General features: G+C 45.2%; 1 protein-coding gene across 1 annotated transcript; it reads right to left on the bottom strand.

Moving 5' to 3' along the window:
• Nucleotides 1–33,916: 33,916 nt before the first annotated feature.
• Nucleotides 33,917–71,852, bottom strand: TMEM38B (transmembrane protein 38B). The gene is made up of 6 exons (XM_048504257.1): nt 71,720–71,852; nt 63,153–63,309; nt 49,858–50,042; nt 47,023–47,110; nt 37,855–37,972; nt 33,917–36,545 (listed from the first exon to the last, which is right to left on the bottom strand). The coding sequence occupies exons 1-6, from the start codon at nt 71,847–71,849 to the stop codon at nt 36,333–36,335; spliced, it is 891 nt and encodes a 296-aa protein (XP_048360214.1). The 5' UTR covers nt 71,850–71,852; the 3' UTR covers nt 33,917–36,332.
• Between the last annotated feature and the right edge of the window lie 237 nt (nt 71,853–72,089).

Here is a 72,089-nt window from a genome sequence, read left to right as displayed (position 1 = left end):
CACACACACACACACACACAAGTCCTAAACAGAATTAACGCAACATCCCAGCTGAGAGTTGGATTTAACAGCTCAAATTTTTTTAAAAAAATAATTAAAAGTAAGTTCCATATGGGTTTTAAACTTAAATGGCAAAAAAAAAAAGAAACCAAAACCTCAAGATGTCAGATGATAACACAGTATGTTCCTGCTCAACTCCTTTGACAAATTTAAATACTGTTTAGTGCTCGATCGGAGGGGGAGGGGAGAATCAGGGGCAACGTAAAGAGGAGAGATGAAGATTTAGGTTTTTATTGTACAACAATGAGCCATAACCTAAATGTTTCCATTTAGCCTAGCCACACCTTGCAGCCTACATTTTCCTGCTATTTCAGCATCACGAGGGGAACCCAGCAAATCGGCTGCTGGAATATGTTGCAGTGAGGGCTTCTAAGCAGTGATGGGATTCAGCCACCACTGGTGGTTCCCCAGTTTGGCCGAACCGAACCGGTTGCTAAAAGAAGCCGGCTGCTCTGTGAAAAGCCCTGTCCTTCCCTCTCAAAGGGGAGGGGGAGCGAGAGGGCTTTCAGAGACCCGGAGCAGCCAGCTGCTTTGACTCAGGGAAGTCTGGGTGGATGGCAGCCACCGGAGGTCCCCACGAGGTCAGCCCAATCTGCAGTTGGCCAGCCCCCCACGGGGACCTCTGGCAGCTGCCACACACCCTGGCCTCCAGGCCGATGCTGGAGAAAGGCCCCCCACCCTCTGCCCAATATAGGTGGTGGATGGCAGCCAGCCAGTCTCCCCACCTCTATTGGAGGTCACACCTGTGAGCAGGCACGGGCTCCTATAGAGGTGCAGGAGGTCAGCCCGACAGCAGCCTGCGGCAGGCTGCTGCACCCCCATACCTCTATTGGAGGTGGGGTGGCCCGGCAACAGCCTGCTGCGGGCCCGCTGGGCGCTCCTTACCAGGGCCGGCCAGTTAAAGAAGCTTGGCCCATTCGGTGGCTGGGCAGCGGGCCCAGCAGCAGGCGGGTCAAGTCACAGCCGCCACCTTCCCTCGCCTCCCCCCCCCCCGCCCAACATCGAAAGGTGGAGAGGATTCCTAAGACTACCATGAGATTCTGTATGTGGCAGCACCAGGTGGGTGGGGGGTGGGGGTGAACAGGAGAAACATGGCAGGGGGGGCCAGGGGTGAACTGGTAGTTAAATAATTAGAATCCCACCACTGCTTCTAGGCCTAAGTTGTTTAGTGTGTAAATAAATGCATTGAGTTTCTTCATTGAGATCTGTCATGCCCCCACAGGGGATTTTGTTATTTCCCCATTAAGCTTTAGTTTCCCCATAGTTAGCCTGGTTTTAGTTCTTTGTTAAGTCTTCTAAGAGAGGGTATTTTAGTTAGCCCCTGCCCCTTTAAGACATTTCTCAATAGGCAGTTTCCTTTCTTTACCCAGCAATCCCCTGTTTTAGTTTTAGTCAGTCAGTCTGACAGAGGTGTTAAGGGTAGTTGGAAACCGGAATATTCATGACGTCCATATTATTTTACTAGCGGGGCCCGGCCACGCATTGCTGTGGCAATTGTCCTTCTCATCACAGTCAGCAACCCACACAGATGTCTATGCAGGTCCAATGATCCGCAGCATAGCCTTTTGGGGTCGTCAAATGGAATCCCTCTTTCCCTTTTCAATTCACATTGTTATATGGTGGTGTCTTGTTTTTTTAGTAGAAGGTAACCCTTTCCATTCCACAACGGAACTGTCCAGAGTGTGAATCCCGCTGTCCATGAGGCAGGTTGACATGCGTCAGTCCTGGCTTGCAAGGCAGGCAGAACTGGGGCAAGCAGGCTATCCCAGTCAGGCAGCAGAGGCATGGTGGTGAGGTGCTCAGATCAAGGCCAGCTCTCTGGGTTCTTAAAGGGCCATGTGCAAAAGAAGCAGAGCCAGTAGTGTTAGTTCGCCCCCACCCCGCGGATTTTCTTAGAAGAAAAAGGCAAACTCCAGCTTGCTTTTAGTAAAAGAGAGCTGTGGCGAATATGGGTGAGGAAGTGGGTAAGTGGTGGTTGTTTGTGAGGGAGGGCAGAGTGAGGTGTGTGAGGATGAGCTGTATGTGTATGAGAGTATGTGTGTTGTGCGGTAGCAATGGGTGAGGCACAGAGAGTGAAAGTTACCTGCGTGTGAGGGGGGGAACCCCACCTGATGTCTCACATGGCAAAGTGTGTATGTGTTTCACTTTCACTTGTATTACCTAATAGTGTTACCTATTTACTGTTTTCACTGTTCATCTCTGCCCATCTGAATGAACATTCTAAGGGCATACCAAGCCCTCAGGCCACAGACATTCTAAGGGTGACAGACATTCTAAGGGTGACAGACATTCTAAGGGTGACAGCTTCATGGCCTGGTGCGCCAGGAAAAAGACATTTTACCTGGGTCAGGTAGGGACTTTCGGCGATTTGAAGGTCCAATTACCTGCCCGCAACAGGGAGGAACGTCATGTGAAAATTGGGGGGCGATCCGTCCAGCCGTTTCGGCATTAGGGCATGACTAACAAAGTCACTGTTAGCTTTATAGATAGATAGATAGATAGATAGATAGATAGATAGATAGATAGATAGATAGATAGATAGATAGATAGATAGATAGATAGATAGATAGATAGATAGATAGATAGATAGATAGATAGATAGATAGATAGATAGATAGATAGATAGATAGATAGATAGATAGATAGATAGATAGATAGATAGATAGATAGATAGATAGATAGATAGATAGATAGATAGATAGATAGATAGATAGATAGATAGATAGATAGATAGATAGATAGATAGATAGATAGATAGATAGATAGATAGATAGATAGATAGATAGATAGATAGATAGATAGATAGATAGATAGATAGATAGATAGATAGATAGATAGATAGATAGATAGATAGATAGATAGATAGATAGATAGATGGTGGTCCATAGAACACAAGTCAAGTTTATCAGCAGTTAGAACTGGACAAAGACTAAAAGAACTGAAAGGAAGCAAGACACAGTGGACTATCTTGAAAGTAGCCAAGAGAAGACACAGTCTGCAGATTCAAACCTCCTCAAGACAAGCAAGTACTCTCATTAGATAGACCCAAGGGAGGAGTTAGGATTTTGTTTCTCTCCAGTAATAAACCTATTGTAAGAACTGTTGAACCTGGCTTGTGTCTCCCTCAATCTGCCCTAGCCAAGTACAGGGCACCTCCAACAGAGTCACTGGGGGGGGGGGGAGCAGAACAAGATCAGTTCTTTAAAGAATCAGGAGAAACTTTCTAAATTCCAATACAGCAAGCAAATGTTATTTTCTTTTCAATTTCACTTTGCAAAACCATCTTGCACTTCCATTGTTTATATAGCTGATGAACTAAACTTGGACCTGCAAAAAGTTCATACTACAACAAACTTGTTAGCCTCATGGCACATTAAAGACTCTTTACTCTTATTTTTAGCTACTACACACATGATATACTACAGATCACAGTAAAACTTCAGATCATTTACAATTCACAGCTTTCACACATGAACCTGTATTTGACTGTCAAATCCTCAGCTCCCCAATTTCATTTGATCACAAAACCAACAACAAAAGTAGACTAAAATTTAGCACTAACCCTCCACAAGCACATCTTCAATGAAGTAACTGCTCATATCAGATATCTAAACCATTTCTGCTGGCTTCTCTTTAAAGTTATTAATCACCCCCCCCGCCCCCCTCAAATTCAGATGTATGACATGAGAGATGTTGGATTTTATATTCAGTGAACAAAAATAAATAAATATTGGCTTGCATTTGAAAAATGTCTATAATTACATGTTTACGCACTGCCCCCGAGAGAATGTAGAACAGCAAAGGAGAGTTCTTTGCCTTGGGATTGCCATCAGAAATTATTTGCATGTTTTACTTTTAACAGTGATTTAGCGACGTATTGAGCCACTGGAGATCTTACACTTTCCCATTGGATGGGGGCGAAAACACAGAGACCACTGGGATGTTCTAAGCAGTCTAGCAGGTGACGGAAGAAAGATTTGTTTCCCCAATAACTGTGCATTACAAAACTTGCCAGCACAGTTGAGACTGTCGATACCCCACATCAAAATGTGCCTACTTGATATTATACTGACAGTACCTAAAAATATGTTTGAATTTCAAACTTGCTGAGAAGTCTAGGATGCAGGGATTTCTTTCCCGGAGGGCAGATAAACAAGATGGATGGGCTAAACTCCGAATTGCTTAATGATCAAAAATGCAGCAAGAACTGTCATAGGAAGGAGTGCTTGGCTCATCAAAGCTGGCTTTATGATTCCTGCCAAGTTATTCTTGCCTTTACCGAGGGCACAGACAAAGTGAGTAATTAAGTTAATGAATCCAAACTGTTGACCTCACAGTTGCCTACCCCTTTAAATACACATCAAGAGGCCACACTGCTATTACGGAACGTTTTGGAAAATAAGAGCGTCAAAAGTCAAGGACTAGATGCAGAAACATCAGATATATCCAGACCGTGCTGTAGGGTAAAGATTAATTCTGTCAATTAAGCGGAGAATTCACTGAGAATCGAGCTTCTCTTGTACGACTTCGTTTTCTAATCAATGGCAGTGCAATCTTAAGCACCCTTCTACGTCTGTTGAAGCCAATGGGGTTAGAAGGGTGCAGTTCTGTTTAGGGTTGTACTGCCACTCCGGTCATCAAATGAAGTCAATAAACATAAGCAATTCTGATCATAAACGCTGCAATTGAGGTCCAGTGCCGATCGAGCACTTTTGAAATGGAGCCTCTGCTGTAATGTCTTCTATTGATTATCAGCCAGTTCTGTGTAAGTTGGGCAAAGCTGGCTTCAAGCTTCCTAATACCCAGTTCTTCTAGAAGTAATACAGAAGGTTTAGCAACTTTGCATTCAGGAGATGCAGTTTAAATTCCTCAGTAGTCAAGGGATTTTGATGGGTGATTAATGTTTCCTGTAACATTTTTTTTCTGGCTAGCATTATTTGTTGCTCTGTTATAAAGCTCACCCCCTTATAAAGCCCTCTCTACTGTTCACCAATTTTACATCTAGAGTTATAAAGACACCAGCAATTTTATTTCTCAGAGCTACCAGGGAGGTTCTCTCAAGAGAAGGTGCACATAAGGGGTAAAAGTTATTATATTTAGCCTTTATTATGTTGGTTATTATGTTTAGCCTTTATTTTTATTGCTGCTTTTAATGGTTTTAGCTGTTTTATCTTTACTTGTGATTACCTGCTGTACACCGCCCAGAACCCTTCGGGGATGGGGCGGTATAAAAGTTGAAAGAAAGAAAGAAAGAATGAATGAATGAATGAATGAATGAATGAATGAATGAATGAATGAATGAATGAATGAATGAATGAATAATACATCATGAATCGTCATTACCTAAAACTAAATTTAGAGACTGCGTTCTCTGCCCCAAAGTTTTTGAATAACTGCCCCTCCCCTTCCCTTACATGCCACCTCCCTCTCTCTCTGCTAGGGTGGATAGGCCAGGTTCAGATGCCGGGTCCCCTCCCCTCCCCTCCCTTGCTTGCCACCTCCCCCTTCCTCTCCCTCTGCTAGGTGGGTGGGCAATGTCCAGACGCTGGGGCCCCTCCCCTTCCCTCCCTTCCCTTGCATGCCACCCCTCACTCCCTACCCTTCCCTTGCATGGCACACCTCCCCCTTCCTCCTCTCCCCCTCCCTCCGCTAAGGTGGGTGGGCCATGTCCAGATGCCGGGCCCCCTCCCTCCCTTGCATGCCACACTCAGCACACTCCTCCCTCTCCTCTCAAGACCCCTCTCCCCCAATTTCAAGAACATGCAACAATGGGGCTCAATTTGGCAGACCGCAAGTAGGAGGCCAATCTAAGGGCCTGGTGCAGATAAAGCCACAAATTCACTCTGGACACAGATCTCCCTCTTCTCAAGACCTGCTGAATTCCAAGCATGTGCAACCAATGGGCTCTATTTTATCCGATCATGAAACAGGCGAGTTTCTACAAATGCACACCTCTCTCTAAAAGCAAGGAAGGGAAGACGGTCAGGATCCTAGTATTTATACCATGTTTGACCAGTCTAGAAAATTTATACTAGTCTGTGACTGGTAGGCCACTATTCCCTCCTATGTCTGAAGAGGGCCAGAAAGCAAACCGTTCTAGTTTGTTTGGCAAGCAAAATCCTAGGCAAAACATCATGTGGTTCCCATCTCAGATGCAGAATCCCTAACCTATTTTGACAGAGTCTGTTCTCACTTATGTTACTTTATCAACTGAAAATATTCTTAAATATACTGGTCTTCCACCGCCAGAGGCCTTCTGGGTCAGTTTTCTATTCTTAGATACTTAAACAGATGTTAAGCAAGCAAGCTGTGAGCCCCCACCTACAGTCTGAAGTGGTACAGTCCATTATACCCTCCTCATTACTCCATAGCTACAAACCACAGCTAAGTATACAAACAGCTGTTAAGATATGGCACATTCAGTAAAATGTCTGAAGAACAGACAAGTGCCTACTTACATTATTTTTTCATTAATTCAGATTAATATATCATAATGTATAATATTACAATCCTCATTTGGCGTATGTTAGACAAGTAGGAAATCACAGCGTAGTCCCAGACATTTGGTTCTAAAAAAAATAATTATGCCCATTAAAATACTACTATTAATTTATGACATCAGAGAAAGCAATTATATGCATAATAGTCCTTCATTAACCAAGATATAAATGGGGACCAACAAATTTTGCCTTCTGTAAGTCCAAATATTACTGATCTTTTTTTTTTCAGGTGCGTTTAAAAGAAGCTACTGGAGTAGAGTGAACAGGGCATTAGATTTTGATCTGGGAGATCTGGTTCAAATCCCCACACAAAGATGCTCCAGTCTACATTTTATGTGGCAAACACAGTTGCTGTGCATATTCTGATGAAAGTTTATGGAAACAGGTGCATAAAGTTTATGGAAACAGGTGCCCTAGTCTTATTGAGCCTGTGGCCACTTTTGGAATGTTGAGGATGTATAGTGAGGTCACATCAAAATGGCTGCCATGCCAGACAACCACAAAATGGTTGGCATGGGGGTGCTTTGGCCAATTACAAAATGTTGGAAGGTTGCAAGTCAGATTTCCTTCAAAGATAGAGGCAGCTGTTTCCAAATTGGTGTTTCCTGCATACTCAAAGTTGATGACACCTGGGTTTTCCTAAGGTGCCGCCCTCACCAGTGAAGCAGACGATAGTCCAGAGGTGGGATCCAGCAGGTTCTCACAGGTTCCCGAGAGTAGGATACTAATTACCAAAGTGCCGGAGAGGGGGTTACTAATTGGTGATTTTGCCACGTGATTTTTGCCTTCGTTACGCCCCTCCTCTCAGCAGTAGCGCGCAGAACTTGAAGCAGTCTAGCAGGAGGTGCACCGGCATGCCTGGCAGTCAGGCGCAGGCGCGTGCATTCGCTTTCCACCCAAGGATCGGCACAGCTGCTGCTGCCCCGCCATGCCCCGCCCAGGAATGCCCTCGGCCTCTCGAATGCCCAGCCATCAGCCTTGAATGCCCCACCCTGTTCTACTACTACACCACAGTTTGAATCCCACCATCATGGGAACCTGTTACTAAAATTTTTGGATCCCACCACTGGTCAATACCTGTTCTTTCTTTTGGGAAGGAGATGTGAACCACAACAATATGACTGGAAGTATAAAGCAGCAATCATCCATCAAACTCACGACAGCCATGAAATTTGCTCAGCTCATCCTCCCCTGTCTTGGGGTAGAAGAGAAGGGGATCATCCCATGTGCACGGCCTATGACTTTTCTGAGGGTAGGACATGTGAAATAAATACAGATTCCACCACTATTTCTGCTTGGTTTTTTTTTCATACTTCAGTTTTCTGAACTGCCTCAGAACAAAAATTTTCAGAGTGTCAATATGTTGCAAGGAAATATTTCACATTAGAATCTTTACATGTTTTCAATTTTTGTTGATTGTAAAAGCCTATGGCTGTACACAATAAACTTCTTATCTATCATATTATAACTTAGAATTCTCTGCATTCTGAAGAGCTTTCTTCCTTCATGTGTTAAAAATTAGACCCGCTCCTTGAAAGAGCAAAAAGAGGCAGTTCTGTCATTTTACGACCATCTTGGCAACGACTGACCTCAGTCAAAAAATTCACTGGCAAACCCCTTCAGTTTGTTTAATTCCAAAATGTCATTTCTGCAAAGAACGTGAATATGTCCACGTTTCAAGAAACAAGACAAAATCCCACAGTAATTTCGGGTCACGTGCCAAGAGGCCTTTGATTTAAATGCAAAAGCTCTGAGCTTAATAAACCAGTTACTTATTAATATAGAAAAGAACAGGCAAGATCAAATACTAAACAAGACGTGTCACTTAAGTCCCTGGTTGTCAACCATTTTTGTTCACAGGATCCATATTTCAAACTGAACTAGGGTTCAAGAGCTAGCAAAATTGCTTCTATAGCATGCCTCATCCCCAGTGCAGGCCAAGTTATGGGCAAATGGCTTTTAAAACCCTTTATCCAAAGTAAACAGCAACAGAGGATTTTGCATCTCAGCTGCTCAGTGTGGTGTAGTGGTTAAGATAAGGTGACCAGATGGTCACCTTTGTGAACCAGGACGGCCGGGTAGGCATGCACACGCAGCCGCAGGAGCGCACTGCCTTCTGGGGCGCTGCCGTTTCCCGCGAAACGGCAGCACCCCAGAAGGCAGTGTGGCAGCCTTCCAAAAATCGGGACAATTGAAATAACCCGCAGGACGCGGGACAAATTGTTTGAAGGCGGGACTGTCCCGCCAAAAGCGGGACGTCTGGTCAGCCTAGGTTAAGAGCAGGTGCACTCTAATCTGAAGAACCAGGTTTGATTCCCTGCTCTGCCACTTGAGCTGTGGAAGCTTATCTGGTGAACTAGATTAGCTTGTGCACTCCAACACATGCCAGCTCGGTGACCTTGGGCTAGTCACAGTTCTTCTCTCAGCTCCACCCACCTCACAGGGTGTTTGCTGTGGGGGAGGGAGAGAAAGGAGTTTGTAAGCCCCTTTGAGTCTCCTTGCAGGAGAGAAAGGGGGAATATAAATCCAACTCTTCTTCATTCCTATTTTCCTGTGTCCCAGACCTAACTCATGGAAAGGAAAGGCAAATTCTCCACTCATGCAGCAAGGATGGGACTTTAAATCTCTTTGCCTGTATCCTTGCTCAGGATACAAGCAGCTAAAGTGTATGATAAGGGAAAGGGTCCTCAGAATCAAGATCTATGTTGGGGACTAAACAAGAAATAAGAAACCTCCAGACGGCCAGTTTGGACACATAGCTGCAAGCTGCATTTTCCCTGTTTAAGAGTTTCTGCTGCCCATCTTCTGAAACAGAGTTAAAGACTACTAAATGGGGGGGGGGGGGGGCATCTACCAAGGTTTCCACCAAGCCAGTTTTACTGCCTTTATGACAACCATATAAAGGAACTTCCACAACACCCAGAAGATAAGCTCTTTAAAAGAAAATACAAAAGCATTAGCTAGGCAATTCATCCGAACCTCATCATGCATCGTAGACACATTTTTTTTAAGTTTAACAAAGAAAAGCACATCATTAAAGAATATGGCTGTATCGCCATTCTTATGCAAATCCCTTCCAGAGTGTTGGGTGGAAAAATTCCATCTCGACACACAGTGAGAAATAAAATGTTGCCGGGTAGAAATGTTTGCCGCACCAAGTGCATCTATCACTTGTATAATCCAAAACTCCTGTATGTGTGCCCGGACTACAGAATTAGTATCGATCCATTCACCATGTAAACATCAAGTACTTTCTATTATTACCTGAAATAGCATGCTATCACAATTTCTATTTCCCTCCCCCCTATCTTAAATAGAAGTTGTGAACATTAGCTCTTCCTTTCGCGTACTTTTTTGCACAGCTATCTAACTACAGTGTTCAAGGTTTCTTCCCCCCATCCCAGGTTTCCTGCAGACATCTGCAGTATTACCGTCAAAGCATTTTACTTTCAAGTCAGCTCTGATGGAAAACAATGCTACTGTCATTTACCCAGAAACCCACTTCCTGTGACTTGATGGGACAGAGGCACTTCATTTCACAGCCATCTTTGTCATGACAGCCATTCCAAGGAACATCGAATTGGGGAGAGGGTCCAAACATTACAGACCTTAGCAGGACCTCTTAGAAAAGTAAAGCAACTAGTATGGAAAATGGTCAAACTGTTTGAAAGACTGTAGGCAGAAAAAGTAGGATGTGGAGTGGTATAGTATAGCCCAGTCTCGTCCAACCTTGGAAACTAAGCAAGGGTCGAGATCACCAGGAAAGACTGTAGAGGAAGGAGCCGGCAAACCATCTCTGCTTAAACACTTGCCTTGAAAACCCTACGAGGTTGCCAGAAGTTGGCCAGGGGAGTATCTTGGAGGGTGGAGGGGGGGTCTCTTATGACCCAGGTGTCACTCACCTTGATCATGTGGGGGACTCATTCAGCCACCCTTTTCTCTCCTGCACCTCCCACGTCGCCTGGCCCCATGTCGCCCAGCTTGCCACTTGCCGCCTTGCCCAGCTTGCTGCCCACCACCTCACCCAGCCCACTGCTTTGCCGGGTCCATTGCCTCACCCCGGGGTGCAGTTTGGGGGGCAATTTGGGGGGGAGGGAGCAGTGGTGGGATTCAGCAGGTTTGCACCACTTCGGCAGAACCTGTTGTTAAAATGGTTCTTATAAACAACCAGTCGTAAATTTATTTGAATCCCACCACCAGAACCGGTTGTTAAATTATTTGAATCCCACCACTGGGAGGGAGCAATTTCAGGGGTTGCGCTGGGCATCATTTTTTCACTATATGCCGCTGAAGTTTGCTGCAACGTGATGGTTCTTTTACACCCACACAGGCAGAAAAAGCACTAGATTTTTACTGCTGGCTCTCTCTCGAATGAAAAACTCTGAGAAATTGTTGGAAAAGGTACTTCAATGCATAACAGGCTGCATTTTCTGATTAACCAGTTTTGGAACACAAGCTTAAGAAGCTCACGTGTTCCCATAACTTATCAATAGCAGCCATTTGGGGGGGGGGGGACCCCTAAATGGCTACCTTGAAGACAGTGATGGGATCCAAACATTTTAGTAACAGGTTCCCATGGTGGTGGGATTCAAACTGTGGCGTAGCGCCAATGGGGCTGGGCGGGGCACAATGGGGGTGTGACTGGGCATTCCAGGGGCAGGGCATTCCTGGGCGGGGCTGTGGCAAGGACGCAGCCGCTGCGCCGGTCCTTGGGTGGGAAACAAATGCACACATGCGCAGGCTGCCACGCACGCCGGTGCACCTCCTGCTAGACTGCTTCAAGTTCTGCACGCTACTGCTGAGAGGAGGGGCGTAACGAAGGCAAAAATCACATGGCAAAATCACCAATTAGTAACCCCCTCTCGGCACACACAAATAATTAGTAACCTTCTCTCGGGAACCTGTGAGAACCTGCTGGATCCCACCTCTGCTTGAAGACAACCACAGAATATTATGAATTTCTAAGTCAAGCATTCTCTGAAGGAGGCAGATGTTTCTGTGTGGTGCAGGCAGAAAGTTAATCCCCCGGGCTCTTCTGAAACACCTGCCACATAGCCAGAGCTGGCTATTTCCTTTGAGGAAGATATGCTTTGTTGACAAAAGAAGTGGGCACCAGAAAAATGGCTGCTATTGAGGGGTGCCACATTGTCCACACAGGTACCACATATCTCCCGGGTTAAATAGTTTACTGAACTTCATTAAGAAATTAAACTCAGCCGTTCAACATCATTAAATCTTCTTTCAAAATCTAATGATGCTCTTTCGTTCTGGACTGACCGGGTCATTCAGATGTTAGCTTGCAACTGTTTATGTAAAGATTTGTTATTAAATTCGAGCTACATTTTTTATTGTACCACGTAAAGGAGAAAAGATTTTCTATCAGAAAAAAATTAATGAACCTCCACAGTTGGGAAAAGTATCACGCAATAGATCATTAACGCTGCAACACGAGTATGCTGGTTTCTTTGGCTCGCACACTCCCAACCTTACTCACTTACAATGAAATAATCAAGGGTTGCGCATAATCAACAAGCAAGTATCTGAAATCAATTAATGCACAACAGCTTACTTTGTTGTTTGCAATTAGCAACTTGATTCCAGTTTACATTCCCCCCCCCCTCCCCTCCGTTCAGGGGACTCTTGTAAGCTGTACTGTTAAACAAACACGGTGGTTTCCTGAAACAGAACTTTAAGAACACATCCAAACTACACAAGCATAGGATGTTTACAGCAGTTTAAACATTATAATTTCCCTGCAAAGTCATTTGGTGAGGGACAGATGCTAAGCATGGCTATTAATTTAGAAAATATTTTTGAGAGTTAAATAGTGACCACAATCACAGCCTGCTGGTCCAATCTTCTCTCTTTAGGATGGCCAGAGGTGGGATCTAGCAGGTTCTCACCAGTTCCCGAGAGTGGGTTACTAATTATTTGTGTGTGCCGAGAGGGGGTTACTAATTGGGTCCGCTTTTCCGTCTCCACGCCCTCGCCTCCCCAAGAGGCATACTACCTTTGGACGTGAAGGTTCCATATAGCAATTTCATGCACTAATAATGTGAACTCCCTGGAACTGGGTTAATCCCCTTTTCAGCTTTACCGCAATTCACTTACTGATTCCCTCAGCCTTTCGTGACCTTTTATCTCGCCAGTCTGTTACTCAAAGAACCTGTGTGGCTTTCACCATTGCTGTTGTTCACCCCATTTGTGAGTTGGGGCATTTCTTTTATCATGTGATGGATGATTTAGAAATGACCTGGTGCAAAAAAAATTTGGGGTTACAGGGTGGGGTGGCTGCCCATGGGGCATCCAAATTCCAGTGTTTTGCCCAGGGCTCAGGGTTTGGTCTTCAAATGTACGCTCTGTGCCCCTTGCTGATGGGGCTGGCGAGGGAACCTGTTACTAAAAAATTTGGATCCCACCACTGAGGACGGCCATCTTTTTTATTGGCCCCCTACCTACACCATTGGCATTAGCAGCCACTCTATATGCAGACACCTCTTTCCATGCTACAAAAACTTGCTGATTCTACACACCAGGTTGCACAGGAACCAAATAGATACCTGTCAGGTCTCTCAACCTTAAGCCAATAAATGGACTCTGATGTATTGATCAGTAACGTGTATTGAATAGTCATCAAAGAACCATGCTTGGCAAAGCCAGTTCTGACAAAGCTACCTTTCACAGTCCACTTTATCCTGCAGAGAGAACCCTCCTCCCGTTTTCCCAAGAGTTTGTGAAAAACAGTCTTTGAAGCTAAGGCGCCCTAAGGTCGGCAGCAGATAGCAAGAGAAAGCCACCTGGCTTTCTGCCCTACAAGATGACAGATGTAATACAGTTCTCATGGGACAGAGGTACCAGGGGAAGCCTAGTTGTCTACAAAGCATGTGAAGCCATAAAGTAAAAATCAAGGAAAGAATGCACAGATAGCAGTGGATACATATAGCACACTGGTTACATACATCTTTCTAGCAGCGATGTGTTATTTTAAGCAGTTGCAAAGTTCCGGGAATGTATCAATCACCCAGATAGCATCCCCTTGACAATACCTTATGAAAAATGTCTTGTCCTTTTGATAGAATGGCATTTACCTCCATGCCATGTATGACGACTGAGGCTGAGATTAAGCTTGGGAGAGCCACTCTTATCTCACCTCGGTCCTGGGTCCTTTTCCCTCCTAATAACTCCAGACAGCTGATTTCTCAAAGATTTATTGTAAAAGTTCAAAACAAAGAAATAAACATAAATGCTTTTAGAGAAATTGACCAGCTGTATGCTTCTTGTGGATCTCTTGGGACCTCTAGCCAAGAGGTGCTTCTCTTAGCTTAGCCCATGATAGAGTCACCTAGGCTTTGTTCCCTCACTCTCCAAGAAAACTTTTCCCGCTCGCCATGAGGTTTCCAAAACCTTTGAAGTTTCATGCTAGCACCTCTGCATAGTTTCCTGTCCCCCCCTCCAGGAGATCAAAAGGCAAAGATGCTTTTCACAGTCATATGTGACTTCCCTTTACTGTAGCGATAGCATCTTCCATGACACGCCCCCTTTTGGGATGAAGTCTGTAAACTCCATGTTCACATACTTCAGCTTCCTATTAATACTGGTTGTATAATATCACATGTTTCTAGCTAACAACGATTTTTATTGAAAAACAGAAATAAAAGAAATAAAACTTAGATGCAGTTAAGGGATTGCTTAGGTGGTCATATCCCTTTTGGTTCTTTGTCCCCATTCCGGGAACCCATGGCCCAGAGATCCTTCTCTGACCATGTCTCAAGATGGAATTCCTAAAACCTTTGTTTCCCCCTTCTCAGGAAAACTCTGTTCAGGCCACGAGGTAACTTAGGCCTTTGAAGTTTCATGCTAGCACCTCTGCATAGTTTCCTGTCCCCCCTCCAGGAGATCAAAAGGCAAAGATGCTTTTCACAGTCATATGTGACTTCCCTTTACTGTAGCGATAGCATCTTCCATGACACGCCCCCTTTTGGGATGAAGTCTGTAAACTCCATGTTCACATACTTCAGCTTCCTATTAATACTGGTTGCATAATATCACATGTTTCTAGCTAATACATAGTTCAGCTAACTATTTTCCATCACACCATGAAAAGCTTTAACTGCCCATATCCACACGTTAAGACTCTGCTAAAGGGATGAGAGAGTTTTCTTCAGGCCTGCTGGCAACCTTAGAGAGCCAACCCAGTTTTTCGGCAGTTCTGACTGCCCTTAACATTTAGACAAGTGATGGTCTTGTATTATCTCATAGTTCTAGTTTTTGGAACTGTGTGGAAACATGAAAAGACCTTCAATTACAGGGCAATCCCAAGGATACTTTCCTTGGTGTTAGCTGCGCTGAATATACCCAATACATTCCAAGTAGCTCTGATTTACAATTGCTTTCTTGGAAACCTAAGTTCTCAGGCCCCACCGCTGCCAAGGTTTGGAAAAGTTTCAACAGCTCTTCCTTGAAACCCCCTCTTATTGTTTGAGAATTACGACACTTATCTACTATCCATAAATCAAGCCACTACTACATACTTATATCCCATATCAGTTTCAGCAGATTAAATTACTATTATTGGCACGAAGGATATCATTCCCTCTTTATAACGTTTATAAATATCAATTCTTTATTTATAATAAGGTCATTGCCAACGTCTGAGAGTAAGGCAGGCTTCATTGCTTTGTTCTGTGCATACATTTATTCGTTCAATTCATTTGCACCCCATCTTTCACCCCAGAAGGAACCCAGAATTCTCCTCTCTTCCATTTATCTTCATCGATATTCTGTGAGGTAGGTTAAGCTGAAAGAACGTGACTAGCTCAAGGGCAGCCAGCGAGCGGCCATGACACAAGGGGGAATTCGAACTCTGATCTTCCAGATACCAGTCCAACTCTCTTAACCACTACGCTACACTGGCGTACATTACATTCGTCTTTCTTCCAGGGTTCTGCAGCTTTGAAATACAACTCTCGCACTGTTTAACAAGCGTTGCACTGTTTTTGGTGCATCGTTTTCTAATTTTGAAAAAAAAACCAGTTCTACTCACCATTGATGTATGTTTGTACTTGTTCTTGCTCGTTCCACTTGTGTAACCTGCCTTGAGTCTCACAGCGAAAGGCAGTCTATAAATGAAGAAAGCAAGTAAATAAAATACTAAAACAGGTAAGTTTTTTCCCCTTCTCACGGGAAACCATACATGAAGCAGAGCTCAGACACAATATGGAGCAGGGTGGGCTGCTATGCTAAGAACTCATTCTTGGGAGTAAGCCCTACTGAAGGAAAATGGAGCTTACTCCTGAGTAGACCTTCTTACCGTGTCTCCCCGAAAATAAGACAGTGTCTTATATTAATTTTTGCTCCCAAAGATGTGCTATGTCTTACTTTCAGGGGATGTCTTCTTTTTCTGTGTTCTGTTCGTCAGGCATGCTTCCAAACAAAAACTTTGCTTCGTCTTACTTTTGGGGCATGCCTTATATTTCACACTTCAGCAAAACCTCTACTACGTCTTATTTTCCGGGGATGTCTTATATTCGGGAAAACAGGATAGGCTCCCTTTTCAGATTATGGCAGAGGAAACCAGGTTTCAAACCCGTGCTTGCCATGAAACTTGCTGGCTGACCTTGCTGTGCGGTCTGGTGTGGGCAAGGAGACAACACAAACCCGTCTTCTTTGCAGCATTCCTCTGTCCGTCCTACAGCTTCTGTTGCGCTGTTCTCGTCCACTTTCCTTTCCCCTTCCTGCTGTGCCCTTGTTTCTGTCAGGATTGAGTGGTCTAGTCAGCCCAGGAACAAACTCTGGTCTCCTTTATGGGACAAAGCTTCTAAATGTGGACAAGCTAGTTATTAAAACACAAAACTTGGTCAATACTTCACTTGGATTTTGGGAGGAGGGGAAAAAACCCTATGCTGCCTACACCTCGATAAAAGAGTGGGATTGAAAGGGGACAAATTGAATCACTGGAAGAACCTTAAAAGCATTCAGTATTATGACATGAAATTTACAGCAGGTGGTTGGAAGGAGTCTTGGCTTTTCAACATCATGCAACACAGGCGTGAGCATCTATTACCTTTGGAAAACAAAAGTCATGTAATACCTTTCCAGCGTTCTGTGTTATTTTATTTACTTGCTTCATTTCTACCACACTTTCCTGGCCAACAGGGGTCGATTCCCCACCCACCATTAGATGCGCGCTCCTCACGGCAAATACCCCGGCAGTCCTGCAGCACTCCCCACTACACCAGCAGTGACAGCGCAGCGACAACGCAGTCACCCCGATTCTACCGCTCCTCCCAACCCTCAGCGCGCATAATTTCGGATCCTGGTCGGAAGTACACCTTTTTGAAACCGCGCGCCGAACACTTTCACTTTTGAAGTGAGGAAAGGGCCAGGAATCCAAAGCAACTGGCAACGTTCTACCCTTCTCTATTCAGATCCTCTGAAGATGCCAGCCACAGATGCCGGCGAAACGTCAGGAGAGAATGCTGCTAGAACACGGCCAGACAGCCCGGAAACCACACAGCACCCCAGTGATTCCGGCCGTGAAAGCCTTCAACAATACTTCTCTATTTTGATGGTTGAAATGAAAGGGGGGGGGGGGTTTTGCCCCCAACCCTCCAGATTTTCAGAGGCAAGAGACAAACACAGGTGATGGGCCATTGCCTGTCCTGGACTTCTGAGGTGATCTCCTGGGCAAATATTAGCCAGAGCTCAGGCCTGCTGAGCTTCCTGATTTGTGACCAGCCCAGGCTGCCCAAATCAAGGCTGAAAGGTACACCTGGCTTTTGTTTTGAGGCGTCTGCTTGGGAGCAGCGAGGCGCCCTGCGACATCTGCGCCTTGCAGACAGCCCACGCAGCGTCTTCACACTATTCCCTGGTCACCCAATTCCTCCAGGCTCCGTCGCCAACTTATAAAAGCGTCGGCAGGTGGCACAGCGGGTCTTTCCCAGACTCTGGAAAGCTCCTGGCCCTGAGGCTAAAGCCCACCCATGTCCTGCAGAGGGCGCTCTGGCGCCTCCCACTTCGCGCGAATTGGGCGGCCGAAGAACAAAGGGGTCGCGGGCTGCGGCTTTGGGGGGCGAGGGGCTCCGGGGGCCAGCATCGCGGGCGACCTTTGGCGAGGAAAGGGTCGCCCGGAGTCTGCCGACGCCGCTCCGCTCGGGGAAGAAGCGTGCGATTTGCTTGCAGCTGCACCGCATTGCATTGCATTTGGCCACTTGGCAAGGCGCTCGAAGCTCCCGTGAGAGCTCCGCGCTGCGCAGCTGGCAGTAACGGAGCGCAAGAGCCACCTGCTGGCAAGTGGGAGCAGGGAGGGCGGGACCAGGCAAGACCCCCCCCCTCCTCGCTCCCTCCCTCCCTCCTCAGGGCCTGGAGGGGGAGATCGTGGACCCACGTGGCTCCGGCAGAGGAGGTGCCAGGAGCGCCCGCCCGCCCGGGGGCTGGGAATCGGAGCAGCTGCTCTTGGGATGATGCATGCCAGGCAGGCAGAGATCGGCTTCTGTGCTGCCGCTCCGGGCCGGCGATCCCGGCTGGGCTGCAAAAGGAAACCAAATGCATGCACGCAGTGGTGGCATTCAAATAATTTGAGAACATAAGAACTAGCCTGCTGGATCAGACCAGAGTCCATCAGCCCAGGGGTTCAGAACCTCAGGTTTTCCAGATGCCTGGTCTGAGCATTCCCCATCGAAGTTTCTACCAGCATGGCCAATTGGCCATGCCGGACAGAGGCCGGGATGGGAATTGTAGTTCCTGAACATCTGAGTGAGCCGCAGGTTCCCTACCCCTGATCTAGTCCAGCTCTGCTACTCGCAGTGGCCTCCACCAGGTGCCTTTTGGGAGCTCACAGGCAGGGATGTGAAAAGCAATGGCTCTCAGCTGCTGCTGCTGCCCCCGCATCACCTGGTCTTCATGTTAAGGCATTTGCAATCTCAGATCAAAGAGGATCAAGATTGGTAGCCATAGATCGACTTCTCCTCCATAAATCTGTCCAAGCACTTTTTAAAGCTATCCAGGTTAGTGGCCATCACCACCTCCTATGGCAGCTTATTCCAAACACCAATCACACGTTGTGTGAAGAAGTGTTTCCTTTTATTAGTCCCACTTTCCCCAGCATTTTCAATGAATGCCTCCCTTGTTCTAGGTATTGTGGGAGAGAGAAAATTTCTCTCTGTCAACATTTTCTACCCTCATGCATAATTTATAGACTTAAGAACATAAGAACAAGCCAGCTGGATCAGACCAGAGTCCATTTAGTCCAGTTTCCCCTGTGCTACTCTCGCAGTGGCCCACCAGGTGCCTTTTGGGAGCTCAGCATGCAGTGGGGACAGGAAAGCAATGGCCTTGCTGTTGCTCCCGAAAGCACCTGGACTGTTAAGGCATTTGCAATCTCAGAACAAAGAGGATCAAGATGTAGCCATAAATCGACTCCTCCATAAATCTATCCAAGCCCCTTTGTGCCATCCAGGTTAGTGGCCATCACCACCTCCTGTGGCAGCATATTCCAAACACCAATCACACGCTAGGAAGAAGTGTTTCCTTTATTAGTCCTAATTCTTCCCCCAGCATTTTCTAATGAATGCCTCCTGGTTCTAGTGACAGAGAAAGAGAGAAAAATTTTCTCTGTCACATTTCTACCCCATGCATAATTTTATAGGACTTCAAATCATATCCTCAGATGTCTCTCCTCTCCAAACTAAAGAGTTCCAAACGCTGCAGCCTCTCCCTCATAAGGAAGATGCTCCAATCCTTCAATCATCCTCAAGGTTCTTCTGCACTTATTTCTATCTCTTCATATCCTTTGGATGTGGCAACCAGAACTGAACACAGTACTCCAAGTGCAGTCGGCATTCATCGTTTCTTTATATATAAGGGCATGACAATCCACCACTTAACTCCATGGTCTATCTGCCACTCATCAGGTTACAGGTCTGTGCAACCAGTAGATGGGATTTGTTCTGAATTAATTATGCAAGAATAACACAGTTGATAATTTATTATCAATATTTTAGTAACTTTTTACTAGATACTTATTGCTGTTTGGAACTGAAGGTTAGAAGATAACAAATTTTAAAACTATGTAATGTTCTCTCTGAATGGTATCAGAGTTGTAATATTAAGATCCAATGTTAGAGAAAATAGGTAGTTCAGAGTTCTTCCAGATGTTATGGACTATAGTTCTATCATCCCTGCCAGCATGATGCTACAGGGATTTTGGATGGGAATTTAGTCCAAAGATTCGGAGGGCCACCAGCTCTGACACCATAAGAGTTTACTATATGTATGTATATGGGTATAATATATTTCATTATGGTGCTGTATTTTTATTTAAAAAAAGATGGAATTGTTCAGCATCTGTCTGATAGCAATTCAACAGCCTAAAAATAGTTTGCCTATGTATCCACCAGAATGCTGGTGATAGCCTATGATGGCCAAAACAGCTTTAATGCCGCACTCAGTTAACATTACTTGAGCATATCTCCAATTCCTCAGAGAATAGGCAGTGATACCAAAGTCAGAGTCTTTTCTGTTGTGGCACCCTAACTGTGTGATGCTATGCCCAATCATATTCACCCGTTAATCCATGCCTCTTTGTGATCTCAGGTGAAATGATGCAGCTGACCAAAAAGCTTCTTTGGTAATGACACAACTTCTTGGCACTGTTTGTGGTATTTATCTGTAGTACTTGATTACCACTCAGGATGATTTTGAATATATCTTAATTTGTTGGTTATTATTACATTGTTTTCAGCAGTTGAATGTAAGCTGCCTTTTGGAGACTTCTTGGGGAACAGTTGCTTCAACTTCAGAAGAGCAGAAGCAGCATCATTTTCCCCTTATTATCGTGGCCATTTATGCACCAGTAGTCTGCTCTGCAGTGATAATAACATTCCCTTGGGTCAGATTCTCAGATACACACAGATCTGTTGCTCTTTCAGAAGTCATTGCATTCTCACTTTTGACTCTGTGCGTTTCCAAACCTGTGAAAACGTGACTTTGCCTCTTCGCCTTCGAAGGAAAGTGCTTAAGGAGACCCAGTGCGATTTGGGTTTTCTTTACTCCTCCCACCTTCCCTTCCTCCTCCCACACAGGAGCAGTTCCACCCACTCTTTGGCCAGGGGATTTCAGGAGGATCAGTGGGGCTCTTAAAACCACTAGGGTCTGACTGAGGAGCAATAAAACATTGAAACAGCCCTCAAAAAAAGGTGGAAGCAACCTCTCCAAATGGAGTACTGCAGGAAAACTTTGGGAAATGGTACCTTGGCAGGAATCACAGGCATTTCCTCGCAGGAGCATGAAGAAATGTGGGGAAACCCCACGGGAGCATAGCCTCGGGGCACTGCAGGCATAAATTACTTGTGTGTCATTTTAAAACATGGAAGTTCTGTCTTTGGACTCTTCTGTTCATCCACACGTTTTGCAGATTTTCTCCAGTTGATAAAGCCTGTACACATGCATCGCTCTCACATTTTAGTGCTGTTCCTGCCTCGTGGATTTTAATATCAGTCCATGTCACAACAGAGTGTCTTCCCTTCTCTGTGATTTTCACGAGGTTAAAAAGGCCAGTAAATGAAGAGGCCACATGCTCCAAAACCACAGATGCCATTTTCACCATGACCCTGCTCTCATTGTCGATCCAACAGCATCCCATACAATTTAAATTGAGCATATCAGTTTTTTCATGAAAAATTGGGGTGGGGAGGAGAAGAACATAAGAACATAAGAACAAGCCACAGCTGGATCAGACCAGAGTCTATCTAGTCTCAGCTCTCTGCCATCAAGAGGCCACCAGGTACCTTGGGAGCTCACCCGCAGGATGTGAAAGCAATGGCCTTCAAGGCTGTTGCTCCCCGGAAAGCACCTGACTGGTTAAGGCACGGTAACTTCAGATCAAAGAGGATCGCGATTGGTAGCCATAAATCGACTTCTCCTCCACATAAATCTGTCCAACCCCTCTTTAAAGCTATCCAGGTTAGTGGGCCATCACCACCTCCTGTGGCAAAGTGATAATATTCTTAAACACCAATCACATCGCTATGAAGAAGTGTTTCTTTATTGGGGTCCTAATTCTTCCCCCAGCATTTTCAATGCACGAATGCCTCCTGGTTCTTAGTATTGTGAGAGAGAGGTCTCTAGTCAACCTACTACTACTACTACTACTACTACTACTACTACTACTACTACTACTTCTTCTTCTTCTTCTTCTTCTTCTTCTTCTTCTTCTTCTTCTTCTTCTTCTTCTTCTTCTTTATATGTACAAGTACGGGGGTTTAAGTATTGTCAAGAATCTCGCTCTTTGAGATTCTGTTGTGGTCTCTCTGGCCTGTGGATGTGTGGGAGTGGTGTGTTTCTTGTCATTCTTCTCTCCTTTGTTTTATTTTTAAGTCAGGAGGGGAGATCAGGCTGTGCAGTTGATTGTTTGTTGTGACATTTGTTCACATTCCTTGCTGGAAACAATAAAAAAAAGTATTAAATCGCCCAATTCCTCCCCCCTCTCCTCAGTCTCTACCTCATTGTGCTTTGTGTAAAAGACTGGGGTCCAGATTTGTGCAGCTCTGCAAAAAATAGATGAGTGGTCACCTTCTTTTATCTGGCAGTGCCCTTCTGGGTGGCGTGGCTTATCCCTTCAAAATGGTTCCAGCTGGGCTGCTACAGTTTTATTTTTGCTATCTGAGGCAAAGCTCCTACCCCCCGCCCCCCAATTTAAAATTGGACACATATTTCACTGTTGCACTGAATAAGATTCATGGGCCTTGTCTTGATCATTTCCCAGAACAATGGGTAGACATTCTCCTTGCATCTGTGGGGAGGGCTATGGTTGAGTGTCAGGTCATCTGTTTTAGATACAGAAGCCTACAGATCAATCTTGGACTCGCTTGTAAAAAGCAGAAGGTAAAATTCGCTGTCAAGTTGCAAGTGACTCACGGTAACCCAGGATATCTGGAGCTGCTATGCAGAGGTAGGCAATAGCCAACCACTTCTGTTCATCTGTTGCCTGAAAATCTTATGAGAGTCCACCTATGAGTTTTCATGCAAGATATGCACAGAGGTGGTTGGCAGTCACCTTCCTCTGCATAGCAGCCCGTCTTCCTTGGTGGTCTCCCATTCAAGTGCCGACCCTGCTTAGCTTCCAAGATCTTATGCAAGTCTAGGCTATTACGGCTCATATTCTGGTAAAAGTAGGCGAAGCGAAGAGACCTTGACCACAGAGCCTGGAGAGCTGCTGTCACTCAGAGGAGACAATGCTGACCTTGTAAAACCAATCTTCCGACGCACTGTAAGGGAGCGCATTTAATATTGCCCCCTGGTATCCTGCCACCTTTGCCTGCACAGATATGGTTCTATGCTTGCTGGGCAATAGTAGTGTTTATGGGATTCTTCTGCACAGACAGAATAAAGATATTACTTTGTCCGCTTTTCTTTCCTTCGCCAGCATGATGGCACTGGTAGATACGGGTGGGGAATTAAAACGGAAATCCATCATGGTCGCACTGGCCTGGGATGTGTGAGAGCTGTGTCATTCTTCTTCCCTTGTTTTATTTTTCAATAGGAATAGCAATTTTTCAGTAGAAATGCGGGAGAGGAAAACAGGCTGCGCCGTTGATGGTTTTGTTGTGACCCATTCCAACAGGCCTCGTATGGTTGATGAACCCAACATGGCACATCACAGCTTCTCCCGTGGCACGCTTCTAGGCCTCAGCGTGCAATTTTGATGTCGCTGTGTTACCTAGATGCTGCACACATTAGGAGGATGAAGGACAGCCATTTTTCGCGATGCGTGCGAGACAACCTATTTGGTCTCAAGTCGAATGAATGAGTTTGGCAGAAGACACATAATGGAGTACAAGGGGGATGGTGAAAAGTGGTGAAAGTGTGGTGGTGAAGGGAGGTGGTGAAAATGGATAGAGGAAGCTTTTTCTTCCTCACCCATAACATTAGAACTTGGTGGCATTCAATTAAGTTGTTGGGAAATTGGTTCTGGACAGCTTTAAGAAAATTCTTCCTTACTCAAGGAATCATTAAACTGTGGGATTCACTGCTAGTGGAAGTGTCAGAACCTCCTTAAACCAGACAATTGAAACAATTGCTGATGAACAATGATTTCTTTATTGCAGGTAAGGTTAGTCCAGTCCAGTACCGTCTCTGGCTGCCCCAGCCAGGATGTATCTATTTTAAAGTAACCAGCATGCCCATCCCCTCCCACAGCTGCACTACAGACCAAAGTATGTGGCCTTCACTAGCTGAGCGGAGGGGAGATAAGCAGTCAGGAAACAGCAGAAGAATAGTTTCACACAACAGATTCACACAGACCAGAATTCCCATCCCCCAGTACTCCTGCCACCCTGACAGGAAGTTGCAATGGCCTTTAGCAAAGATATCTTTAAAAAGGAGTTGGCAGATTCATGGAGGAGAAATCCATCAGTGGCTATTAGCCATGGGGACTGAATGGAGGCCCCCTCTACTGAGGTAGCAAACCTCTGAATACCAGTGGTAGGAGGTGGCAGCAGGAAAAGGCCTTTCTGCTGATCCTCCAGGGCAGCATCTTGGCCATTGTGTGGAATAGGATTCTAGACTAGATGGGCCATTGGTTTAAGCCAGTAGGGCATCTCTCTCTCTCTCTCTCTCTGGCCCCTTCTGCACACGCAGAATAATGTGTTCTCAAACCACTTTCACAACTGTCTGCAGGTGGATTTTGCTATTCCACACACCTCAAAGAGCATTGAAAGCAGTTTGAAAGTGCATTATTCTGCATGTGTGGAAGGAGTCTCTCTCTCTCTCTCTCTCTCTTACACTTTGGTCTTCAGTGGGTTCTTGGGAATGGTTGGTGATTCAAAGTTTTAATAGTGCTGTGATTGTAGAATGGCCCATGTCCTTGCTTTGGGGTTCCTTCTGTGCTGGTATATTTGCAAATCAGCAGTTTGCTATGATTACCCTTCCCTACCTGTTGCAGCAGTGGCGTAGGAGGTTAAGAGCTCGTGTATCTAATCTGGAGGAACCGGGTTTGATTCCCAGCTCTGCCGCCTGAGCTGGTGAGGCTTATCTGGGGAATTCAGATTAGCCTGTGCACTCCCACACACGCCAGCTGGGTGACCTTGGGCTAGTCACAGCTTCTCGGAGCTCTCTCAGCCCCACCTACCTCACAGGGTGTTTGTTGTGAGGGGGGAAGGGCAAGGAGATTGTGAGCCCCTTTGAGTCTCCTACAGGAGAGAAAGGGGGGATATAAATCCAAACTCTTCTTCTTCTTCTTCTTCTTCTTCTGGGCTCTCTTTCACACAGGAAACTGGTGGGTATTCAGCCAACGAAACGTTGATGAAGGTAGTGCTGTTCCATTGGCTGAGGGATCATTGCATACATGTCAGCACTGCACATGTTGCAACCCTTGTGCAGTTGGGAGCACGAACCATAGACCACTCTCAAGTAGCATGGTCTGAATGCATTATTAAATAACAGATGTGCAGGTGTACACACTCAAACTTAGACCACAACCGTCGCTCTTATGCAAGTGAGTGTACCTGCTTGGATACAATCAAGTTCTTAGTGCAATAAAGTGTATTGCAAATTTAGAGGGGAAAAAATCCACTAATGCAGGGGCCATGAACAATAGGATACGTACCATTGTTCTCCCAACGGCAACCCTTGCACAATTCTTTCAACTGCTCAAAGGAGGACTCTAAAATGTATAACCTGGGAGTAGAACGTCCACTTTATTTTGTTTATTAAACCAAGGAGGAGTGGAGATTCTTCACAAAGCAACATTTCCATTCAAAAAATATTTTGCTGCAGGGAATCCTGCCTCCTCTTCCGCCTGCTCTACACACACACACACACCCTCCCCGGTATAGTAAATGTTGCATTGTTTATAGAAGTGTGAGGTTTGCCATGATGGTTAATTGCCTGTGGTTTCCATGCTTGGCGGGGGAGAAGTGGCGCTGGCAATGAGGATGCATGGAAATGACACCATTCAGCATTTCAGGGTGGGTTTTTTTTGTTTTTACTAATCCGGGACCAGCTTCTTATGTAAACAGCATCACCATGCGTGGGCCAAAAAAACAAAAAAATTGTAGAGGGGAAGTGTTTCTGGACTGCCTGAGTGACTTGGAAGCTTTTCTTCACCATTCCAGCGAGACTGTTGACTGGGCAATCCGAAGCGTCTTGGCAGATTTCCCCACTTCAGGCTGGAGGCCAAGGAGAAGAACTTGAACCTCCCCACGCTGGCTCTAACCCCGCATGGCTCCTTTGTGGGGCAGAGTCCAACGCCTGGTTCCTACTAGTCTGCTTCGCTGCCAGAACTTGGCAGCTCTGAGGATATGGCTCTGCCATTTTTTCAGCTTGGCCGTCTCAGCGGCAGGCCCTACGAGGCCTTGCAAATGCCTTTACAGCCTATTGTGTAAAAGGCACGTTTGTCAAGACGCTTTTTTATTCCTTGGTCCTCCAGGCTGCCGTTGAGCTCCTGTGTTTAGTCTCATAAGCAAACTATTTAGAGTCCCACCTCCCTTAGCATGTGTTTATAAGCCCATATGGGCCTGCTGAGTCTCCAGCTGGAGGGACGGCCTTGTCTGCTTCAATGGCTCATGCCTTTCACATAGCATCTCATTGGGAAGAGTGGTGAGATTTTTCTTTTTTCTTTCCTGGAGGAGAGTGGGATTGGAGCGAGGGAATTCTCAAGCAGAGGCTGCTGGAATTTGTTTTGCTTCCCATTCTCCATTTATTAGGACTAATAAAAGGAAACACTTCTTCACGCAACGTGTGATTGGTGTTTGGAATATGCTGCCACAGGAGGTGGTGATGGCCACTAACCTGGATAGCTTTAAAAGGGGTTGGACAGATTTATGGAGGAGAAGTCGATTTATGGCTACCAATCTTGATCCTCTTTGATCTGAGATTGCAAATGCCTTAACAGTCCAGGTGCTCGGGAGCAACAGCCGCAAAAGGCCATTGCTTTCACATCCTGCATGTGAGCTCCCAAAGGCACCTGGTGGGCCACTGCGAGTAGCACAGAGCTGGACTAAATGGACTCTGGTCTGATCCAGCTGGCTTGTTCTTATGTTCTTAAGTCTATAAAATTATGCATCGGGTAGAAAATGTTGACAGAGAGAAATTTTTCTCTCTCTCTCACAATACTAGAACCAGGAGGCATTCATTGAAAATGCTGGGGGGAAGAATTAGGACTAATAAAAGGAAACACTTCTTCACGCAACGTGTGATTGGTGTTTGGAATATGCTGCCACAGGAGGTGGTGATGGCCACTAACCTGGATAGCTTTAAAAGGGGTTGGACAGATTTATGGAGGAGAAGTCGATTTATGGCTACCAATCTTGATCCTCTTTGATCTGAGATTGCAAATGCCTTAACAGTCCAGGTGCTCGGGAGCAACAGCCGCAGAAGGCCATTGCTTTCACATCCTGCAGGTGAGCTCCCAAAGGTACCTGGTGGGCCACTGCGAGTAGCAGAGAGCTGGACTAGATGGACTCTGGTCTGATCCAGCTGGCTTGTTCTTATGTTCTTATGTTCTTCTCCCCACCCCCAATTTTCATGCCAAACTGATATGCTCAGAATTTAAATTGTATAGGATGCTGTTGGATCGACAATGAGCAGGGTCATGGTAGAAAATAGCATCTGTGGTTTTGGGCATGTGAGAAAGCGCCTCTTCATTGCTGGCCTTTTAACCTCCGTATTGAAATCACAGAGAAGGGAAGACACTCTGTTGTGACATGGACTGATATTAAAATCCACAGGCAGGAACAGCACTGCGTGTGAACGTGCATGTGTACAGGCTTATCAACTGGAAAATCTGCAAAACGTGTGGATGAACAGAAGAGTCAAAGACAGAACTTCATGTTTTTAAAATGACACACAAGTAATTTATGCCTGCAGTGCTTACCCCGAGGCTATATGCTCCACCGTGGGGTTTCCCCACATTTCTTCATATACACACGAGGAAGTACCCTGCTGATTCCTGCCAAGGTACCATTTTTCCTGCCCCCTGTTTCCAAGTTTTTCTGCAGCCTCCATTTGGAGAGGTTGCTTCCCACCTTTTTTTGGGGGGGGGCTGTTTCAATGTTTTATTGCTCCTGCGGTAGACCCTAAGTGGTTTTTTTAAGAAGCCCCACTGATCCTCCTGAAATCCCCCTGGCCAAAGAGTGGGTGGAACTGCTCCTGTGTGGGAAGGGAAGGTGGGGAGGAGTAGAAAACCCAAATGTGCACTGGGTCTCCTTCGCTTTTCCTTTGAAGTGAGGCAAAAAGTCACGTTTTCACAGGTTTTGGAAACCGCACAGAGTCAAAAGTGAGAATGCAATGACTTCTGAAGAGCAACAGATCTGTGTGTATCTGAGAATCTGACCCAAAGGGAATGTGTGCTCACTGCAGAGCAGACTACTGGTGCATAAATGGCCACCGATAATCAGGGAAAATGATGCTGCTTCTGCTCTTCTGATTGAAGCAACTGTTCCCCAGAAGTCTCCAAAGGCAGCTTACATTCAACTGTGAAAACAATGTAATAATAACCAACAAATTAAGACTATGTCAAAATCCATCCTAGGTGGTAATCAGTACTACAGATAAATACCACAAACAGTGCCAAAGTTGTATCGTACCAAAAGCTTTGGTCAGCTGCATCATTTCCACCTGAGATCTAAGAGAGCATGGATGCTGGGTGAATATGATTGGGCATAGCATCACACAGTTAGGGTGCCACAACAGAAAAGACTCTGACTTTGGTAGCCACTGCCTATTCTCTGAGAGTGGAGATATACTCCAAGTAATGTTAACTGGTCGCTTTGTCCCAAGCTGTTTTGGCCATCATAGGCTATCACCAGCATTCTGAATTGGACCTGGAAGCAAACCTTTAGGCTGTTGAATTGCTATCAGACAGATATGAGCAATTCCATCTTTTTTTAAATAAAAAAATACAGCTACCCATAATAAATATATTATACCCATATACATATATATTATAAACTCTAACACATAGGTGTCAAACTCGTGGCCCTCCAGATGTTATGGACTACAATTCCCATCATCCCCTGCCAGCATCATGCTGGCAAGGGATGATGGGAACTGTAGTCCATAACATCTGGAGGGCCACGAGTTTGACACCTGTGCTCTTAACACATTGGATCTTAATATTACAACTCTGATACCATTCAGAGAGAACATTACATAGTTTTAAAATTTGTTATCTTCTAACCTTCAGTTCCAAACAGCAATAAGTATCTAGTAAAAAGTTACTAAAATATTGATAATAAATTAACATCCTTGCTATTGTTATTATTCTTGCATAATTAATTCAGAACAATCCCATCTTTACTGGTTGCACAGACCTGTAACCTGATGGTGGCAGATAGACAATAGGTTCGTGGTGGATTGTCATGCCCTTATATAAAGCCGTGGTGCGACTGCACTTGGAGTACTGTGTTCAGTTCTGGTTGCCACATCTCAAAAAGGATATCGAAGAGATAGAAATAAGTGCAGAGAAGGGCAACGAGGATGATTGAAGGATTGGAGCATCTTCCTTATGAGGAGAGGCTGCAGCGTTTGGGACTCTTTAGTTTGGAGAGGAGACATCTGAGGGGGGATATGATTGAAGTCTATAAAATTATGCATGGGGTAGAAAATGTTGACAGAGAGAAATTTTTCTCTCTTTCTCACAATACTAGAACCAGGAGGCATTCATTGAAAATGCTGGGGGGAAGAATTAGGACTAATAAAAGGAAACACTTCTTCACACAACGTGTGATTGGTGTTTGGAATATGCTGCCACAGGAGGTGGTGATGGCCACTAACCTGGATAGCTTTAAAAGGGGCTTGGATAGATTTATGGAGGAGAAGTCGATTTATGGCTACCAATCTTGATCCTCTTTGTTCTGAGATTGCAAATGCCTTAACAGTCCAGGTGCTCGGGAGCAACAGCAGCAGAAGGCCATTGCTTTCACATCCTGCATGTGAGCTCCCAAAGGCACCTGGTGGGCCACTGCGAGTAGCACAGAGCTGGACTAAATGGACTCTGGTCTGATCCAGCTGGCTTGTTCTTATGTTCTTAAGTCTATAAAATTATGCATCGGGTAGAAAATGTTGACAGAGAGAAATTTTTCTCTCTCACAATACTAGAACAAGGAGGCATTCATTGAAAATGCTGGGGGGAAGAATTAGGACTAATAAAAGGAAACACTTCTTCACACAACGTGTGATTGGTGTTTGGAATAAGCTGCCATAGGAGGTGGTGATGGCCACTAACCTGGATAGCTTTAAAAAGTGCTTGGACAGATTTATGGAGGAGAAGTCGATCTATGGCTACCAATCTTGATCCTCCTTGATCTGAGATTGCAAATGCCTTAGCAGACCAGGTGATCGGGAGCAGCAGCAGCAGCTGAAGGCCATTGCTTTCACATCCTGCCTGTGAGCTCCCAAAGGCACCTGGTGGGCCACTGCGAGTAGCAGAGAGCTGGACTAGATCAGGGGTAGGGAACCTGCGGCTCTCCAGATGTTCAGGAACTACAATTCCCATCAGCCTCTGTCAGCATGGCCAATTGGCCATGCTGGTAGGGGCTGATGGGAATTGTAGTTCCTGAACATCTGGAGAGCCGCAGGTTCCCTACCCCTGGACTAGCCCAAGGTCGCCCAGCTGGCGTGTGTGGGAGTGTACAGGCTAATCAGAATTCCCCAGATAAGCCTCCACAGCTCAGGCGGCAGAGCTGGGAATCAAACCCGGTTCCTCCAGATTAGATACACGAGCTCTTAACCTCCTACGCCACTGCTGCTCCTATGTTATAATAATAGAAGTACCTCTGTCCTTAGATAATATAATAGAAATACATCTGTCTTTAGATAATTATTGGATAATACTCAACACGCCAAGAGCAAGTTCTTCTCATATAATACATTTAGAGGTATTTGAACTGATTTCTAGGCAAGTGTGTCTACATAATTACTTCATGTAAAGATATAACACAGCGATGAAGAATCCTGATGACGCCCACACTTCAGGTGTTGCTCCCACACCAGGTCCTAAGCGTGCCATTGTATGCTTATTTCCACAGAGCTGCTGAGGTAATTTATTTTATCCGGTTAATGCTAAAATAATTTCTCTGCCGCTTGAAAAAAAAATCGCAAAACCCTTTGATGTCCTCAACAGAAGCTCCCCATGGTATCCCATGGTGATGAAATATATGCCTCAAAAGATTGTCAGTTAAACAATAGACAATGCATTGCCCTTTAACAGTATCCTACAATCCGGCACCTGAGGTGGGCTACCTCACCCTGTCAGCAGGGCCATTGATCCAGCTGCTCAGTTTGGCAGAAGAAAGACACTGTTCTCTTTTCGACGGGGCTAACATTCAGAAGCGAAGCGCTAGAAAATTAACGTTCACAAGTGCCAAAGACACCTCCAGGCTGAAGGAACGTGTGAGAAGGCGTTTGGATTGACAGGATGCTTGCCGGTGGTCTGAAGACAAGAGACTTAGCAGGTCAAAGCACGCTGGCTCCAGTTCCCGAACACCTGCCTCAGAAGCGAAGAGAACTAAGTGTACTTTAAATACTATCATACTGCTAGGGAATGAAGCTACACTGCCTGACAACTCAAGTACAAAATGTAGCCAGCCAACTGCTCAGTATGACAGGCTGCCAGGAACGTAACCTCTCAGAATTCTTCAACTCTCGGCTCACCTCAGAACGCAGCGTTCAGGTGAAACGTTCTGCCCCGATGTTCAAAGCTCTCCATGAGACTGGCTCTACCAATCAAAGCGACCACTTCTCCCTCCAAGAGCATGATCTCTCATACCGGCTGTGATTCACTGGGGGAAAAAAATTCAATTGCTTTCAGTCAGGAAAGGCTTGGGAGGGCAAGGTGCAAAACTGTTGAAGTCTAGGAAATTCACTCTCTGCAAGTCTAAGAAATTCACTCTGTGCAAGGAAATGAGCAGTCGGAACTGAAACCTGCAGAACTGCTTTCTTCTGGCAGTGAATTTTTCTTTATTGATATATACGCAGCAGGGGCAGAAACACACCTTAGGTTTATCTATAGGTATGATTGCTAAGTAACCCCTAAATCAGAAAGCAAATTTTCTTGCTGTCGCTTGGAAGAGGTTTTTCTTTTCTCCTGTTCTAACAGGCCCCAAACTTCTCAAAGTAAATCCTCAAATAAAAAGAAAAATAGACAATGGGAAGGTGCAGAAGCCTTCTAAAGTAGGAGCAGGCATAAATAATTATAAGCACAAGCCAAAAGAACATTTTTACATTTTTAAAACCTGATTTTTTTTCCAGATAAGTTCAAACGCTTCTTGCCCTCCCAATTCCCCGCTTTCCACCCCCAGTGGGCACTCAAAGCAGCTAACCTTGTTTTCCACTCGGCCATATTAACTGTGCAATAAGTCTATGACAGTGATGGCGAATCTTTTTGAGACCGAGTGCCCAAATTGCAACCCAAAACCCACTTATTTATCGCAAAGTGCCAACACAGCAATTTAACCTGAATAACTGCCTCGAGCAGGGGCCAGCCTGCTGTAGCCTTCATATGCGCCACTCTAGCATCTCTGCCACCTCGCCCGCCCCCCCTCCGGGCAGCAGCCACCTGGAGCACAGGCACCAGGCCTGCCAGCAGAGTCCTCCCTGCTCGCTGAGGTGCACACACATCAAGTCTAGCAGCCCAGGCCAGCCTAGATGTGTGTGGGGGGGTGATTTTTCCCCCACATGATGCGTGTCCCCACAGAGAGGGCTCTGAATGCCACCTCTGGCACCCGTGCCATAGGTTCGCCACCACTGGTCTATGCGGTTGAATGTGACTGGCCCAACATTAACCATAGAGCTTCCACAGCAGGAAGGGAATTTAAACCTACTTCTTGAAATAGCTTCTCTTGAGCATCAACCTAGGTCTCCCAGATCCAACTCAGAGACTCTAACCACTACGCCACACTGGCTCCTTGAAAGCAACTGAACCATACATAGCTGGCATGAGAGGTTGTGCATCTTGGAGTGAGAAGAGATCATTTTGACAGGAAGAGCCAATTTTATGAAAATCCGCCACGGCAGAGCCTTCGAGCTGTGCACTGTTTTATTAAAAAAAACAGATTATGAACTATGTGTCTACCTCCTCCCAAGAAGGTTAGCACTTCTATTAATGTATCAGTTAAGGTAAGAACAGCTTTTCACTCGTGCTTTTGAGTTGAAGGGAAAGCAAATAAGTAAGAAATGGTAAGATTTTTTTTAAAGTGCCATTCTGACAGTGTTGCCGCAGTTCTGTTGGCAAGATGAGTTTTGCTGGTTCTCTCCCTCCCCTCACAGCCCCTCCTCATTTTATCCCCCAAACTGTTCCTGAAGGTTCACTGCCCCTCACCCAGCACAGTGGGTTGTAGCAGGAAAGAAAGGGGCAGAGCCCCCCACCCTAAAAACTTTACTCAGCAAGCAATGCTTTAGATCTAACCCACTGGTATTACTGCAGACTCTTTGAGAACCCAATAAAACTACATCCTCCGCTTAGAACACTAATCATTAATCTTTTTAACACGTTGGAGTCCTTGGAAGTATGGGGGGGGGGGGAACTGTTTGACTTACTGCCCAATCCAGAAGCCTCGGCAGCCAAGGATAGTGCCGCTGCCATGCCACTGCCAGAGGACTTCCAGACAGCACGGGGAGTCAAAATACTCCATTGGGCCAGATGAACTTGAGGTCTGTCACAAGAAGCGTTCCTGGACCAAAAGCCCCAGTGGAAGCCAACTAAGGTCAGGAATGCCCCTCGCTGCCCCCTGCCACACTGGCACAGCTGGGTTGGGCACCCACCCGGCTCCATGTTTGGCCTCCTGTCCAGCATAAATGCCACTTACACCGTAGGGGTGGGCAAACGGGTTGACACAGCCCCGCGCCGGTTCCAGGAACCGCTTCATTTCTCACTGTCTGCAAATTGGGTATCTTTGGCTTTAAAAGCAGACTACTAAAACGTTTTCTACTTTCTTAAAGAAATTCACATTTATAAAGAGCACAAGTTTTGCACTCACCTAACAGTCCACAATCCACCATGGAATTGGGTTTGGGGTTAGGATATAGTTGTGATGTTCTTCCAGTGTGATTGTTGTTGCTGAAGAAACTATCACAAATCATGCCAATAAGAATAAATATTCACAGTGCAATCCTATGCAGATTTACTAGGTCTGAGGGTACTGAAATCAACAGACTCTGCATAGTATTGTACTGCCAGACATCCACCATGAATCTCAGTGCCCAAACTAGTAGGGTGGGGAGGAAATATACAAACAAAATGTATATTCAGAATATTTTTTCTGTAGTTTAGAAGATGTGCAGAAGGCCCTATGGAACTTGAAACATATTTGTATTGTTCATTAACTAGCTTTTTGTCACATTCATAATACTAACAGAACACAGTTTCAAGGTTTTTTTAATAGCAGGTTTGTAAATGCAGAGAGAATCAAAATACAAAGCAGACCATTTTCTGCCCAACTAAATGTCTTTTTTACAATAATTTAAAACACATTTTCACATCAATTTGTGCTAAAACAACAACAGTGCAAAAACCGTAGAAGTGCATGAGGACAGCACCAAACCCCGTACAAAAATCTAGTACCAAAAAGCATCAAGACAGTTGATAAGTGCAAAGACGTCACATGTTAGAAGTAGGTTTGCTGGTGTTTTGTTTTTCAGCTGCCTAGTAGTCAAAATTCAGCATAATACTAGATGGAAATTTCCGAGAACCCTCTTGGGGAATTCTAGTCACGTAGAACATTCCAGAACTGACCACCTAGATGGTAAACTGAGCTCCAAGAAGTTGTAAGGCAAAATGTGGACGCCTGGCATGAGGAATACTGCACACCTCCCGTTCACATCTTTTGCTGGTAAAAAGGGTTGCGTTTCGCAGGGAGCAAAACAAGACATGAGCCTAGGCCCAGTCTGCTCTCTGAACATTCATGGGCCTGCAGGCCCCATCTTGACAGCTGATGTGTCCGAAAATGTTGGCCATTTTGTTTTTAAATTGGACTCAGTTCTTCAGCCCAGTAACGTGGGAATCACCTATTCAATAAAAAAGAACTTCTTTCCACATACTGTATTTACAATTAGCGTTCCACACAAAGTGCCAATAAAAGTTTGATAAAAATACTTCTCCTCAATGCAGAAAAACGGTTAGCAGCCCTACATGATCTGTGACCCAAAAAACCAATAGCTGAGCAACGGCCATATGTTGTGGCTGGGTTTTTTTAATGGTCCTCCTTGTTTTTATAGTCCCATGCAGTTGGGGAAGAGGAAGAAACAGGTTAAGTCCCTAGGGACCTGATATACATGGCTAATGAGTTGCATTTGGCTTGGTGGGTCACAAACTGAGCAGGCCTAGCCTACCTCCAGCTAACATCAGAGAGTCATTGCTCCAGATGATTTGGAGAAAGCTCTCTGGAATGCATCTTCTAATTCATGAATGATTTGTGCTGCATTTGAAGAAAGGCCCACGTTCTTTCTATAAGAAGTCCCAGTTAGATTAAAAAGTGTGACTATTCATGCCTACGAACTTGCATCATTTGATATGATTATCATTCACATGAATTTTCACTGCAACTAGTTTAGCTGCCCCCTTAAAAGCCCTCTTCACGTTTACCATCGGCCTGGATCCAACAGAGCATTTCTACACATGGAAATTTCCGCCCACAGAGCTTGCCTCTCCAACCAATTCCCCTCCTGCTACAGCTCAAAATACCCCCAGAGATGTTGCTCTTGGGGGAGGGGGGGGACATCCAGGAACTGAATTTTGAAGAGTATTTTGGGCTGCAGGGGAGAGGTGAGAAAGTAATTCTCCACAAGTACCAGCAGTTCCACTCACAATAATGCTCCACTGGATCCAAGATAGCATCTGGTATCAAAGTGCTCTAAATGTGTAAATAGAGAAAAGTTTAAACAATTATGAAAAATCTGTAAAAAACAACAAGATTTCTTGTGACTCAAGCGTGGAAACTGACAAACTTGTGCATTCTGTGCCAGAACAACAATAAAATCAGAGGTTTCAGAGGAAGTGACTGCAGGCTAAGCTGGTGTCTAAAGTTCGACTGTACAAGTGAACGTTCACTCCTTTCAGTCACCGAATGTGTTACTTTTTCACAGAAACGCTTCACATTGTTCAGTTAGATTAAAACAATATTTTACATATTACATACTGAGAGGGAAAACCTCTGCCACTAAACCTCTAGGGTAGAATCCACTGTCCTGTCTTGCCTCACTTCAGCAAAAAGGTTCACCACAAATTTATCTCTCCTGTATTGGATCTGAAAATGCTTAACACAGGTTGGATAGTACCTAAAATAAGTTATAATCAACAACAAAAAAATAGGCAAGTCTTGCTGTTCACGGAAAAATATTTTACCACGTTTTTAAAAGCAGGGGGATCGGTTTTCTTAACTGGAAAATTTAATCACAAGAAAATTTTCTCATACAAGTAGATCAAATATAGTCTCTTATTTTATCATTTACATTAGGAAAAATAATCTAACATGATGTCTCGTATCCAACTCTATTTTACAAAAAAAAGAAGAAAATTTCAGAGGCACCTTGGAGCCATGTAGAAGTAGTAGATAGAAATCCACAAGAATTGTGGCCTGCGGGAAATCCCTCGAGAGGGGCCTATGTAGGAAACTTTACAACAGACTGAACTCGGAGAGTAATTGGAGCTAGTCTCTTGCTACATTTATTTCCTTATATACAATTGTCATTTCACATCATTGGGAAAAACGTTAAACTCATGTATGGCCATGTACAAAGTATTTTTGGCCACCTAAAAGCACTATTCTCAACATTTTTTTATTCGGTTTTCTTTGCATGCCTTTTCTTAACACCGTCCCCCATCTCGCCACCAGAAGTACATTCACTGTTTGAGGGGCCACCATTATGAGATATTTTGGCCTTGCCCTTTGCTTTCACGGAAGCTGGGTCAAAACCAAACAGGAAGGAGCCCACTGCGTTCTCAAACACGGCAAATGGAGAAGTCCTAAATTCTGTCAGCATCATGGCTACCTGCAAAAGGAAAAACACAAGAAGTAGACGTAGTCAGGACATTACTCTGCAACGAAAAGCAGAAACAATCTGGACAATACCGCAGGTAAAATCAGTTCTAGGTAAAACGGTAGGATGCTTCATATGATCAAACCCACACGTTTGGACTGCCGGTCCAACGGACCCCGTGCCCAATTACACAGTGTCGAAGTGGCCATGAGACACTGCAAGACAGTTTGCTTCTCACCACATGTAAGGCACCATGGCTTATTCCTTCCAAAGGCAGTCCCTTCACAAACCCTGTGAGTTAGTCAAGTGGGACACACGATATTTTAAAGAAATAAATGCTAATATACAACACACACAGCTTACAATCATAGAATCATACAAGAGGAAGAAGAAGAGAAGAGTTTCGATTTATACTCCACCTTTCTGTCCTGTAAGAAGACTCAAAGTGGGTTACAAGCTCCTTTCCCTTCCTCTCCCCACAACATTGTGAGGTAGGTGGGGCTGAGAGAATTCCAAAGAACTGTGACTGGGGTCAAGGTCACCCAGCAGGAATGTAGGAGTGCGGAAACACATCTGGTTCACCAGAGAAGCCTCTGCCATTCAGGTGGAGGAGCGAGAAGTCAAACCCGGTTCTCCAAATTAGAATCCACCTGCTCTTAACCACTACACCACGCTGGTACATCCCTAAATATGGTGAGACTATGCACATCTCCCACCAGTCTTGCCACGGCAAACCTAAATAGGCTAAAAATACTGTTGTATGGGCTCTGGTGATGTTATCAGTATGCAAATCACTGGGAAACTGCAATGGGAGGGGGAGTGAAGGAGGTTATTAATTTGTCAAGCCAGGTAGCCTCGAAAGAACTGACCCCAAATTAAGAACATTACTAATTTATGCAAGTCTTTCATCTGCATTCCTAAAGGGGTTCCTTCTGTCTCTTCCTGTAGCAGAAAGATGGCATAAAATAATAATCAATAATGCAAAAGTACCAACAGTCAGATTGACAAGTCATGTCAAAGTGATGTTTCAGCAGCCGCTTCTTCTGAGAATGCAAAGTTGATTCCAGATCAAAGCCACCTTATTCAGCCTTCTGTAGAGAAAGATGGCTGCCGAGCCACATGGACTTAATGTGATCTAAAAGCTACTGTAGATTTGGCAGATGAATGTGCATTTCAGAGAGAGAAAAAACGGTCAGCTGATAATATGATAGTAGCGTTTATTGTACGTGGTCAACAGCTGTTACAATCAGCCGCCAAAGTCAACGTTGCTTCTATATAAATGCCATGAATTATACCGCCAACAAGTGTGAAAAATCCTTACCTTTACAACCACTAAGAAGACAGTGTAGAACAACATGAGGTCATGAATTGCCACTGGAAGGTAATGAGTGGCCTGCATTGTGAAGAGTACTGCTCCCACCAAGCTCACTTTCACAGGGCTAAGAAAGAAAAAGACACAAAAACAAAAAGGTGAGACATACTGTTCTACACCACACATCCACAGTAATTAAACTCTGAACGGGGCTAATTATTTTGTTTTTAAAAAATCACCCTTCCACAAAGTGTGATCTAGGCTCACAAAGGCTACAAACTGTTGATCAGGCAGTTTCCTGATTACAGTAGGACAAAACCAACCAACTGCAGGGCTGTGAATAATGGGAATCATTGCGTTGTTTCTAGGGCTCCTGTAGCTCAGGTGTGTTACAGTATTGGGGGGGGGAGGGGGGGAGTACGCATTGATTTTTTTCCCTGCGATCCGTGAATGGTAGATTCTTGGTTACTCTGTACTTCCTTCAGTGTCCCAAAAGGTCATTGAAATTAAGGTTTGGTTCATACGCACAATGATTTCAACTTAACTGATTGATGAAATGACTGAATAGTTGAAGACACAATCCCTACCAAGAGAAGATGTCTCGTTTATCTTCTCCCCTGTTTTTCTGTTCATTAAGGTCATTATTGTCTACTCCAGGGGTCTGCAACCTGCTGCTTTCCATATGTTCATGGACTACAATTCCCATCAGCCAATTGGCCATGCTGGCAGGGGCTGATGGGATTTGTAGTCCATGAACATCTGGAGAGCCATAGGTTGCAGACCCCTGGTCTACTCTGACTGGTGGCAGAACATCCAGGGTCACAGGTGACGGGGCTTTCATATCACCTATTACTTGGTCCTTTTAATTAGAAATGCCAAGGATTGAATCTCTGGCCTTCTGCGTGCCAAACAAATGCTCTACCTCTGAGCCCCAGCTCCTTCTCTCTAACTTACAAGAGAAAGATGATCCTGGAAGCTAAGCAGAGTTAGCCCTGGTTTGTATATGGATAAGAAACTACCAAGGAAGTCCAGGTCACAACATAAGAGGCAGCCAATGGCAAACCAGCTCTCTTACTCTGAACACCCTCGAGGGTGTTACCATGTCAGCTGTGATGGCACTTGCCCAAATGAGTTGAAACCACAGCAATTCGGAATTCAATCCATATGGGGCAGAGAGAGAAAGAGAGAGAATGCGTTTCCACCGAGAAAGCTCAAGAGGCCGTCGTGGCTTGCCTCTTTAGCAGCGTGGAGGGTAACGCAGAAACATCAAAGGAAAAAATAAAATTATAAAAAGACTGTTGGTTCGGATTTCTGTCTAGATCCAATAACTAGGAATACTCTAGTGGTCACTTACTGTACCAATTTTAGGCCGGGCCAAAAGGAAAGCCTGATTTTCAAAATCCTTGGTTTTTGACCCAAAGCTCAAAGGTTTTTCTTCTCCGGATTCGCTTTCAACACCTTAATATTTCAGCAGTCTTATGCCTGATCGTATTATTCACAGATCTCACGTCTCTTTTATAATCCTACTCAATTCTTGGCTCATCAATATTTGCCACAAGGTGAGCTCTGCACAAAACATTCCTCCTTCCGCCATGGAGTTTTCAGCATTCCTCTTCGCACTTCATTTGCTGCCTTTTCCGACATTTAAAGTATTGTTTTTTCCCCTGCCGGCATATATTTTAGGGGGAGTGCAGTATCTGTGGCGCTTAAACAGGCGAAATTATTTCTTTTTTTTTCACCGCTGCTGAAGGATTTATGTCACGTTCCGGAAGGACAGCTCACACCTCAATAAACGGCTAGACGGGAGCCGTGGAGGCAGAGGGAAACAGAGAAATGTACAACAAAGCTCAGTTTTGGAAGCAGCCCGGCTTGCATTTCTGTGTTTCTCTCCTGTCACTCTTTATTACCTAGGACAGCAGCACAGAGGCAGGGAGCCTAAGTGCTTTTGTGCCCCTGCTGTTTTTATCACACTAGAAGTCACAACCTTGTTTTCGAAATAATCGCTTCCACCAAAAAAACCATCAGGAAGTCATGCGGTAAGGGCAAGGGGACTTAAAAAATGCCCGCCGCGAGCCCGCGTCTCCCTTTACAGAGCCAGTCTGCAGCCTGCCTGACTGCCTGCCAGTTTTCGCTTCTTAGTTCCTGCAGCAGAAGTTAAAATTGGGAGTGATTTAACATTCCCAATTTAGCTCCAGCAAGCTTGAGCAGAAAGCTGCAACTCGAGCGGCACTCCTTGTGTGCACTGAAGGCAACGGCTCTCTCGCGCTACGTACTAACGCAACTCAGTTCAGAGTCGTCCTTCGCATCCCAATTTTTTTAAAAAAAAATCCATGAACTTTTATTAGCAATTAATTTTAGTTACTGTTTGGAGATTGACATTTATTGGAAACTCACAGTGTCCATCACTATGACAGGCTGCGCATGGATGAGTGATACATGTAAGCAATGCAGCAGAAGCATACCACAAGGACTCTTGGGGAAACTCTGATCAGGGTAACGCAAAGCTATTCCAGATCAGAATAAGAGTGACAGCAGGTTTTGTTCCCATCTCAGTTGTGCCTCCCAAAGACACCACTCTGCTTTCCCTCCCAGGATTATCAGTCTTTATAAAGAGAAAGAGCGATCAGTTGCCCTTGAGAGCAGATTCAGATATAGGCCTGGACAAGTGGAGACCCTGTCTCCCACTATTTCAGAAGACCTCCTGGCCTGTATTCCAACTCACACTTCTTCCACAGATTGACTAACCCCAGGCTCTGCAACCTGCAGCTCTCCAGATGTTTATGGACTACAGTTCCCATCAGCCCCGGCCACCATGGCCAATGGGTGGCTGATGGGAATTGCAGTCCATGAACATCTGGAGAGCCGCAGGTTGCAGACCCCTGGACTAGCCAAAGGGGGGAGAGGCTCTTTGTGATCACATGTCACTTCTGTCACAAAACTAGAGGTGATATAATTGCACGGGGATGCTGCACTAGAGTTCACCCAAAACTCTTATGATTTAACCATAGAGTTTGGGGAAAAAAACCATAGAGTTTGCCCCAACATAATGATGTCTCTTCTGCTTTTGATGATGGCACGTGCTGGTGCAATGCCAAAGATCTTGCCCCCTACGTTAAATCTAAGGGGAGGTTATCTAGGCATCAGTCACGATGGCATGGTCCATGTTTCGTATGAAAAGGCACAACTAATACTAACCAGGGGAGAGAAGATCTTTTCACGACCATTGCAATCTGAGAATCAAACAACACTGTAAATCAGTGAACACCCCCTAAGCTGAAATCCGATCCATCAGGGGATTTATGCCTATGTCCAGAATAGACTGAGTACCTAATATCATCATCTCCATCTTTCAACCTTCTGGCATCATCCAGTCCACCACTCCTTCCTAGGCAAACCCTTCAGGGATCCCTCTGCTTCAAAGAGATTAAAGGATATCATGTCACTTGAAATCTAGACCACCTGCATTGGATCCTATGTATTTTGGGCAAAATCCACAATGAAGGAGAAGAGACTGGATTTATATTCTGCTTTTCTCAACCGTAAGGACTCTCAAAGCAGCTTACAAGCTCCTTCCCTCCTTCTCCCCACAGCAAGCACCTTGTGAGGTAGGTGGGGCTGAGAGAATTCAGCGTGGTGTAGTGGTTAAGAGTAGGTGGACTCTAATCTGGAGAACCGGGTTCGATTCTCCACTCCTCCACATGAGTGGCAGACTCTCGTCTGGGGAACCAGATTTGTTTCCCAACTCCTACCTTCCTGCAGGGTGACCCTGGGCTAGTCACAGTTCTCTTTGAACTCTCTCAGCTTCACCTACCTTACAAGGTGTCTGTTGTGGGGAGAGGAAGAGAAAAAAAATTGTTAGCCACATTGAATCTCCTTACAGGAGAGGAAGATGGGGTATAAATCCAAACTCTTCTTCTGAGAGAACTGTGACTAGCCCAAAGCCGCCCAGCAGGCTTCATGTGTAGGAGTGAGAAAACAACCCTGGCTCACCAGATTGGAATCTGCCACTCATGTGGAGGAGTGGGGAATCCAACCCGGTTCTCCTGACTGGAGTCCACTGCTCATAACCCTTCCCCTCCCTTTTTCACTTTGCCCAGCAGATTCTTTTTTTCGGTATATAGATTAAAATGTACAGGTCTATAAATTATGTATTTGGATCAAAATGTACATAGATATATTCTGACCCCAGTCTAGGATGTTGAGGAACGAAAATCCCTTTTGGTATAGGTCTGAATACGGCACACGTCAGGCTGATATGGATTCAGAACACATAAACTGTTTTATTTCCCTCTCACAGCGAAATGGTCACGTTTCAGTTTTAATCTTGGCAGGGGAAAAGGTAACAAGAATGAGGGAAACTTTAGATAACTACACACAATAGGTAGCTTGTGGCTAAAATTGTAGCTGTTTTGTTCTACCGGTAGGTGTTTGTAACTATTGAGAGAGATCACTTTGCTATCACTCCTTAGACAAACAGGCACAATCTTATTTGACAAAAATAAAAAAAAACCTGACTGCTAAAGTGTGTGGAGGCAGGAACCTACGCAAGAGTTACCCACTTTCCTAAGGAGCTATTTCCCACAAGAAAGGACTATCAGTTCCACTATTTGAGGGTCCTCTCCAATTCTTCACCTTCCTCTCTACTCCCCTGATCTTCCTTCCTATCCGACACTCAACTGAACTCCCTCAGGTGAACCACAGAATTTATTTTTGAACCTCCCCCAGTCAGTGTTTTCAGACAGGTATAATGCACCTGCAGTTAACTGTCGGTCACGACACCCTAAAGAACTTTTAGCTGTGTAATCCTGTGTAATCTTACTGCGTAATCCTACTAAATCTGCCCAAAGTATCTTAGTGGTGCCACTTATTGTATTGGTGGTGTTTCCGGGTTTAGCAGAAGGGCTGAAGTTATGATCCCGCACTTTTGGGGAGTTCAGCCCCTTTCAAGCAGGCTAACTCCTTGGTCTTTGAGCTGTTTCACTACTGAGCAACAATTCTCCAGTCTGGTTGGGACTTGGCTTTAGTTTGCTGGTCCTCATTCATCCATGAACATCTCCAGACACCTGTTAAGGAGATCCACAGACCCTCCTGAACTGGCTGTAAGGTAGAAATTGGGGGGGGGGGGTGTCACTGGCTTATTGGTGGTGCCTTACCCCAAACTGCCTGATGATCTCTCACAGCAGTTTCCTACAGATGTTAAAAAGCATGGGGGACAAGATGGAACCCTGAAGAACCCCACTGCATAAATGCCATGTGGTTGAGCAGCAGATTCCCAGCACCACCTTCAGGAACCAGCCTATTAAATAACAGTGGAAACAGAACACTTTCCCGCACTCCCAATCCAACCAGGCTCCTTAGAATGATGTCATAATGGTACCGAAGGCCTCAGAGAGGTCAAGGAGAGTCAATAGGTACACACTATCCTGCCACTTTCCCAACAAAGGTCATCTGTCAGGGTGACCAAGGCTATTTTCACCACTGAACCCAGACTGACACGTCTCTAGATCAGTGGTTCTCGACCTTCCAAATGCTGCAACTCTTTAATACAGTTCCTCATGTTGTGGTGACCCCCAACCCTAATATGTATCCATTTTACAGGTGGAGAACACTGATGCAGAGAGTCTTAAAATAGGCCATGGCAGAAAATTAGATTCTGACCCCCCCCAAAAGGTCCTACGACCCTACAGGTTGAGAACCACTGCTCTAGATAATCAATTTCTTCCAAAACTGCTTGGCTCAAGCCCCCAGCCCAAAAGTGGAATGTTGGGCACCAGGCAGTAGTACTTTAGGTCAGTGAGGTCCAGGACAACTTCTTGGGGAGGTGGGGGGGTGGTTTTACAACTCCCAATTTCAAGCCATTTGGAATCGTGCCCTCTTGCAGAGAGGCGTTCATTACTTCCTGGATCCACTTGCCCCAACCAGCCTAGCTTGATACCAACAGTCATAAAGGGCAAGGGCTGGATTTAGATGGGGTAGGCCCCAAACAACTTGTCTGTCTCATTAGGTCTCACCAGCTGAAAGCTGGCCGTGCTGGCAGGGGCCGATGGGAATTGTAGTCCATAACATCTGGAGTGCCAAAGGTTCGCCACCACTGTGCTAGTGTGCTCCGTGGAACTATACCAGCCTACTTCACAGGACTGCTTTCACCACCCCATCGTATCTTCACAAGCACTCCTTGGAGAAAGTATGGAACACAGATGAAAAACAAACATTCACCACACACTTACTGACTGGTTTCCCCACCCTGGGACATGGACAATATATACCCCACTAAACATTCCCTTCTCACTGGACACAGTGTGTGACAGACTTCTCTCTGGGATACACCTCTGAAGATGCCAGCTACAGATGCGGGCAAAACATTAGGAACAAGATCTATCAGACCACAGCCACACAGCATGGAAGACCCACAGTTGAATCCAGTTGTGAAAGCCTTCAACAATACAAAAATTCAAGAGTTTTCAGTAATCACATAAGGCAGCAGGGAAGTCTATGGAAGTCCCGAACAAGGTAAAGGGGTAGGTGGGGGCCAATGAAGTCCAAACAACACAAGACTGAAGTGCTACTGTTAGTCATAAAATTGCTCAAGGACTGAGGAGGTAGCTGCTAGCTCCTGGCCTACGACTGGCATTCAGGTCCCCTCTGCGGCACACAGTGCCTTTTTTCAGCTCCAGCTGGCTCACCAGTTACAGACATTACTCAAAAAACATGATATGGAGCTGACTTTGAAAGCTTTCCAGAAACCTCAGCTGGTCCAAAATGTGGCAGCCAGCCTACTGTCAGGGACCTGATCCGGGGATCCTATCATCCCTGTGATGAAAGACCTACCCTGGCTATTTCTGGGAAGGATTCCAAGTGCTGGTTCTTTCCCTTGCAGTCTTAAATGGTTTGGGGCCAGGGGACAATAAGGACTAACTTCCATTTTACTCTCCAGCCTACCAGCTGAGATCCTCCTCACAAGCACGGCTCTCTCCTGCTACGCACAAGAGACTGGTAGTGGCAAGAGACAGGCCTTTTCCAGTAGTGGAGCTTCATCTGTAAAATGCCCTCCCCCAAGAGGCTTCCCTGGAATCTACCGTATATACTCGAGTGTAAGTCGACCCAAATATAAGTCGAGGCACCTAATTTTACCACTTATGGGAAACTTATTGACTCAAGTATACGTCTAGGGTGGGAAATGAAGCAGCTACTGGTGAATTTCAAAAATAAAATAGATACCTAACACGGCATTCAGAGCCAATGGAGCAACTCTAATTGCAAAGAATGTGGCTTTATCAAAGCTGGAGGATTTACAAGCCTAGCTTTACATAAAAACACAAAAGGGAATGGTGAATTTAATACTCAAAGTTGGATGCAGGCAAAATGCTTCTGCCACAGCTGGTGTGATCTCCTTTCTCAGTGTGCCACAGCTCTGGCGGCCATCTTGCAATTACCATATATACTCGAGTATAAGCCAGGGGGGGGGGCTTTTTCAGCATTAAAAAATGTGCTGAAAACGTCAACTTATCCTCGGGTATATACAGTATTCTACTTGCCAGGCAAACAGCAGCAGCAGCAACATTTTACTAAGGGTCATTTAATACAATTTACTTATAGCCCAAAGGGTGTTATGAGGATCTTTAACATACATTCCAGGTTTTTAAAGACCTGATTTTATGATTTTATCTGATTATAGCTTGAGCAGATCTCTCCAGAGACACCATACAAATGTGTTACAGAAAAACTTCTCACATTCAGGACAAGAATGTTTGACAGGAGGTCAACAGACTGATGAACACATCGCTTGGCAAATCATTTCAGTGGTACAGAAGTTACAGCTACCTTCAACTATTCAAACGTGCAGACTTACCCAGCCTCTCCATTTGCTGATTATGTATCCTCATTGTGCCTATCAACAAACTATTCAACTTCTTAAAGACTGCAGAGACTACGTTTTACAGGAGAGAAAATTACTTTCTTTCCCATTTAAAGCATGGATTGCTTAGCAAAGCAAAAAAAGGGTGTGTGTGTTTTTTTAAAAAGCGACCAGCAATGTTTTTCCAAATCTGTTATAGGGACTCGTGGGGTTCCCTGAAAGTTTATTGCGGAATGAAAAAAACATCAGTAGAAACTTGTTTAGAAGACTGGACAGTTACCCTTAATGACACTACCCCTGAAATATGATAGCACAGAGGAGTGTTGTGTGTGTTGCAGGGACACATCATTGGTTGAGGCAGTCACAGCAGGGGTATTCCATATGGAGGCACAATGTGGTGCCCCTATTATGGAAGCAATAGTAAGTCAGACGGAGGTGGGTGTGCTTCCACACAGCCTCTTCCCTTCCACACCCACCCCATGTCTTTTGGTGGGATGAAAGCACCAAGGCAGTAACAACTACATCTCCCTGTCAGCCAAGCATTTCCTGCCCTCCACTCCATCTCAAAGATGAAAGGGGCCTCATAATTCGTGTGTTTGGAATGAGCAAAAGTCATGTGGTGACATCCCTCCAAAGGAGGCATACTGCTGTCCACAGGTGGCAAAATTCCCACGTGGAAATCATCAGCACAGTGCCGGGGCGGGGTGTGGTGGGGGGAGAGGAGGCAGTGTTTGACTATACACTAGTACAGTGGTGGCGAACCTATGGCACAGGTGCCAGAGGTAGCACTCAGAGTCCTCTTTAGGGGCATGCAAGCTGTCGCCCCAGTTTGGGCACTCGGCAGTGGCATAGCGCCAAGGGGGCAAGGGATGCGCGACGCACTGGGTGCGCGTCCCTGCAGGGGTATGGCGAGGATGTTCCGGGGCGGGGCAGGGCTGTTTTGGGACATTCCCGGGGCATTCCAGGGCAGGTTGGGGACGTGGCAGGGGCACAGGGTGCACACGTGACCCAGGTGCAATTTCCCCTCGCTCTGCCCCTGGCACTCAGTCTCGAAAAGATTCGCCATCACTGCACTAGAATGTAGTGCAGAATCCACTGTGGTACACAAGAGATCCAGAGTGGATGCTCAGAGAGTTCCCCAGCCGACAAGTCAGTGTGGAAACCATCCAGGAAACAAGTTGGACAGCTGCTGCTTTGTAGCATGCCTTTTAAAGAATCCTGAATCCGAAGAGTTACTCGTAGAGCTTTGAATGCACCGAGGGGTCGGAGGACGGGGGTATTCCCAGAACCGTGTTAGTCATCGCATGCTTTTCACCACTTACTAGGACATCTTCAGCAGTTCATTAGTCTCTGGCTTCCACACTCCTCTCACCAACTGTTCAAAGTTAGATATGAGGCCACTGCCGGCTCCTGGTAATTCAATGGAAAAAAATACATAACGTGTAAATTGGTCCAAAAAGGTCTTCCATAACTCAACTCTGCTTCCAGTTAGGCTAGCTGCAAAGTTGTCTCACTGCTTTCAGTGGGAACAGGAAATACTGCTCACGCTCTAGCCATGAACACAACCTGCTTTACAGCTGCTGAAACCCGAACTTCAGTTCGAAACTCCTTGGAAAGCATCCTATTATCAGAGGGCAAGCCCTAATATTTTATGAAAAAAAATAATTCTGCCAGAGAGTCATGTTCGCTTCTGTCAAAGCGGGAAAGAATAAAGGCAGAAAACATCCCTTGGCACCCGGAAGCTTAGAATTCATAACTGTCTCGTTTAGAAAGAAACCGGCAGGCTTCAAAAGAGTCACCCATGAATCTTCCCGGATTGAGAGGCTATCCAGAAGCTAAAAACACAAAATTGTCTTATTAGATATGCAGAGTCAGCAGAGTTCGAAGTTGCAGCAAACAGAGGTTGCCGGATCAAATCCAGCTCCAGCAGGGACCGTGCCTCCAACCTTTCATTTTTATTTATTTGATTGATTTCTAACCCGCCCTAGCCCAATGAGGCCAGGACCAAGGTGGCTTACACCATACAAGTAACCATCGAAACCATATTATAGGTATAGTCTCCTGGGCAAGCACCAGGTCACTGGGTGATGTCACGCCATGACATTTACTAGGCAGACTATGTTAGCAAGGTGGTTTGCCATTGCCTTCCCCAATCATCTACACCAGAGGTCTTCAAACTATGGCCTTCCAGATGTTCATGAACTACAATTCCCATCAGCCCCTACCAGCATGGCCAAGTGGTAGGGCTCATGGGAATTGTAGTCTATGAACGTCTGGAGGGCCATAGTTTGAGGACCCCTGATTTACACTTTACCTCCAGCAGGCTGGGTACTCATTTAACCAACTTCGGGAGGCTGGAAGACTGAGAATTTTCAGCCCTCCACCTGGACCCAATTTCCATCAGGATCGGACTCGGGTCATGACTGCAGTACAGCAGCTGACCTCTCTGCACTTCAGGGCCCCACAATAAAACCTTGGAGAACAACAATCAACCAGCACCGTAAACAAATATTAATAAGACGGGAATACTACATCTTCCATCAGGAAAAAGGAAAAAAATGCTTTCAAGGTAATTGAAAGTAAGGGAAAAGGGAAAAGGAAGGAAGGAAGGAGGCCAACTACACGACAACCGTCACTGTCCTCAACCATAGGCCTGGTGGAACATTTCAGTCTTACAGGCCCTGCAAAATTGCAACAAGTCCTGGACAGCCTGGGTCTCATTTGATAGGGAATTTTACCAGGCCGGGGGCAGAGCTGGTGGAAGAAAGCCAGATAGATTTTGGGCCAGGGACAATCCATAGGTCCGTGGTGGCAAACCTTTGGCACTCCAGATGTTATGGACTACAATTCCCATCAGCCCTTGCCAGAATGGCAAATTGGCCATGCTGGCAGGGGCTGATGGAATTGTAGTCCATAACATCTGGAGTGCCAGGTTCGCCACCAGTGCCATAGGTTATTCTCAGACTCTGGGGGGTGGGTGGGGGGGGGATGTTGAATCATGAGAGGCGGTCCCAAAGATACAAGGGCCCCAGATCATTAGTGGGGTTAAAGGTTAATACCAGAACCTTGAATCTGATTCAGTATTCCACCTGGAGGCAGGGTAGGTGTGGGAGCACTGGTTGAATATGTGCTCATGGGCCATAGCATTCTATACCAGCTGAAGTTTTTGGAGCAGTCTCAAGGGCAGCCCTGAGTTGACTGAGTTGCAGTAATCTAATCTGGAGGTAACTACTGTAGATTTTACAGCTGGTCAAGACGGAACTTGCAGAATCAATAAAAGTACTAAAAATGTTTTACGAGATAGGGAAGTTATTTTCATCAGTTATTAGCACATTTAATTCAAGTGAAGCATTAGCCATCGGGACAAACAGCTAAACCAGGACCCTTCCACCCAAAGCCACATCCAAGTGCCATGTGACTAAATATTCTATGCACACCTTGGAATAAACCCCAATGAACTGAGTGGGATATGCTTCCAAATAAATATGCCTTGTGCTGTAACCCTAAGCATGCTTACTTTCTTCGAAAATCAGTGGATTTACTTCTGAGTAAACATCGATATTAAGAGCCCCATGGAGCAAAGTGGAACGATGCACTATTGCAGTCAAGGCTCTGCTCTTACAGTGAGTTCAATCCCGATGCAAGTCAAGGTCAAGTAACCAGCTCAGCTTCCCATCCTTCTGAGGTTAGTAAAATCAGTACTCAGCTTGCTGGGAGTGAAGTATAGACTACTGGGAAAAGCAATGGCAAACCATCCTGTAAACATAGTCTACTTTAGGGGTGGCCAACCTGTGGTTGGGCTCCAGATGTTCATGGACCACAATTCCCATCAGCCCCTGCCAGCCTGACCAACTGGGAATTGTAGTCCATGAACATCTGGAACATCATAGGTTGGCCACCCCTGGTCTCCTTAGTAAATGCTATGATGTGACATTACCCCATGTGTCAGTAATGACCCAGTGCTTGCACCTTTACCTTTCAACACAGGTGTACCTCTTCATAGGTTGAAACAAGAACCAAGAGGGGGAAAAAACATGTTGTATTTAAGTTTGTCCATCCTCAAAAAGACCATAATCAAAAGGTTCACTATTTAAGCAGCATCTGAAGTGTTCAGAATATTCATTAATTTTTTTTTAAAGTAGGTTCTCAAACATTACCTCTGGCCCATCCGACAGCTATCATGACCATCCACCCGTTTTTGTAGTGGCTGTGTGCATGCATGACTCCACCCATTATTTTCCATGTTTTTGTCACTTCCTTCATCCCTGAAATCAACAGTCGAATAGGCAGGCATGACAAGTAGCGATAGAAAAGATCATGTGGACAATAAAATATTAGATACCTAAAAAGAAAAAAAATGAAAAACATTTTAATCTTAGGTATCGAAACACATTTGCAAGGGGGGAAAAGAGCTGACCGAGGGAAAACAAAGTAGGGCGCTCATTTGGATGATGTAGTTGAAGAGGCCCCTTCCACACATGGAGAATAATGCATGTTCAATCCATAAGAACATAAGAACAAGCCAGCTGGATCAGACCAGAGTCCATCTAGTCCAGCTCTCTGCTACTCGCAGTGGCCCACCAGGTGCCTTTGGGAGCTCACGTGCAGGAGGTGAAAGCAATGGCCTTCTGCGGCTGTTGCTCCCGAGCACCTGGACTGTTAAGGCATTTGCAATCTCAGATCAAAGAGGATCAAGATTGGTAGCCATAAATCGACTTCTCCTCCATAAATTTGTCCAAGCCCCTTTTAAAGTTATCCAGGTTAGTGGCCATCACCACCTCCTGTGGCAGCATATTCCAAACACCAATCACACGTTGCGTGAAGAAGTGTTTCCTTTTATTAGTCCTAATTCTCCCCCCCGCCCAGCATTTTCAATGTATGCCCCCTGATTCTAGTATTGTTAGAAAGAGAGAAAAATGTCTCTCTGTTAACATTTTCTACCCCATGCATAATTTTATAGACTTCAATCATATCCCCTCTCAGACGTCTCCTCTCCAAACTAAAGAGTACCAAACGCTGCAGCCTCTCCTCATAAGGAAGGCGCTCTAGTCCCTCCACAATTGTTTGCAAGTGGATTTTGCTATTCCGCACAGCTTCGAAATGCATTGAAAGTGCATTATTCTGCATGTGTAGAAGGGGCTGAAGTGAGTGTAGAATGATCAGGGGTTGTCGATCAGTTAAAGAAGCTGTCAATTAACTCTTCTGGCTTTTAAAGAAACAAATGTCAATAAATGTACTAGTGGATATACTGGAAAGCAACCCTACAAACCAAAAAAGGAACACTACCGCGAATGTAAAACAATTTCCCCAAAATAAAAAGGTCACACGTTAACAGTTCAATGTTATAGAAAAATTAAGATCTTTCTCCCAAGCCGTCCTTTATGCCCCTGCCTGCAGAGGTAAGGCAACCAGAGAGGTGTAGGGTTTTTCTCCTGAGTTAGGACCTCACCTCTGGAATTCCATTCCCCTTGAGGCTTACCTTGGACTGAGCAAACTTTGTCTGGGCACCAGACCAAACTTTTCATAGTTCCCAGGCTTTTAATCAAGGAGTTGATCTTTTAAAATCCCTTTTGCAGTCTGCTTATAGCCTGAGAAACTTAATATAGATCAAGGCAGAGGTACTTTGGGTTAACGGAAAGGCAGACCAAGGAGGTAGACCAACTTCCCTATCTTGGATGTGGTTATATTCTCTTGAAAAGGAAGGTTCCAGTTTGGGAGTGCTGCTCAACAAATCAGTAAACTTCTGGTAGCTGCTGTGTGGCGTTAAGTTCTTTGGCTCAGCTTTGGCAGGCGTACCAGCTGCATCCACTCCTGGTGCAGTCTGATCTAGTCACAGTGATCCGTGCCTTAATTACAACTACATCGGACTACTGCAATGTTCTCTACTTAGGGCTACCTTTGAAGAGCATTTGGAGACTACAGCTAAAGCAGAATGCTGTGGCTAGATGTCGACTAGAATGCTGTGGCTAGAGGTCAAAGCATGCTCACTTTCCACTTTGAGACAAGGTAAGATACTGCGATCAACATACAAAAACTATGCTTAGTTTGCCAAGGTTCCTTTGAAGAACTGAGCCCACTTACAACACACCACAGTGTCAGATAACAAAAGCAACATGTGGGAAGTGCAAAGCATTAGGGCCTCAGACTAATGACAAGGACAAACATTTCCATGACCTTCCAATATGTCTTCAATGTATTGTCAAAGGCTTTCATGGTCGGAATCACTGGGGTGCTGTGTGGTTTCCAGGCTGTATGGCTGTGTTCTAGCAGCATTCTCTCCTGACGTTTCACCTGCATCTGTGGCTGGCATCTTCAGAGGATCCTGCTACAGAGATGCCATGCAAACCACAGCCAATATGAAAGCAGAGAATGCTTCTGCACTGCCTTACAGCAAACTACTGACAGCACTTTAATATGTCTTCGATTCCAAGATGTGCACTGGCCAAACTGCATGCCCACAACACCTACCTTTGAGCCAATTCTTATCAAGTTTGATAATAGCTCATGAATCTGCCCTGTTTAAGTCACTAACCTCACCCTTGCGACTGGCATTATTGGGACGGAGATCGATAGATGAACATGCTGTCCCACATTTTGCAAACAAATTCCATACCCTCTTAAGGGTAGGTTACATCATGGGATACAAAAAAATAATAACCACCATCTGAGACTGGCTCCACGAACGTGATGCCAGCCAAGATGCTTCCCCTGGTTCAGCACTCGAAGTTCTCTCTATGATATTCTTCCTTTAAGAAAAATAAATTCACTTCACAGTACTCAGACAACCTCACTAGATTTCCATTAAGAAAGGCTTTTACCAGCTTTTGTTTCCAGACCATGTCTTCAGCATATCTTGAAGGCAGGGGTGTAGCTAGGGTAAATGGAGCCCGGGGCAAAATCTGAGTTTTGAGCCCCTTATGGGCGATCGTCCTCCCCCACCACGGCCAAACAACATTTTTTGCACCAGGTCATCTCAAAGTCACCATCGTGTTGTAGAATGTGCTTTAACACACAAATCTGAACTTACACCCAGGGCTCCCTGGTTTAAGCAACATTGAAAGTGATGCTATTTTTTTTTGAAGGCGGAAATCCACCTGGAAGCAGCATCGCACTTTTTAGTGTTATTTAAACTTCTGAAACAATTCACCTTACAAATCCACCTTAAGGATACTCATAGACCCCTAGTTTAAACAGCTTGTTAGAAAGTGATGCTTGTTTCCAGGGTAGATTCCCCATTCCCCAAACAGCATCATTTTCAATGTTGGTTTATTAATGTAGTTTTTCTGGGCTGGTGGCCGTGGTCTGGTATATCTTGTTCCCTAATGTTTCACCTGCATCTGTGGCTGGCAGGTATTTTCCAGGAGGTAACTATCACAGAGAGAAGTCTACTGCTATACATTGTAATCAGCCTTCTCTTGCCAACAGACTTCTCTCTGGGATACACCTCTCTGATGATGCCAACCACGAATCCCAAGCAAAGCGTTAGGAACAAGATCCTGAACCAGACCGTGCCATTGCGCAACCTGTAAAACTCCCCACAACCACCAGTTGAATCTAGTTTTCGAAGAAGCCTTCAACAATAGCACCATTTTTTTAATCCTAGGGAGCCCAGATTTAACCAGCACAAATCCCGCTCCAAAGGTTTGGGTTTTAAAGAAGAACCTAAGGAGAAAGAATTGAAGGTGCCACCATCAGGGAACCCAGTGTTTAAGCTAACGGTACCAAACTTTTAGGCTATCTTCAGGAGACTTCTCCTGATGAAACCACCCAGGTTTAGTGAAGTTTGGTTCAGGAAGCCCAAAGTTGCGGACCCTCAAAGGGTAGCCCACATCTACCATTAGCTCCCATTGGAAACAATGGGGTTAAGTCACCATTTTGGGGGTCCACATAACGTTGGACCCCAGAACCAACCTTCACCAAAACCTGAGTGGTATCTGCAGCAGAATATCCTTATATGATTACTACCTAGGTTTAGTGAACTTTGATTCAGAGGATCCCAAAGTTATGGACCCTCAAAATGGTAGCCTCGTACATTTTACTGGCTCCCATTGGAAACAATGGGGATGGGAGATCACCCATTTTGGGGGTGTAATAACGGACCCTAGAACAAACTTCCTGAAACCTGGCTGGTATCATCAAGGGAGTCTGACAATACCCTGAAAGGTTTGGTGCTGCCCCAGCTAAAACTACACCCCTGCAAGGGGCAATAATGGAAAAAACCAGAGAAAATGGGAAAAGCCATAAATGAACCTGCAATTTTTTAAAACACCACAAGGTGGCGCCGGGGCACCCTGTCCCGGATGTCCCCATGGTACTTCTTGAAGGCAGAGTGTAGCTAGGAGTAAATGGAGCCAGGGCAAAATCTGAGTTTTAGCCCCATATGGGCAGCGTCCTCCCCCACCACGGCCAAACAACATTTTTGCACCAGGTCATCTCAAAGTCACCATCGCATTATAGAATATGCCCCAACTTTTCGTCAGAATTACACCCAGGGCTCCTAGTTTAAACAACATTGAAAGTGATGCTATTTTTTTTTGAAGGCGGAAATCACCCTGGAAACAGCATCTTTTAATCTTGTTTAAACTACAGAGCCCAGATTCTCGCTTTTACAAATCCGCAGCAAGGGGATGCTCATGGGCTCCCTAGTTTAAACAACATTGAAAGTGATGCTTGTTTAGAGGAGTAGATTCCCCATTCCCCAAACAGCATCAAACTTCAATGTTGGTTTATTTGTGGGTTTTCTACCGGCTGGTAGTGGCAGTAGTCTGGTATATCTTGTTCCCTAATGTTTCACCTGCATCTGTGGCTGAGTATTTTCAGGAGGTGTATCACAGAGAGAAGTCCTACTATACATTATGTCAGCCTTCTCTTATAACAGACTTCTCTCTGGGATACACCTCTGATGATGCCAGCCACAGATGCAGAGAAAACGTTAGGAACAAGATCTACCAAACCGTGACATTCCGCAGCCTGTAACAAGCTCACAACCACCAGTTGAATCTAGTTTTCGAAGAAGCCTTCAACAATACTTTCATTTTTTTTTTTACTGCAATCTAGGGGGGCCCAGATTCTTCCTTTTAAAATCCCACTCCAAAGGAGGTGGATTTAAAGAAGAACCTGGGGAAAATTTAATGAGGTGTGCCTGTCAGGGGAGCAATGTTTAAGCTAACAGTACCTGCACCAAACTTTTAGGCTATCTTCAGGAGACTTCTCCTGATGATGAAACCACCAAGGTTTAGTGAAGTTTGGTTCAGGAAGCCCAAAGTTATGGACCCTCAAAGGGTAGCCCACATCTACCATTAGCTCCCATTGGAAACAATGGGGATAAAGTCACCATTTGGGGGTCCCATAACTTTGGACCCCTGAACCAGCTCTTCACCAAACCTGGGTGGTATCCTTTGTAGACTATCCTTATATGATACTACCTAGGTTTTAGTGAACTTTGATTCAGGGGATCCCAAAGTTATGGACCCTCAAAATGGTAGCCTCATTTACTCTATTAGCTCCCATTGGAAACAATGGGGATGGGAGGTCACCCATTTTGAGGTCATAACGGACCCTAGACCAAACTTCACCAAACAGCTGTTATCATCGGGAGGATCACCTGACCTGAAAGGTTTGGTGCTGTAACTACAACTGCACCCCTGCAAGGCGCAATTATGGAAAAAACCTGAGAAAAAAATAGGAAAAGCCATAAATGAACCTGCAATTTTTTAAGCCCACCACAAGGTGGCGCCAGACACCCTGTCCCGGATGTCCCTATGGTAGCTTCATGCTCTGCTTGAAGGCAGGTTTAACACAGTAAAGCAGCATCTCTACCCTTGCAGCCAGGTTCAAGTGGAGAACTTCAAACATTAAATGTTATCTTGCCCCTTCTCTGAAGGCATAACTGAAAGATGGCTGGGTCATATCATTAACTCTGGAGGCACAAACATGGACCTAATTGAGGGTTTGCTGGTGGATGCCTTTCAGAACGTCATTAGTCAATATTTTTGCCTTAACTTCTAAGACCAGAAAAAAAAAATTCTGCTCATTCATCTTGATAGACATTTGGTTAAACTGTAGTTCTAGGATTTGTCCTTAATGTAACCACGGTCGGCATTTTGTTTTCATAGCTGCACGGTTTATTTGTATTTTATGCCTGTTTTGCTGGTTTTGATGTCATGACCATGCAGTTGCAACAATAAACTTATCTACATTCTACCTAATCCTGGAAATTATTCTCATAGTACCGTGACAACATAAAGCAGAGAATTGTTTGTTTCTGCTTTCCTTGATTCTTCAATAAACCAGTCTCTCTAAGAATATCTTACTTCCCACACCCCTCCATTTATATATAAATACACAAATACATACACAAATACATACATTCAAGACTGAAATCTGGCACCTGACGTCTTTAACATGCTAAATGGTCTGCATACCCTTAAGAAATCATTTTGTAAATGGAAATGGGTGTTTTCTTTCCCAAGAAGGTTAATGGAACACGGAAAATGCTCTTATTTAGATAGTGATATCCTACTTTTCTCCCCAAGGGTGACACAATGGGGCATACAATATTGTTCCTCCCTCTCTTTGAAGAAGAAGAAGAGTTTGGATTTATATCCCCCCTTTCTCTCCTGCAGGAGACTCAAAGGGGCTGACAATCTCCTTGCCCTTTTCCCCTCACAACAAACACCCTGTGAGGTAGGTGGGGCTGAGAGAGCTCCGAGAAGCTGTGACTAGCCCAAGGTCACCCAGCTGGCGTGTGTGGGAGTGTACAGGCTAATCTGAATTCCCCAGATAAGCCTCCACAGCTCAGAAGGCGGCAGAGGCTGGGAATCCAAAACGGAGTTCCTCCAGATTAGATACGAGCTCTTAACCTTCCCTCACAGCCACTGCTGCTCTTTGACGGATTGGAGGATTGGAGGCTGGTACTTATGACAGGCCCAAGTTTTCATGGTATAACAGGGATTTGAAACTGTGTCTCCCAGATCCTAGTTTGACACTCTAACCACTACAGCTCACTGGCTCCATCCATGCTAAGTTCTAAAATAGAGACTCAGCAAATCAAATCCTAAGCAAAACCCAGGCCCTTGAAGAATAGCAGCTAGTTCAGCTGCCCACCCGGGGAGGCAAGACAGAATGAATAGTGAAGACCGTAGTAAGTGGCAATGTTTGGCTCTCTAAAATTAATTATTGGCCTAGCAACTATGGCCACCTGCTTAATGATTATCCAGTACACATTTTGAAATCCATCTCCTATTTGTTTCTGCTAGCCACAATATTTACAAAAGCTTAACACCTATTGACCTTAATGTATAGAAGACCAACAGATTGAGAATGATGAGCTGGCGTGATATAAAGTTAGATGCAATATGCCAACCTACAGCAGTAGAAGCAGCTATTACGAGGCTACCCCTATTCAGAATTTTTAATAAGATTTCCTATAGATACCAGTAGATGTCACTAGTGGATAACTATTTCGGAACCTTTAGTGGCTTTTGCTTATCCGATGAGTGGATGTTATCAAATCGTATAAAATTGGGGCAAAGGTTTAAATACAGAAGAAAGAAGCCAAGCTTTTTCAACTATGCTGCTATCTAATCTTATGCTGAGATTGCCCCTATGGAACAAAAATATTCCCACTATACATTTTTAATAAGCCACATAGCATTACTTTGAGGGGAGATTTTATATTGAAATGACCGGGGGGGCAGGGGAATTATCACAAACATTGCCTTTGCTTGTGCATTATTTTCTATGTAAGAAGAGTTAGCAGATGGACCCAGTCCTGATTACAACACGAACAGGGCTAATGAGATCTAAGCCCAGAAGAACTGTTCATAGGACTGTACTGTAAATTAAAAAAAACCCAAGATTATTTCTTTCCAGACACACAAACAAACACACACTTTGCACTAGACAACTTGGCCTTCAGAAACTCACTGCTTTGCGCTTCCAAGGGCTATATCTGCAAAATGCATCGTAGCGAGACCTTTTCCTGGCTCTTCTAATCTAGAGCAGGGGTAGGGAACCTGCGGCTCTCCAGATGTTCAGGAACTACAATTCCCATCAGCCCCTGCCAGCATGGCCAATTGGCCATGCTGACAGGGACTGATAGGGAATTCAGGCCCTCGGAAACTTCTGGAAAGCCACTTTGAGGTTGCAGACCCCTGATCTAGAGGATACACAAGCTACTCTAAAGCAGCCAGCAAGCTACCAGTAGCTCACAGGCTACCTGTTACAGACTCCTGACATATGCCCACTTAATTGTTCATCACAAATCATGCGGGGCTGGAAGCAGTGGTAAATCACTACCTGCCTGCGCAGGGATCACTTCTGTGTGTGAAAATACACATTCATCTCTGAAGCAGCGGCACCAGCTTTTTCTGTTCCTGGCATCTATCAATCAAGCGGGCAGCCAAAACATATGTAAGCAGTTGTACAGCATTCTCAGCATGAAGAAAAGAAAACATTTACTTTTCCAACACAGAACTGTCTTCAAACATAAACACAGCAATGCATAAATAGCATTCAAGCCTACCCTATCAAGACAGGCAGAATACACAGGGAAGGGGAAAAAAACCCAATGGATTAGCGATTTACTTTGAACTTTGCTTTTTTATTAACAATATTATGTAGTATTTCAGTTTATGTTAACTGCTTCCATCCAGAAGATACCATTTAATTCTCTAAGAATCATCTCTGGATATGCAAAGTAACTTTCCACTGCAGCTTTTCACCTACAAGAAACAGTTTGCTACGCATCTTATAAGTAAAAATATTATTGTTTTGGAACCCTGACCTACAGTGGAACCTCGGTTTTCATTGCCTTCGGTTTTCATCCGTTTCGTTTTTCATTGATTTTTTCAGTGAAAAATTTGTCTCGGTTTTCATCGATTTGCCTCGGTTTTCATCGATTTGCAGTAACATGCAGGGGTTTGTGGAGAAAAATCACCCGGACAAAGCTGTTGCAGGCCGTGTCTGCAAGTTGTTTAATGACACTGTCTTGCCCCATTTCAGACAAATCTTAAAGAGGCATCAGAAACAGATAGCTTTCTGGTGCAACACTGGTCCACTGGCTCTGAAGCTGGTCCTAGTGTTATTGTTTGTTACTGTTTTCAGCATTAAACCCTGTTTATTCACCAAAAAATGTGTTTTGGGTATGTTTTTTGGAGTGCCTGGAACGGATTAATTGGATTTACATTGATTCCTGTGGAAAAGTTTGCCTCGGTTTTCATCAGTTTTGGCTTTCGTCGATTCTTTTTGGACGGATGACCAACAAAAACCGATATCCCACTGTATATGGCTCCGGCTAGCCCAGGGGTAGGGAACCTGCGGCTCTCCAGATGTTCAAGAACTACAATTCCCATCAGCCCCTACCAGCATGGCCAATTGGCCATGCTGACAGAGGCTGATGGGAATTGTAGTTCCTGAACATCTGGAGAGCCGCAGGTTCCCTACCCCTGGGCTAGCCCGATCTCTTCAGGGCTCAAGAAGCTAAGCAAGGCCAGCCCTGGTCAGCGCTTGGATGGGAGACCATCAAGGAAATCCAAGGTTGCTATGCTGAGGCGGGAAACAGCAAAGAACCTCTGTCCATCTGTTGCCTCAAAACCCAACAGGGTCATCAAAAATTGCTACAACTTGATGGTACTTTCCAACATTAATTATTTCAGAGTACACAAGGAAATTTGGGGAGAATAACCTGAAGTGTGTGTTTTGTTTTTTAGTCTCCGAGTTCAGCTACATTGATAAGTGACCGAACCCCAAAATATTCAAGAACTACCAATATGAAAAAGTTTCTGTACCTTAGCATAGCATTAGACCAGTGATGGCGAACCTTTTTGAGACCGAGTGCCCAAACTGCAACCCAAACCCCACTTATTTATCGCAAAGTGCCAACCCGGCAATTTAACCTGAATGCTGAGGTTTTTAGTTTAGAAAAAACCGATTGGCTCCCTCTTCCTCCACCCCACCCGCTCGAGTAGGGGCCAGCCTGCTCTAGCCTCCAGCAAGTCCCACACGCACTGCTCTGTGCCTCTCTAGCATCTCTGCTTCCTCTGCGCCCCGGGCAGAAGCCACCTAGAACACAGGCACCAGGCCCGCCAGCTGAGTCCTCTCTGCTCACCGCGTTGCGCGCACGTCGTGCTCAGTGGCCCAGGCCAGCCTAGATGTGTGTGTGGGGTGTGTGTGTGTGTGATTTCCCACCCCCCACATGATGAACTCTGTGTGCATGTGCCCACAGAGAGGCCTCCGAATGCCACCTCTATCACCCGTGCCATAGGTTCGCCATCACTGCATTAGATGAAGGAACTGCTGTAGTTATGGCACAACAGCATTTAAGGAGGAGACTTACAGACTTTTTCCACTCACGCCTTTAACTTAGTAAAGTAAAAGTCTGTTCTCCCTGAAGCAAGACAAGCAAACTAGTTCAGTAGCTCACAGCAGTTCGTAACACAGGGCAGAGATTCAGAAATCTAAGACTGACTCAATAGTGTTTTTGCTAATGAGCTCCACTAATTAGTAAGAAGTCCTGGAGGAACAATGCATACTTTTACACATGCAAAAAGACAGCAAAGACTCCTTTGTGCCACCAAAAAAAACACAACAAGCATTCTGTTGGTGGCACATTAAAAATTCACAGGACTTGCCACCTTATCTCAAAACAATCAGCTCAAAGCAATTGCTGGGCAGCATACACGACTTTTTCCTTTTTAAATTCTTTATGATTTCTAAATCAGAGCGTTTTAAAGCAATAAAGAAGGGGCAACTCCATAAAGTCACTAGATTTCTCGTTCCACTTACATCTCAATCAGTGATTAAGGCAACCTGATCCTATTTCTCCTTTTTGGGGAAATAAGTTTCACTGATTTTCCATTATGGCTTTCTCCCAAGTGTACACAGGACTCCAGCCATCTTGTGAAAAGCCATCTCAACACGGCAGCCACAACTGTCCCTCCTGGCGAAGCAGGCCCGGCCTCTTTGCTTCAGAGACAAAGGTACTTTCCAGGCATATGAGCACACATCACCTCACGCTTCCCATTCCACACCCTCAATACTTCAGATAGGGCGGCCATTTTTAAAAAACAAGGTTTGAGCTGTTATGTCCCTGCATTCAATTTTACATTTAAAGCTAAAGACTGAAAAGAGCACTATCGGTTTTAAAAGGCTAAAACCGTACAATTGAGGTGGGGGAGAAGGGACTGTGACATCCCAGCTGCCAGTAGAACAGAATACTGCATAAGACCTGCAGAACTACCTTCTTGCAAGATGGCTCCTGCAGAAAAAAATAAGCGCATTCCTAGATAGTGTGTAGAGGGTGTACCAGTTACTGCTTTGTTCTTGTTTTTTAAATCATCATCTTACACACTATGCTAAATGTTTTTTCCTGTGTCTGTGGAAAATGCCATCAATGCAGTGGGGTCACATGTCTCCAGCAGCTTGCCAGCTGGTCACGTGGAGGGGGCGGAGAATCGCCCCCCACACACACCCCTCGCCTCTGGCCTGCTCCACCAGAGTGCTCCTTCAGCCAGCAGAGGCTCTGCTGGCTGAAAGAGCAGCCTGGTGGGGCCGGGCTGAGAGGGGGGGCCATGGCAGGCTGCCACCAGCTAAGGTAAACGGGGCATAGGGGTGTGTGGCCAGAGCAGGTGTTGCCCCGGGCACCATTCCCCCCCTCCCCCATGCCTCTGCACAGCCAACTATGGAAACCCCATAGAGTTTTCAAGGCAAGAGACTAACAGAGGTGGTTTGCCACTATCTTTCTCCACATAGCAAACTCAGACTTCTTTGGTGGTCCTCCCGTCCATGAAATAACCAGGATCAATCCTGCTTTGCTTCTGAGATCAGACAAGATCAGGCTACTCTGGACCATCCAAGTCAGGGCAAAGTCTTTCCGAGACAAGGAAGTCCTTGACGAACCAGATTTCTTAAAAGCTGTACCTTATCTTTAACTTGAAATACTTATAAGGCTCAATCAGACGTGTAGCTAGGGGAAATGGAGCCCAGTGCAAAATCTGAGTTTTGCTGCCACCCCCCCCCCCACCATGTTTGTTTGTATTTTTTGTATTTTTAGTGTTGTTTCAGTTTTTGGCCTGCAGGGGACACGGTTTTTAGGCTAGCAGCATAAAAAAATCCAGGGTATCTTTAGGAGGCTATCCTGATGATACAAGCCAGGTTTGGTGAAGTTTTGTTCAGGGGATCCAAAGTTATGGACTCTCAAAGGTGTAGCCCCCATCTCCAATTAGCTCCCATTGGAAACAATGGGGAATGGGGCACCCCCTTTGGGAGCCCATAACTTTGGACCCCCTGAACCAAACCTCACCTAACTTGGGTGTTATCATCAGGAGAGTCCCCTGAAAACTCCATGAAGTTTTGGTGCTGCTAGCCTTAAAACTGCACCCCCTGCAGGCCAAAAACTGAAAAGCACACAAAAAATACAAAAAACAACCTGAAATTTTTGCTGCCCCCCATCCAGGTGTGAGCCCGGTGCGACGCGCACCTCCGGCCCCCTTGTAGCTATGCCTCTGGGCTCAATACAGCATTTTGGAGGAGGTATGCCTTCCTTTTGCACGTAATGAGTTGAATCTTGCCAAGCTTTTCCATAGATAAAGAGGTGATTTTCACAGACTCTCCCCATAAACCAGCGATGGAGAACCTGTTCGAGACCGAGTGCCCAAACTGCAACCCAAAACCCACTTATTTATCACAAAGTGCCAACATGGTAATTTAACCTGAATACTGAGGTTTTCGTTTAGAAAAAATGGTTGGCATGCGTGACTCAGGAGTAAGCTTGGTGGTAGTCGATGGCTTTGCTTTGAAGCAACCGTGCTTTGAAGCAACCGTGCAACTCTTCCAACGAGTGAATTGTGACCCTAGGAGGGTTCACTCAGAAGCAAGCCCCATTGCCAGCAACCGAGCTTACTCCCAGGTAAAGGATCGCACTTTAGTTCTTTGCATGAAAATCAGTGGGGTTTAACAGCGCTTAACAGGGTCACCTACACTACTTCCCCAAAACTAGGTCTTAGGTTTAATGCTAATAATCGAGCCCAGTGGCCCAGGCCAGCCTAGATGTGTGTCGGGGGTACTCTGTCTGCGTGTGCCCACAGAGAGGGCTCTGAGTGCCACCTCTGGCACCCGTGCCATAGGTTCGCCATCACTGCAAACACTTCCATGGAACCCCCAAGTTCCCCAGAAACAGCATGTTGGGGGCATTTAAAACCACAGAAGGCATGAAAAGGCAGGGAAGCAACACACAGGTGAAAATCAAAACAATATCTAAGCCAAAGCTTTATTGACGACAGAAGTCTTAATTTTTAACATCTGCATGTGTGCTTTAAAATCCATTAAGATTAACAGCTTAATTGAACAACAGCCCTAAAAGTTGATCTTTCAAGATGTGCAAAAAAAACCCCTACAAATCCATGCTTTGTCACTTTCATGAGACAACACCCTTAGCTTTAAAGCTGCTTACCAGACGGATGAGGCAAGGAGGACATTTGTAGTATTGGCAAGAAACGCAACTGGAGGTTCCGCGAGCATCAAGGAAGACAAAATGGACCCACCAAAGCAGTAAAGCATAGCGCTAAACCAGCATGCGATAGGGCTATGGCACGATACGTCCACTGCTCCTGAAATGATACAGAATCCAAACAAGAACAAGATTAAGAGCTCTTTAAGATTAAGAGATCAAGTAAGACTCTTCCTGCCAAACTTTAACCTCTTCGGAAAAGGAGAAATGATAGACCTTTAACGGCCCCCAAGTTTCTCCTACTAAGTCAATTAAGGACACAATTTATCTTACACAGAACCTCAAGTGGCTCTTTAGGGGACAGCAAAGTTCTCCACAAGGAAACTAACTGGAAAATTTCTCCACGCACTTATAAATTATTTCATTCTCTGTGGGAAATAAGCCACACGTCCACCATAGAAAGAGAAGTTACCATTCGTGGAAGCAGTCACTGTACTATGACTAAACAGTCTTTGAAATCTTAGGAGCGAGCGATTTTCAGTTCCCATGACCATTGTTAAAGTTTAATGATAAGACAGAAAAGAACCTTTTGGGGGGGGGGGGCGAGGGAGGGAATTCATAGCACCCTCAACAGCATTCTACAGAATTCAAATCTGACCACCCTCAGAAACACATTCACTATTTAGTCAATCTGGGAAAACATACAATTTATTCTGTTCAAATTAATTTGGCAATGTGCATCTAAACTAGTGGCCATATGGCTACAGCAATCATTTCCAGTTACCGAGTACCATCATACCAATGTATTGTGTGTGTAGGATTACATTCACACAGCAAACTCAAACGTTTGCTCTCTCCAAGACAGATTTTCCAAACTACTACCAACTCAGTACTATTTTGACTAACAAAAAGTGTGTGCTTTCCTTCCAAGAGCATGCAAGAAAATGGATGCAATAAATATTGGGGGGTGGGGAGTAGCAATTAATTTGAATACTTTGCTTTGAGTTCAATGCTAGAAGCAGCAATTAGTGACCTGATTTCTTCTTCCTTGTCTTTCATTTATGCCAAAGAGGAACGTGAAAGGAAAGGCAGAGGGAAGTTGGCTCCGCAGGCTAGTTCCACTGGCATAAAGTACTCCTCTAGCAGAAGGCGGAGGGTGAAGTTTGCCAATTACTCCCCATTCTCGAACCCACATTTCTCCCCCCCCCCACCTGCGGGCCAATACATTCCCCTTAGTGTTCCTGGGAGTACCACTGTGCCCCCTCTCCCCAGAGCAGCAATTTCAGGCACTTAGGGGACTGCACCAGGAACCAGTAAGCACTGCCCCTTTTCTTCTACGGGAAGAAGTATTTTGTGCCGGCAGAAAGCCTTCTTTGAATCCAACATATTCTGCAGGTTATTCTGAATGCAATGGAAATACACAGCTCCCCCTCTAAAACCTGTTTCTGTGGACAGACTTTTGCAAAACAGTTGTGCGCAGATCAGCAACGTTTAAGCGTTAAAAAGCTATGCCGTTAGATCAGACCTGCACGACACGATGAATATGACCATTTAGGACTGGGAGATCGCTGTTCGATTCACAGGCTCCTTCTATCGATGCTCCTTCGAAGCGCTGAACTTGCAGTTAATTAAGCTTAACTGTGCACTTGACAAGGTTAACAAGGGTGATAATGATCTAGATGAACTATCAGGTTTACCTAATGAGGAGTCTGAAGCGCATGGGTGCTGCCCGTTCTGCACGCCCCGAGCGCATATTATGAGGAAGCCCGAAGGCAGGGAAAACATTTCAGAAATCTAATTTCCACAATTTCAAAGGAGAGATATTGAGACAGATGTTTTAAATAACCCATCAAGTGACAAAATACCATTTCCTGCTCCCCCACATCAGCACAGGAGCAGGAAATAGTGGAGAAAAGAAGGATGTATACAGATGTGTGCTTTTTTGTTATTTCTTCACCCTGAAACTATCAGCAGAGTTTAAAGCAAGGTCACTCTGGTAATTGGCCATGCTGGCAGGGGCTGATGGGAATTGTAGTCCGTGAACATCTGGAGAGCCGCAGGTTGCAGACCCCTGGTCCAGAGTGACAGTTGAACTAACCAATCATGTTAAAGGTTAACTGTTTCTACTTCTTGCCCCTAGACTGACGGTCTCCAGCCTTGGGTTGGCAAACTTCTGCTAACTTAGAGGATTACTTTTTGTGAACCTTTCTCTCTTTTTTATATATCATGACAGAAACAACTGATATTGTGGGGCCAAAGAACAGGATAGAAAACATGGAACCAAAATGATGAAGGGGAAAGACTAGAATATCTAGAGCTAAAAATGACGGGGCAATCAATGGGAAAAGCTTTTAAAATGATGCATGACCTAGAGCAGTGGTGGCGAACCCTTGGCACTCCAGATGTTATGGACTATAATTCCCATCAGCCCCTGCCAGCATGGCCAATTGACAATGCTGGCAGGGGCTGATGGGAAATGTAGTCCATAACATCTGGAATGCCAAAGGTTCGCCACCACGGACCTAGAGAAAATCAAGGAAGATAATTCTCTGTCTCATCTCGCTATGGCAACTTGATTCATCTGATCGGGGCTTTTTTGAGTGGGTACTCACCAATACTGAGTACCAGCAGCCTTGGAGGGTTGCTCCCAAGTCCTGATTCTCACGCGCGAGCCCACCCCATTCGGCCAGAGAAAGAGAGAATGGGCCCTCAGGAATAGTATAGGAGGGATCTGTGGAAGGAGAGGGGAATTGGTGGAAATCAGACCAGTCTTATATACAAGTAGTGGCATCCTTTTCCCCCTCCAACAAAAGCAGCGCATCTGAGCAACCCCTTTTCAGTAGGCAAGATCAACAGCTGCTCATATCCCGAGCATTGTCTGTTATGACTCCAACCTAACCGGCTTGAAGAGGACAGGCAATTCTGCACACTTTTGTTTTATACATTTTGCAGAACAATAGTTGTTCAGGAGTGCATTTTAATAAAGGGAAGAAGGTTCTAGTTGTACCATGTGAAACGCTGAGGCAAGTGCATTGCTTACTGTATTTCTGCACGGTAATCAGGCTTCGCTGGGTTGTTTCTTCTACATATTACTCTTTTGCTGCATTGGTTTCCAATTCTGCAAGCTTGATTTTTTTGTTTTTGTGGTATCGCCCATATGTGTTACAGTGTCATTTTTATGGTGCTTTATAAATATGTAATCTAGTTTTAAAGACCATATATATTATACTGTTTTTTATTAAACATGCTCTTTAAATTATGTAACCTGCCTTGAGTCTCCAGGAGACAGGTGGACTAAAACTGAAGCAAATTATGCTCTGTTCCACTGCAAGATGATAGCTTGGTCAGTTGAGATGCAGCTCATTGGAATATAGTTGTGAGCAGTGGTGGGATCCAAAAATTTTAGTAACAGGTTCCCATGGTGGTGGGATTCAAACTGTGGCGTAGCGCCAATGGGGCTGGGCGGGGCACGACGGGGGCATGGCCAGGCATTCTGGGGGCGGGGCATTCCTGGGCGGGGCTGTGGTAAGGACGCAGCCGCTGCGCTGGTCCTTGGGCGGGAAACGAATGCACGCAGGCGCAGGCTGCCACGCACGCTGGTTCACCTCCTGCTAGACTGCTTCAAGTTCTGCGCGCTACTGCTGATAGGAGGGGCGTAACTAAGGCAAAAATCACGTGGCAAAATCACCAATTAGTAACCCCCTCTTGGCACACACAAATAATTAGTAACCTACTCTCGGGAACCTGTGAGAACCTGCTGGATCCCACCTCTGGTTGTGAGCGAATATGAGAATTATCATTCATTCTTATGCACTGCCTTTGTCAAACCATTATTTTGTGCATTGTTGAACATGGTACTTCGATACAACAGCATTTATGCCAAAATGTATTTTTACTTTCAAACAGATGGGGGAAGCAGGGCTAAATAAGGACTCAGGGGAAGCATTCTGCAACAAAGGTCTGGCATGCTTTATTGTGTGGCAGAGGAATATACCATCTACTATCATCTTTATGTGAAACAGAGTACAGTTCTACCGACAGAGCTTAAAAACCAGATAGTGGTAGAGTTAGAACAGACAAAATGAAGTACCTTTTTCCCCTCACAAAACAGTTATTACAGAATTTATCCCCATCAGATAGGGTGCTAGGACTGGCTTAAACTTCATGAAAAGAATTAGATTAACATAATCATCATACAATTTTAAATAGATACCCCACTTTCCAGGCCATTACAAGACTCCAGAGGAATCTTTCAACCACAATGAAAGATAAACATAGAAAAAAGACAAACCATACCCCCCCAAAACTAAAACCAATCAATAAAACATTAAGATAACCAACTACTAAAACCGCTGTCAAATGAAGTGCTTGCAAAACCACGAAAAAAATATCTGATACTACTGTTAAACACCCTGAGCTGCCAAAGCAAGGAGCCAACAGCCACCATAAGTCTCCAAGGAAAGACTCCCTTTGCTCATCCAAGCTCATTCATGCCCCTTCCACACATGCATAATAATACACTTTCAATCCACTTCCAGTGCACTTTTCAGCTGTGCGGAATAGCAAAATCCTCTTGCAAACAACTGTGAAAGTGGACTGAAAGTGTATTATTCTGCATGTGTGGAAGAGGCCTCAGACACAACTCAGGATAACGAATCATTTGCTTGCCTGCTCCATCAGCCACTGAGGGGGGGGGGGGCTCAGTCCATAACCTCCCCCCTGCTACACACACCATCAGCAGGTCTGCCCCAGACCTCCCCCTATATTGTTGTAAGCTCTCCTGTAACTCCAGTTTTGGGCCATCACAGAAAAGGGCTCAGAGCCTGCGTGAGAGATAGTGTTCCTTGAGGTGTTTATAACCCGCCCTTCCCAGACAAGTCAGGCTCAGACCATAGAAACCACAACTATATAAACAAACTTCATTATTTAAAACCATACAATAATATTATAACAGCATCATAAAATTTAGGCACCTGTCCGAGGGAAAAGATGGGAAAAGGATGACAGGAATTCTATTTAAGAGAACAGGTCCTTTAAGTTTTTAAGGTACCTTGAATTGACCCAGAAGCCTGTGGTAACAGCTCCCTTCAAGAAGCAACATGGGAAAAGAAATGCCATCCTTGCCATCTTGCTCCCAATTAATGATAGCAAATATCTTTTTAAACCAAGAGAACCTCTTCTCAGATCAAATTTGAGAACAGCAGCAAAAGGCAATGACAGAAAAGACCAGACAAATATGCCTGGGGAGGGGAGGAATTGCATGATTTTGGTGCCACCACCAAGAAGCCCCTTTCTCAGGTTACTACCTGTGTGAGCTCAAATTGCAAGGGCACCTGAAGTAGGACCCCTGGAGATGAGAAGAGTGTTCATGCAGATTCATACAGCAGAAGGAAATCCTCAGTTACCTAGCCCTTGAGCTATGTGGACTTCAAAAGCCACAACGCTTTGCACATGTATATTACTTTTTGCCACATGACATGAGAAGAGGAGTTGATATTCATATACTGCTTTTCTCTACCCTTGGGACTCTCAAAGGAGCAGCAGCGGCATAGGAGGTTAAGAGCTCGTGTATCTAATCTGGAGGAACCGGGTTTGATTCCCCGCTCTGCCGCCTGAGCTGTGGAGGCTTATCTGGGGAATTCAGATTAGCCTGTGCACTCCCCCACACGCCAGCTGGGTGACCTTGGGCTAGTCACAGTTTCTCGGAGCTCTCTCAGCCTCACCTACCTCACAGGGTGTTTGTTGTGAGGGGGGAAGGGCAAGGAGATTGTAAGCTCCTTTGAGTCTCCTTGCAGAGGGAAAGGGGGGATATAAATCCAAACTCTCTTTCTTCTTCTTCTTCAAAGGGGCTTACAATCACCTTCCTTACAACAGGCTCCTTATGAAGCAGGGGTGGGGTGGGGGCGTTGAGAAACTTTTGAGAGAACTGTGACTAGCTCAAGACGACATCTGGAGTAGTGGAGAATCTAATCTGGTTCTCCACTCACCACTCTTAACCACTACATGTCACTGGAAGGTAGGAAAAAAACAGAAGAACTATTTTTGTAGATGTGCATTATCTGCATGTAATCATAACAGGGTTAATAGAATATTTGAATACTGGATTACAGTTTATAACTTTGAAAAAAAGTGACTTTTTCAACACTGTAACATACCAGTTGTAGACAGGATTAATCATATTTAAATAACAAATATGCACTTGAAAATGCACTGTATGTACACAGAAAAATATCAGTAACTAATGCTGCAGATCACCTGACATAAAAATCTTACTACACATTCCACATGACTAAAACTTTGCCTTAAAAAGCAACTGCACTCATTTGAACGGGGGGGGGGGGGGTTCTGGTGCTCCTCAAATTTCTCATTTTTCCATCAGAAAAATGGAGGCAGTCCCAAATGGACTGTGGTAGGTAAGTGGTGGAAATATTAAGGCCTGGGTTTTCTTTTTCCACAGATCCCTATCACAGTTTCCAATCTCTGTCTTCAGGTTTTCCCAGCGCCAGCAGGGTGTGGCAGAACTTCTGGTTCCCTCTTTGCCTCATCTGATCCTGTGCTTGGGCTCCAGCCCTTTATGGCCGCAAACAGAGGGTCACTAAAGGTTCAGACTATTACTGGCAGATTGTGCCTGGGTGGCACAAGAGGAGATCGGCCAGAAATATAAGTACGACATGCAATTTGAAGTGAGGCCCTGGTGCTTTTAAAAGAAAGACAGGAGCAGCGAGATAAGCATTCCAGGCCATTGCCTAAGTGCTGACAGCTGACACTATTGCTCAGCAACAGACACTTTTCTACTCCCAACCACTGCGCATGTTTCTGGTATTCAAATGTGTGAACTTGCTTATGTAGGAGATAAATTGCTCCTGTTGCTCAATCTGCAGGGCTGCTTCTCCCAGTATGTTCCCTGAAAGCTTTGTGTGTAACAATCTGCTGGTTGTGTCCCTGGCCTTGAACGCATCAGGCTGTCCTCAACCGGGGCGAGGGCATTTTTGGCCCTGGCCCCAGCCTGGTGGAATGCTGTGTCAAATGAGACCCAGGAGCTGCATGACTTGATGCAATTCTGCAAGGTGCAACTGTCCCACCAGTCTAAGATTGAAGCAGCCACGGTTTCCCATCTACTAGCCCTTTCCCCTCTTATATTTTCTGTTTTATGTAAGGCAGGACATTTATGAAGTCCTAACCTGTCAGTTTTAACGCCATTTAGAATGATTTATCAGAGTGTTTTAAATTGTACTGATAGATTATTTTTAATTTGGTTGTACTATTTCCACATTGGAATTCTCCCTGAGCCCACAAGGGGAAGAGTAGCCTATAAATAGAATCAAAGTAAAAAATAAACAATACGTTTTAAGAAAAATTATCCCTGGAAAAGTTCACTGTTGACATTAGCAAAAAGTCACCATGTGGAATTCTGCAGGAGGAAGAGAAAGTGGCAACTGACCCCCCCCCCCCCTTGTTGTATTTAAAAATAAAGAAGCCACCACCCCCACCCGGCACAAGCAGCCTAAAGGACTTGATGCATTTCTGAAGGCCTGCAAGATGGATGATCATTATCCTGCAAGGTGGATAATGAAATAGTCTGTTGCCAACAGCATCCAGTTAAGTCCCTCTGGTAGTTTACAAAGAAAGCATGAACGGAACTGCAGTCGAGGTTTGTTGGAGACTCGGAACAAACAGAGCTACACCTCACAAAGGTGCCTGATTGTTGCTCAGAGACAACTATGGGAGAGGCAGTCACTGCACAGGGTGGCAAATAAGTAAAGTTTGCATTGCACAGATAAATGTTTCCTGTGGCCTACCTGAACATGCCGGCGCCAGTGACGCCAAGAGGCGAGCAGAGACCGAAAAGTACGAGCAGCGAATTCCAACACTGCCGGAGCAACTCTCAACATCAGAAAATGGACAACGTATTAATGGAAGACTGAAGACAGAGAATGCCAGCTTATGACCCAGAGATTACAGGTCAAAGGTGCAGTAATGGGGGCGCACTGCGGGATTCTTAAAAAGCAAGCGCACTCCCCAAAGTGCTCCAAGTTGCCCCTTAAATTTCCAGGGGCAATTACATTCCAAGCAATGTAACTCAAAAATTCAAACACTCCAGTGCATCGTCATGTGCACCAAAAGCCCCCTCCCCTCCTCCTACTTGTCCATGTGTGAAGCATGATGTTGACTCTGTCTCTGAGCAAAAATCTCCTCTGCACATGAGAAGCACCTTCTGTAATTCTCTCCCCCACTGAAAAGTTACCCCTGCTATCGACAACAGATAAAGTCTCACACACTCAAAAAGTTATGGCTGCTCACCTTTCTGCACAAAAAGACCAGTTTTTGGATGGAATGGATAGATCACCACTCTGCATATGGTCAGAGTTGCTATAATTACTCCCTCGCCCTCAAGTGAACCCCTGGTTTCTGGGACTGAAGCAGCAGAAACGCAAGCCCTGCCCGACTGGAAGGTGCCCCCCTCGTCTGGAGAGAAGTTACTCTGCACATGCCCAGGAGCACTCGCACCTCCTAACGAACCGGCGCTGAACCCCGGCAGAAAATTAACACCCCTCGGCCCAGACACTCACCCCGCTGCTCTTTCAGAGACATCACCGAGACGGCATAATGGGCCAAGTCGAAGAAGGGGAACATGGGCAGCCGCGAGAAGCGCAGCGGCAGCTCCCCCAAGAGCGGCTCCATCTCTGCTGGTCCGTCCATGCCGCACGCATGCGCAGACGCCGATCAGCGGGGCAAAGCCAAACAGGAGAGTCAACGTGACAGGCGGAGAGGGAGGTTCGCGCGAGGTGGAATGGGCGGGGCTACAGGCGGGCGCCCCGCCCCTCCTTGTGACGCCAGAAGCGCGCGAACGGATAAATACAATGGATAATTTTGTCCTCTACAAAGTGCCGTATTAAAAAAGGAACGGGGAGGAGAGCGCGAGCCCCGGGAGGAGGTGAT

The sequence above is a fragment of the Sphaerodactylus townsendi genome, linkage group LG07, assembly GCF_021028975.2.
Source record: "Sphaerodactylus townsendi isolate TG3544 linkage group LG07, MPM_Stown_v2.3, whole genome shotgun sequence".
In the NCBI taxonomy this organism is placed as follows: domain Eukaryota; kingdom Metazoa; phylum Chordata; class Lepidosauria; order Squamata; family Sphaerodactylidae; genus Sphaerodactylus; species Sphaerodactylus townsendi.
The sequence above is the reverse complement of the archived record's forward strand: the minus strand, read 5'-3'. Positions and strand labels throughout refer to the sequence as shown.

Coding starts and splice junctions, on each gene's coding strand:
- TMEM38B (XM_048504257.1), bottom strand. CDS start 71,849: ATGGACGGACCAGCAGAGATGGAGCCGCTCTTGGGGGAGCTGCCGCTG. Junction 50,043..63,152: donor CTCCTTGCCTCATCCGTCTG/GTAAGCAGCTTT, acceptor TTTTCTTTTTAG/GTATCTAATATTTTATTGTC. Junction 37,973..47,022: donor GAACTGCTGAAGATGTCCTA/GTAAGTGGTGAA, acceptor TTTCTTTCTTAG/CCCTGTGAAAGTGAGCTTGG.